Raw genomic sequence first — 66,421 nt, 5'->3', positions numbered from 1 at the left:
ATAAATATAGGAAGACTCAAACAAGTTTCAACCCAGTACTAACATAAGCGTAGACTTTCCCTAACCACAAAAATATTTCACAAACACGGATCTCAAAAGGTTCATGCAAAGATTTTTCAAAACCTATTAAATTAATTTTTCTGCATAGCGTTGTAACGGTTAATTTTGATTTAGTACTTGTAACACAAATTGGTCCAATATTTATTTTAGTATTCCTGCATATTCACTTGAAAAACTTTTTCATACTGAAGTGACAGGTTTTGGCAAACTTCATTTGACTAGTTGAAATATGAGCTTTTAAAAATCTCGGTTCCGCCGTTATGAGTTGAACCATTGAGTAGTAACATATTTATCATAAATTACTAATACCTTAGAGAAAAAGCTTCTAGTGTGACAAGACGACTCCATTTTGGATGCCATCTAAACCTATAAACAACAGGGAGGGATCTGATTCTTGGAAAAGTCACTTGTGGTTACAAAATGGAATTAGACCTTTATACGTTCTCTCCCTCTCTCTCCCTCTCTCTCTCCCTCTCTCCCTCTCTCTCTCTCCCTCTCTCTCTCTCTCTCTCTCTCTCTCTCTCTCTCTCTCTTTCTCCCTCTCCCTCTCTCTCCCTCCTCTCTCCCTCTCTCTCCCTCTCTCTCCCTCTCTCTCCCTCCCTCTCCCTCTCTCTCCCTCTCTCTCCCTCCCTCTCCCTCCCTCTCCCTCCCTCTCCCTCCCTCTCCCTCCCTCTCCCTCCCTCTCCCTCCCTCTTCCTCCCGCTCCCTCCCTCTCCCTCCCTCTCCCTCCCTCTCCCTCCCTCTTCCAAACAATTATAAACATTGCAGATAAGCATTGTATCAGAGTAGAGCCACTGAGACCTTCATTTCAGAAGGTTTGCTTAGGTTAAGACACGTTCCACCATCTTTCTATTAGTTTATTCTCTTGTATTTTTAAACCTCTTTTGAGTGAGAAATAGAGAATAAGTTGCTGCACAATTATTCAGAAATACTTAGGTGTGGTCAATTTTTGCAGGAGTTAGAGTGTCCTTGTTAAAATTAAAATAATTAATCATTTTGCAGAAAAATGTGAAATCTAGTCTTGAGAATTAAAATCTCTGAAAACAAGACCAATATCCTTTTGAAAATGGAAGAACCACAATTTAGTCTAGACTGAGATTAGAACTGAAAAAAGATTAACCGTGTAGACTAGCTGTTTCCTAGTAAGATCTAAGTTGTAAAGGTGACCTTTAAAGTCAAGGTTATGATTTTGTGTTGAAGTCATGCTGAGTTGATGTGTTAGTAACTGAGCTCTGACAAGCATATCTAGCCAGAGTTCTAATGAATGTTGCATTTCAGTCATTCCAGCCATCACAAGAAGCCGGAACTATGTTAATTTGGTATGGATATAAAGTCAACCTACTAATGTAGAAATAGTACTGCTGTTTAAATGCATAGAACCCGAGAATGAATCACTTCGCTTCGGTATGGTAATCCGTTCTCTTACTGTCACTGCAAGTGATTTCAGATATCAATCTGTGAGCAGCCGTAACCTAGTAGTCTAAAACACCGGTGAACAGCAGGTTGCAGCAGGTGAAGGGAACCTCATACGCTATCTTTAAGAGGTTGCTTACATATTAATCAAACCATGTGTGGAACTGGATGCTTTTTTGAGCCTTCGCATAACAGTTGAGCTTGCTTCACAAGGCAAGTTCAGTACAGAGGTTTTGTTTAATGATACACACTGATACTAATGGAACTATGTGATTTGCTATGACGAAAGACGATATTATGCTGTTAACACTTTTAAGCCTGAGCCCGAAATAGTTCGGGGAGTTGTTTTTTCACCCGATCATACGCTCAAATAAATTCAACGGTGTAGTTTTGCATTCTTTTTCCAAACCTCTATTTTATGTAGCCTAAATCTAATGTTTTAGGTTGATTGCACTATTAGTTCTTGATATATTGCCAAAATACCGAAGGCATCTTTTTCTGACGGAGAAATGAAAAGAGGATTCGGAAAGAACCTTAGTTTCTACTGACGAACTGGATGAAGTTCGTTGTAACGAAGGATCAGAAATACACAAAGCTAGAAAGTTTTTCTTCAGCAACAATAGTTATACACTAAAACTATTGATTTTTCTATTCATAACAAATATATACATGTACACTCTATCAGACTCAGTGTTCTGCATTCATTGTGTTTCTTCAGTTATATCTACAACATCACTTTTTTGAAAGAGTGTGAAAAAAACTATCTACTTCATTTGATTTCTGTTTTTCATTGAGTTCTACACGCTTGTAGCTTCAACATGATACTTCGTTTAAAAGTAGTTAAGCTATTCTCAGTACATTCACAGTCGATTAAAGTTGTAAATACGGTCTAGGATCAGTGGCCTGCTGCTATATACATGGCTAGCATCTCAGCAACAAATCGTCAAATTCTAATTTCGAGATAAATTATTGTTGATATCTTGCGGCAGAAAAAATTCGCACTAATGAAAAACAAGACGAAAAAGCATCATGTTTCACAGAGTTGGGCCAAAAATATTTCATAACAGGGGCATATTGTAACGCGTGGGGGCAATGCTAAAATAGTACGTCACTTAGCGTGTGCATACGATATACGGTATATGATAAGCCCAACACGTATATAAAGTCTATATAGCTCAGTGGTTAAGTGTATGGATTGGAAGATTGTGGTATTTAATCACCGTGAGTTCAGATAAAGCGATCAGCGAGCTTTCAATTCAAGATTTTAATAGCTATTGCTGAACAGACACACGCGCAGAAACACAGACAGACAAACTTTGGGAAATATAAATATATATATATTTGCGATTAGGCTTCTAGGTGTTGAACTAAATCTAAAAGTGCATCGAAAACTGCTTGAGATTTTCTTTTTTCTTTTGGTATTCAATAAAGTTATCAAGACTGAATTCTAAAGGCACTATTTATGACCTTGACTTTAGAAAACCGGCTAGCCTAAAGTGTCACATAACGGACTAATAACACTATCTTTCCACTAGTCATAATGATTGTCTCTGCATTGCATTAAAACCCTTTTTTCCAACACCCTAATGATTCACAGAGATTAGTGGGGACAGGCACATCCGACTTGGCAAGAGAAGGAAATGCTCGTGGTTAGCCAATCAAAATAATAGTTTGCTTCTTACTCTTTTCTGGCATCCAACTTTTAACCACAAATAAAACTCTATATCTATCTCATTTATTTGCACGATGACAGACAAGTTGTCGTTCTGAATTAGAGAAATAGTATACTTGGGTGGCTGCAGCTGGAGATGACACAGATAGGCAGGTGCAGGTGCTTGTCGAACAGTCCTCTAGTGCTTTTTAGGATATAAAAGAAGGACTCATCACCATTCAAGGAAGTTTATAGCCATTATTAATATAATTAAAGCTTGCTATAAATTATAAATATTATAAATTATACTATGGATTATAAATATAAGTTGAAAACTTTTAGAATTAAAAACAGTAAGTTATATTAGAAACTGATACCATTCCGATATGAAATGTGTCAGAAGAAGTCTAGTAAATTTTAGAATCACTGTTTGTTTAATTAAATAAAAATGGTTTACTTCTAGTGCAGAAGTTCAAAGTCACTGAGATGTGAAAGGGTTCAAATTGAGTGCAATTCTAAACTTTTTCTGAACTTGCGACAAGCGTTTTATCGATACTGGCTAGATTCTAAGTGCTTCTATCGTAAATGACCTAGTTTTAAATTAAACCGTTATTCTTTCTAAAAATTCAATTGAAATATTTAGCAAAAGATTTGAAAAGTTGTTCTATTTCTATTTTTCGCTCAACTATTCTTATTGTTTCAATTCATAACCAATGGCACGCTTCATATCAACACAAATAATACTACTAGAAATAAAATAACAGTTAGAATATCTGAATGAAAGTTTAGGATGCTAATACAAAACTCTTCTGCGCTATTCCATAAACGTGATACAACATAACATAATAAAATATAATATTATGCAATATAATGTGATTATAGTATTAAATACTGTAATATAATATATTATATTATTCATATAATTTAATCTATTATATTATATATAAATAATATTACATCATATACATTATATATACTATAAAGCAATTTGTAATAGCATAGTATATAATATTTGTGCTAGTATCTGGATTGGATATATGGATGGCGACAAATGGATGGATGTTTTCGTTAGTTGAATTGGTTTATTCGCTTTGTTCGTTTGATTGTATTCTCATCCATAGTCGAAAAGGAGGTTGTGGCTGTAGGTCCTCTTTCTCCACTTATTGGCACTGTGCCAATAGTTAGGAGATATCCTCCAAACACTAGTAAGATTTGTCCCAGTTAAAGTAGTTGAGATATATTAAAGGCTAGATGTTGGGTGTGAATCAATTGGCCAGTAAAGATAGCATCTGTAAAATCAAATGTTCATTATGATGAGAAGTTTAAAAACTTGCAAATTTTCAGATAATCCTATGAGGTGGCCTCGTAAACCAACTATCAATCCTCAATCTACCACTCACCCACAACTCCAACTCACTTCTCAAGTAACCAACTAACCCATCTCTCTCCAACTAACCCATCAAGTAAGACAGACAGCCAAGGTTGAGAAATTAAACGAATTCAATGAATAAACCAAATCAACTGACAAAAACATCTATAAATCCATATATCCGACCCAGATACTAGCACAATATTATATAAATAATAAGTGTTTTGGTAAAATAATATAGTGCGTGTTGGTTTGAGGATCAAAAAATGGGTTCATTTCAATTGTGAACCTGTCATGTTTGTTTAGTCCGTGTTTAGCTGACCAGATTTTATTAGTGTACTTTTGCAGCTTCCATTTTTCAGCTTTCATTTTGTAGATTTATAGCTTCAATTTTGTAGATTTGTAGCCTTCATTTTGTAGATTTGTAGCTTTCATTTTGTTTATTTGTAGCTTTCATTTTGTAGATTTGCAGCTTTCATTTTGTAGATTTGCAGCTTTCACTTTGTAGATTTATAGCTTCCATTTTGTAGATTTGTAGCTTTCATTTTGTAGATTTGTAGCTTTCATTTTGTAGATTTGTAGCTTTCATTTTGTAGATTTGTAGTTTTCATTTTGTAGATTTGTAGCTTTTATTTTGTAGATTTGTAGCCTTCCTTTTGTAGATTTGTAGATGTCATTTTGTAAATTCTGTAGATTTCGTTTTATAGATTTGTCTGCCAATTTTACAAGTTTTTGTTATATTTAAACCTGTTTATAATTAACGGCTGTTAATCCAGTAGGAAAAACAAACTTCCTCATCCAGCACAAAGCTTCTCTCACTAGTGGGGAAAGCCTTCTGCTGAATGAGGAAGCCATCCAAATTTAGGTGAGTTGTGTGAATGACATAGAGCTATTTTCATTAGAAAGATTTGGAGTTGATTGTTTTTCTGACAATAGCCTTAATGACATTATATGCATTTTTTGATGACTAACAATTGGGTCTCTCGATCTTTATTGCGATCAAAAGTGATCTGATATCAACAAAACCGGCTTTAAACTCACGTAAATAGACATATTACTAATAAGCTGACTCTCGTACAAGCTAAATGGCCAGTGAACTCAATCATTGGTTCATGTGACAGCATAATATGTTAAAAATACTCTGACAGTTGAGGGTATTGCAAGGGATCACCAGGTGTAATTGATAACTGCACAATTATTTCAAATGCCGCATCAGAGTGGCGATCTACCAAGCAGAATTGGCAAGTTCAAATCCCATCCGATGCAATATTTTTTCTAGGATTCAACCAAACAGACAAGCAGACAGACCGACAGATGGATGGACACGGCTTATATTATAATAAAGATTTTCAAACACATGCTTCAGCTTGTCAATTTTTTTCAATTTTTTTTAAACTATATAAGTGATGATAAGCTGGAGACATTTGAAGTGATACATACATGTACATGTATATCAAAAAACCCAACAATTGTAAGGATGTTCATGAGAAGCTTAAGCAGCTGTCTAGCGTCACCATGACTACAAACAGGATAAAGTTCTGGTATAATCCTCAATTTTTAAAGAAAAGGTTCGCTGTTGTCTTTTTGTTTTATTGGCTAGTGCTACTAATTGAGTTTTTATGAAATCTCGTTTGCTACTGCAGAGGATCCAACATAACTTAAAATGTACAGGTCATGAGTTATAGCTATATATATAGATATAGCTATATAGAAAAGAAAAGATCGCCAACAATTAAAGGTAAACTTACACAAAAGTTTAGCAGATTCTGTTAGAAAGTATTAATATTTTTCTATCATTTGAGATTGTTTTTGATGTTTGAGGAGATCTGACTGCCAGGATGTTTCAAGATTAAAATTGACAAAACTTGATCGAGGTTAAATGAGTAAAAAAAGGTGCGAATTGACCTCAGTAGTTGTTATCAATGCTATAGTTGATATCGACGTTGTGTTGATGTTGCAGCATAATGCATCGCCATTCCGTTGGTCTTTTTGCAACTATAGACGTCCTAATCGCACTTTTGTATGATTTGAGCATTTTAACCTAGATCAAGTTTTGTCGATTTTAATCTTGAAACATTCTGGCTGTCTGATCAGCTCAAACACAAAAAAAATCATAAATAATAAAAAATACTGAGACTTTCGGATAAAATCTACTACAATTTTGTGCAAGTCCGTCTCCCATTTATATTTGAGCCGTAGAGACTCCAGTCAGATGTGAACGCAGATGCACTTCAATGCTTTCAGCAGAGCTTCTGTTGACCATCTTTAGAGATTCCTTCCCTAGCCAAGGCTTCCCAGCGCCTTCTACCACCTGCCGTGCCTGTCTAATAAGAAAATGATTATTTATTGTTGTAGCCTATGCGTTTAATATTTGCTTCTTCATATTATGAATTGAACACTGGAATGTGTAGCATTGTTGGAGCATAGAGTCTGATGTCAAAGAGTTAATATCATACTTTGACCGTTCGTAGTTGTCATTATTGCACAATCATCATGGGTTGATAACCGGCTCTCTGTTCCCTGTCTGCTTGTTACTCTTAACTCTTTGCTATCTGCTTTTTGCTATCTGTTTGCTATCTGGTCTAAGCTATATCTGTTCTTTGTTTTCAATCTGCTGTTGGCCCTTTGCTATCAGCTCTCCATTCTTTGTCGGCTCTCTGCTTTTGGCTGTTTAAGTTTTTATTTACTTGTTTCAGCCCTTTTACTTCCTGCTCCTTGCTCCCTGGTCTCTGCTCCTACTTGCTTTCTGCAATTTCTTTGTGCTACCTGCCACTCGGCTACCTACAGAGAGCTGGTACCCGGGCCAGGAACCTGTACCCGGGCCAGGAACCCGGTCCTGGCTCTCTATTCTGGATTCTCTGCTACCTGTTCTCTGCTACTTGATCTCTGCTTCCTGTTCCTTGATGTCTACTTTTTGCTTTCTGCTGTCTGTAATCAACTGCTTGCTCTCTGCTCTCTTCCTTTGGTTCTTTATCCAGTCCTCAACCTCGGGGGGGGGGGGGGGAGGGGGGTGATGAGGGGGTAGGGGGTGGGGGGGGATGAGGGGCACGCATAAGCCAACGCTAATAATAGATGGCTGATATTACTGCATTTACTTATGAACATAACAAACAATCAAGGCTGACAGCTCATGACATCATCTAGACCAGGGGTCTCAGCTTTGGTTAGGGGGGGGGTACAAGAATTGCGTAGCTAAATTGGTAAGGCATTTGCCATTGGGAATGAGCGGTTCCTAGATCAAATCTTCGGGGTTACAGATTTTTCATTCCAAAATTCTAACAGATATAGCTGGACAAACTGAAATACAGATTTTGAGATTTGTATATATATATAGATTACAAACAAAACAAATGGAACATTCTAAAATGAAATTATATCACACAATGAGAAAGGTTCAAGACATATGCTATGTATGCGGCTACACTTTTTATCATAAGTAAGCTATTGGAGTTCGAACGTCCCACATTTACCCAATCGTATACACGTACACATAAAGAACCTAAAAATACTCTTACAAGATCTGCAGAGATGTTAGAAACCTTTAGATTTAGACCAAGTCAGTTACCCATGAATGCTGTAAGTTGTAGTAAAGTATGGTATACAATGACTATAGATTATATTGTAGATGCTATATACTATGTTCTAGATACTAAAGATTATAATGTAGATACAATAGATTATAATGTAGATACAATAGATTATACTCTAGATAATATAGACAATATTCTAGATACTATAGATTATATTCTAGATACTATATACAATAGTCTAGATACTATGGACAATATTCTAGATACTATAGACAATATGCTAGATACTATAGACAATATTCTAGATACTATAGACTATATGCTAGATACTATGGACAATATTCTAAATACTATAGAAAATATTCTAGATGCTATAGACTACATTATAGATACTTTACACTATATTATATATATTATAGACAATATTCTAAATACTATAGACAATATTCTAGATACTATAGACTATATGCTAGATACTATGGACAATATTCTAGATACTATAGACTATATGCTAGATACTATAGACAATATGCTAGATGCTATAGAAAATATTCTAGACACTGTAGACTACATTATAAATACTTTACACTATATTACATATATTATAGACAATATTCTAGAGACTATAGATAATATTCTAGTCCAACAACTAACAACTAGTTGGGACTCCCAAAGCTAAAACTGACGCCTTCTTTATTTTACATATTGCTAGCGTTGGATGTGGCTCATTGCTTCGCTAACTACTTGCCAAACATCCCAATGTGTACCACTGGCTGGCAACAATTGACATGGTTGGAATGTATAATTAACAAATACGACGTCATCAATTGGTTTCAGCGTTTCTATTTGACAGCTCCATTATGAATCACATCGACCAATTAAGGGCACTCTCTAATATGTCCAGATACCGGCTTTCCGCCCAACTTCATGGTGTAACCGTGCCGGCTCAGGATGACTCGTTTGCTAGTGTACGTCAGACAGTGACACCAGAAGTTTCTGGTGGTGTAGCGATTTCAATCTCCCAGGAAGATTATCTCACAAAGATATTGCAAAAGTGTGCATTCGAACGCGATTAATACCAGATATCTACCATAGAACTGACTGGCGCTAATGCATTCATCTGCATTGACTGTTGTTGTTTATGTCAGTAATCCATGTTAAGCTGTGTAAAGTTATGCGAGATGAAACGAAGACCTCAGAATTGGTATAAACCGTACCAGATATGACTTGTGAAGTTGTTACTTATGTTTGTGTAGAGAGCAGCCATGACCTAGGGGTTTAGAACGCCAGGTGTGCAAACAACAGCTTGGGGTTCAATTCCCAAAAAAAAGCTACTGGTGGTGCCAGGAATTCCATCCAACCTTAAGTTGCTCTCTGCAACTGGACATGTCTCTAGTTGCCGAGGTTTTCTTGCGACCGGACACAGACATGTCCAGCCAAAATCTCAGCGTCATTGTTAGAGAAAAAAGGGCTCTTAAAAACATGCACAGCCTCTGCTTCCAGTAAGCTAAGCAGACCTCATACTCCATGTTTGAAGGACTGCACACAGGTGTCTGTGTAGTTACGACATTGGTAGATCAAACAATTGCAGATGTACCAGATTATGACAATTGGCTTCAATTTCTTAATGCGGCTCTGTTTTCCAGAAAAATACAAGTTGGAACTAAATGTGTTTTTTTTAATCTGTACCCATAAATCATTTCACATGTGATCAAAAGTTCACCGCCATTGACTAAGGAGTATTCACTGAGGAATATCTGCAAAGTTGTTGTTACCCTCTGTGTGTATTTTCACTAATTAGCATCTAGAAATATTATTGCTTTGTTTGGTAAAGGAAGTTCTACAAACCCTTTTATGGCATTTACAAAACAAGCGGGTTTTCGACATAACTTACAAATATTAATTTATGACGATTACTTCAGACTGTATGTTAGTGATGTGTATTCTTTGTATTCTGTACTCTCTGGATCTGTATTCTTAGCCAATGATGCTTCTAAAAATCAGGGTGTTTGCACCCAAATGGCAGCAATTCTTTTACAATAGTAAGAACATCCAATGAGATTGCAATATTTACTGCTCACATCTGCTGGGTAAGATCTCTGCTCACATCTGGCAGAAATACGGAAGCTCTTTCAGTTGCTGCGGATTTGCAAACACTCAGTACGTATCATGTACCCTTGTGCTAAAACCAGAACCTTCCGCACACTCAATTGTCACAATGATGTTCTATGAGATTGAGCATCCAATATTCACCAAAGCTCATGCTTGTGACATATATATGTACTAGTTTTTTTATCGAGGCTTCAACATACTGAAACTGAAATTTTTGAAGTTACAAAAATTGAAATAAAAGGTATTTTTTAAAAGAAGTCTTGCATTTCTATGACTTAATTCAATGACAGCGGATGGTTGAAAAAAACAGAATCAACACCGATCAAAGAAGTAAACTGTTGTCAAACTTGCAAAAGACAAACTATTAGGATGGATTTGCGGCAGAACAAGTAAACCCCATAATAGGATGTTTAGCAAATTAATCCCTTCACAGCTTTGCACCAGTAACATCCTTCACTGCTTTTCTGGCGTAATTATTTTTTTACAAAGCTCAATATAACATCTTGTTCCATTCCCTAGAAACAAATAATGCCTTAACAACTTTTGTGTAACAAGTGGTTCTGATCAACTGACCACAGGCTAAAGTAGGAAATGACCATGATTTATTGACTCATTGATAAAATGTAGATCACTTTCACGCCTGTCTATCTCGTTATAATAAATTGTTATATTATTAGATCTTGGAAACTGGTACGCTACATTTGAACTAGAGTTGACATCAAGTGTGCTCTTATCAGATGGGAAAGGAGTGGTATTTGCAGCGTAGTATATTCGTAACAGATTAAACTTGCACCTTTTTTTAGTTCAAAGAGAGGGCACCGTCCGGTATAAACGTTTAAGGTGCGGTATGAATAATAACATTAATATTCAAAAGAGGAAAGATGTTGATGAATCACAAGTAAAAAACACTTCATAAAAATGAAAAAACATGTCACTGTGTGATCTTCTAAACTTCAAATTTATCACAGAGTTTTGACAACTTCCGCGCAAAGAGAATCCTAAAATACATCAGCCACCAATGAGGATTGAACTCATGACCTCCTGTTTACTAGACAGGCGCTCTAACCACTGAGCTATGGCGGCCCATGCACTTGGGTAAAAATGGAAACTTGATCAAAGATTGAAATTTACTACTATAACTGCTACTACTACTGCTACTGTTATTATTATAACTACAATTTTTACCCCTACAGCCATTAGTACTAACACTGCAACCGAAACCCCAAATACTATTACTAATACCACTACTACCACTGCTACTATTACTTCTAGTTAATGCTATTGTATGAACTTGCTAAAAGTCACAAACACATATTAAGTAATTGGGAACAAATCTACTGGAGTAATTCAACTGCACTGCATAATCGAGGGAAAAGCAAGTGTTTTGGTCTAGCTAATTCTTTCAATTATCCATTAGCATATAATCTATCAGCTGATGCCTAGACGCCTTGCATAGTGCCCTTTGAATTTCTACAGAACGTTCTACTCCCTTCCAGACTAATCCATCACCCAACTCCCATAGCTATGACAGCTCCCAGCTAATACCTACTTCTTAAAAGGCAAACATTGAGCACTTGCCTGATTCAAAACAACAGTTTTTAGCCACGGTTTTAATAAAAACCCAGACAGTAGAACGATCTTATGCTAAGTTTAAGTGAAATCATGGAGCTAAGGCTAAGAATTATAGCCGGCATAGAATGTCATATTGGTGAGCTGGAGGAAGTTTGTGGCTTCAATTGTTGTGTATATATGGTTTGCACTTTCGTTTGGACCATTTGATTCTATGGGAAAATAAAATTAATTAACCATGAACTTAATTCGAGGAACTAATTTTAAGTGAGAAAAAGGAAGAGCCTAATAAATATCTAATAGGCATGGCAGCTCGGTTTTTTTTCCTAATTCCTTAATCAAGCAAGATTAAGTGACAGAGCTGTTTAGTTCTTTCTTGGCAGAAAACTCAATATTTACATTAACAAAGAATGTAAAGAAATTAACCTTTCTCACTACACGATTTCCGTCTATTTTCTCTTTTTTGTATGTACAATACTTTTTAGTTACAAGCATACATAAAAATTAATAAGGAAAACAGTTTAGAGCCATAATAAATTTAAAAATACTGCTACATTATGCAGCAGCCAACTGTTTTTTTGTCAAAAAAGCTTTGACCTGATTAACAGGTGGCATAATAGGATTCTTGACAGCGGCAAAAGGCTGCTCGCATCCAATTTTAAAAAAGATTATACCATAAAGTATAGATATTTAATTTTCTATCATTTCTGATTTTTTTGTAGGTAAACTGACTGCCAGGATGTTTTGAGATAAAAATTTGCAAAACTTTATCGCGTTAAAAAGCCCAGAAGAAGAAAACTTCTCTTTCTCCTTCTTTGAGCACATAAAAAGTTTTATTTATTCAAGATTTGTTGAATTAAGCTTTTAACAGTTAAAAATTAATTTGCTGTCAAAATAAAAACCAGCTCTTGCTCCTGGTTACTGTTTGATTGTTATTTTTAGTAACAATTTCTCCAAATGATTAACACACTGTGATAGCAGTTATTGTTGCCGCAAGCCATGTTGTGATTAGCTAGTCTGAGAAAATGTTAGTCTAAACTAGCTAAAGCTCTCATAACTTTTCTAGAATTTTCTATAAAGGCGGCACTTACATTCAACAATCCTTCAAGCATTTAAAATGGCCCAAAAATAAGCATGGTGCAACTTTGCTTTCACCACTTCACCTCATCAATGCATGAGTGCAGTTTGTTTGTTACCCAAATTGTTCACCACAAAATAAGACATTCAGGATGTTGTGTAACAGCAGCAGCTGGTGAAGGGGTCTTGGGAAAAGAAGAACACAACTGGCTATGGAGTAAAACTGTTGCATAAATACTCGTGACAAGACAAAGCCATTTGTATGACATATGTATATATCACTTTATTGGCAATAATTTTAGCATGTCCTATCACAGAGCTGTTGGCAAGATGCTATATTAAAATAAACATGACGGATCATCTTAGTAGTTGATTTTAAGATGCCTAGCCTAGCAGCTGCAGGTAGATTGTGGAGTTGGGCAAGAATTACCTACCATCTGAACAATAGCCATTTGTTTATTCAAAATTAAAATTACGTTCCAAACTCTTTCCCTCTCTCCCTCTCATTCTTTCTCTCCCTCTTTCCTTCTCTCCTTCCCTTTTGCCCTCTCTCCTTCTCTCTCTCTCTCTCTCTCTCTCTCTCCTTTTTTCCACCCTCTCTCTTCCTCTCTCTCCCTCTCTCTCCCTCTCTCCCTCTCTCCCTCTCTCCCTCTCTCCCTCTCTCCCTCTCTCCTTTTTCCACCCTCTCTCTTCCTCTCTCTCCCTTTCTCTCCCTTTCTCTCTCTCCCTTTCTCTCTCTCTCTCTCTCTCTCTCTCTCTCTCTCTCTCTCTCCCGCTCTCTTTCTCTCTCTCCTTCTCTCTCTCCCTCTCTTCCTCTCTTCCTTTTTCCACCCTTCTCTCTTCCTCTCTCTCCCTTTCTCTCCCTTTCTCTCTCTCCCTTTCTCTCTCTCCTTCTCTCTCTCCCTCTCTTCCTCTCTCCCTTTTTCCACCCTCTCTTCCTCTCTCTCTCTTTCTCTCCCTTTCTCTCTCTCCCTTTCTCTCTCTCTCCCTCTCTCTCCCGCTCTCTTTCTCTCTCTCCCTCTCTCTCCCTCTCTTCCTCTTTTTTCCTCTCTACCTCTCTACCTCTTTCCCTCTCTCCCTCTCCCCTTCTTTCTCTCTCTCCCTCTCTCCTCTTCCCCAACTCCCTCCCTCTCTCTTCCTCTCCCCCTCTCTCTCTTTCTCTCTCTTTTCTCTCCCTCTTGCCTTCTCTTCCTCTCACCCTCTCCCCCTCTTTCTTTCTCCCTCTTTTCTTCCTCTTGCCCTCTCTTCTCCTCACTCACTCACCTTCTCTTCATTTTGCTCTCTTTTCATTTTGCCTTCTCTTCTTTTTAAACCCTTTTTGTCTTGGCTAATAGGTGACATAACTGAACTACTAAAAAAGGACCTGTTAAGACAGTGGCCTATCTGCGAATTGAACCCTGCCCTGTTGTATGCAGGTCAGGTTCTCTAGGCCCTTATTTTAACTGTTTATTGAGACCATTTTTGGTAACTAGGCAGATATATTCAGAATATTTGGCTATGACAAGAATTCTCTGAATGCTCCTTTCTTGTCACCATCTGCTAGAAACTGAGGCTTCGTAAAAAGTATTGAACTGAAAAGCAAAAAAACATGAGTGTGTCTTTAGTAGAGACAGTCAGTGCTGGATAAAGACTATCTTGATCCAATCATTTGACAAGGTTGATTGATGGTTGTTATTGCATTTTGCCTTAGCAAGGCTTTAGGTCCTATGTATTGCTAATAAAAAAATTATGCCTGCGTGTCAAGAGTAAAAGACCTTCACTAGGTCACTGTATTACCAGGGAGACTAACTGGAGATAAAAAAAGGTTTGTTGGTGTTGGAAAGCTACAAGAGAGTTCGCAAGAATGACATGAAGAAGTTTGCTTAGGTATGTGCAGAAAGTAATGGTTTGGAGGCAGAGATCATGAAGATATACTACGAATAAAATACTACTATATTCGTGCTATATATATCTATATATATATATATCTATATATATACATGTATATATATTTGAAAAATTATTGCGAAAAAAGTAAACTTTTAGTATTTGCGTTACAAATTTGTTTCGTGCGGAGCACTCATCAGACGCGATTGTACTAAAAATCGATTTTTAGTACAATCGCGTCTGATGAGTGCTCCGCACGAAACAAATTTGTAACGCAAATACTAAAAGTTTTCTTTTTCGCAATAATTTTTCAAATATTTCATACTCCACTAATAATCTTTTAGGTTTTTAGTGTAAAGTTCTCTTTTTATATGCTTTTGCACTTGCTTTTAGTTAATATATATATATATATATATATATATATATATATATATATATATATATATCAATGCGATATTGGGAATGGCTAAGATCTTAGAGCGAGTGCTTTAACTCCCTGGCCTCTGGTGAGAAACCTGAGCTTGAGTAGACATTATCAACTAATTGGATTAACAGGAGGTAATAGTTTGATATATATTGTATTATATGTAAATATATATAATGTATACATGTGTATATGTAATGTAATGTACATGTAATGTATACATGTGTATATACACATTAAAATATAAAATATAGAGAGAACTTAGCCGCTCATCAATCATTATGAAGTTGTTTCAAACAAATCTATATCTACTTGATAAAACCATGTAGTGACTTACAGTTACTCGACTAGTGACTTGACTAACAGCTAAATGCTCTTTTTATTTTATATTATAGTATAATTCACTCAAAGTATAATGCTCAAATACAACTACCATGTCATACGTACCACCAAGTTCCCCTGTCAAATTACTAGGTTAATAGAATTTTCTTTTTGAAGTCGTGCTCCCTCAAATTTATTTTATATCATCTCGAACAATTCTCATGTACACTATACTCTGTCAATTCCTGCTGACAACTACTTTTTTCAACAACCAGCACTACCCTTTCTTTTTTTCATTACCATTTATTCCATTATCAGGTCGTGGGCTGTATGACAGGAGAACTTCTAGTATAATGCACTCTGCACGCAGTGTATTGAGTGCTCTTTTTTGTTAATATTTTTGAAACTTATATTTTTATTTCTAAAGATAATCTATATATATATATAAACATATAATGTAGATATAAACATAGATTGTATATTGTACTAGCCAAATGCCTGGCGTTGTATGTGTATTAAAACACAGCTTATAAACAGTGACAGGTAATGTAGTTGCTTGCCACTTGCCATTAGCCTGGCACATTGCCAATTGTTAATTTGAGTAAGTTAGTAGTCGTACTGCTAAACTTACTAATAAGAGCCATGAGAGCAAGCTTTAGTGATGTTGCGCGGTAATGGAGAGTCACTATGCGTATTTTAATTGATATCGCCCAATGAATCCATCGCATCTCATAGCTTGCTAGGTTAGCTTATCACCAGGTGAATGGGAAGTCGAGTTTTCTGTAATACGGTTGTTTCATCGCTTGATACTAATCGCTATAAATGAATAGATCGAACAACAGATGAGCAACAGACGAATGGCAGACAGATGACAAACTTTGAGATTTATATGTATAGATATACCGTATATGTTTAAATGTGTAAATATGTATATATATAAATAAGCATATGTGAATGAAATATGTATCTGAGTAAATCATATAACCTAGTGCTAGAAAACCAATATACATTTACACCTACTTGACGCTTTATTATCTGAATACCGCAGCATTGTAAGGTAACGTATTATCACTTGCTGGTGTATGTCTATAGCAGCCTATTTAAGCCACCAAATGAAATGGTGTGTTCACTTGTGTGGAACTCACATTGTTCATATATGTTTCTAGTTGTCTCCCTTTAAACTTTTTGATCATAAAATATTGTGTCTTGCAAACAATGCTGACACCATAGTTGAGATGATCCACCATTGAATAAGTTTGGTCTCTCATTTTTCCTTTTTGTGTTGATTTCTTGGTGGACATAGGTTTGTGCAGCTCTCATCTGATTTTGTGCAGTCAACTTCACCAATGGCTCCTCATTTTATGGAAGCCATACTGGCTAAAACAATGATACTTGTAAACCTTTCCCTTATTGACTAGCTACTAGCTTGAGGTCAGCTGTGGTGCAGTGGTCTAAAACGCAAGACCAGCAAAGCACTGGACTGGGTTCAATTTCCAAAAAGGCCATTTTTGGTGGCATTACATCCAACCAGAAGTTGCTCTATGCAATTGGGTATGTCTCCAATTATTGGGGGTTCCCTTGTCACCAGACTCAAGCATGTCTAGTCAAGCTCGTAGAGCCATTGTTTGTGTAATAATACTTTTAAAAGCATGTACAGCCTCTGCTTGCAATAAGCCAAGTAGACATCGTACTCGCTCTTAATAATTAGACATGTAACTCTATGTTTTCTTGTTGACTATCAATCAGCTCGAGAAGCCAGAGAAGACGGCGGTAAATCAAAGGAGCATACCATAATCTAGCGAATCTTCACACTGCACCATCACAAACAATCCCTTTGCGAGACAGGTCAGAATGATTAATTATGTTTTTCAGATCCTTGGCTGAGAGATCATGGCTACAGCCTGTTACCAATGGTTACCAACATTTGCCACGTATGCAAAGGCTTACATTGCATGACGTACCGGATCGTTAGCATTTGGCGCTGAAACCCTCCCAAGTGTTTGCCATCATTTACTTCTGGTGGCTCATGCTGGCTAGTCATGCATTCTACCATCTCATCTGATTGAGTTCACCAACCGACTGCACGCAGAGCATTCTACTTGGAGCTACGAGAAAGAGTTGGACAACAACCAGTGGTATAAAGTTTAGGTCAACACTTGCTGTCACTTAGTAAGCCGCTTGTTTGTATTTCATAAGAAGGGAAGATCAGATTGACAATTGTTTGCGTTATTAAATTGATCAGTAGAAAAGTGGTTTTGTGTGTCTGAAACCTTCTACCATAAGTACTAATATTAAAGCAGTGCAGATCTTTCCTTCTCACATGACGCTTTGCAACGAACTGCACTGCATCTGAGGTTTAAATCTAAGTTGTTTTTTTGATCAACTCTGGATGTAAAGATGTGGATGAGAGGTTTTCTTTCCATAGACATCCAAGCAATGATTGTCCAAACGCAATTCTTGGTTAACATACGTCTCTCAAGAACTGTGTATGGACATCAGTCATTGGATTGTTGGGGATCAACAAGTCACCGTTCAAGACAAAATTTTAACTAGGTCAAAGTATGGCAGCCGAAGCTACCAAGGAAACATGTGGAGTACAGTGGCACATGGTTAGTAGACTTTTAAGTTAACAAACCACGGTGAGCTATAACATAGCACATACATGTTTTTGCACATATATAACATTAATAACATAAAAAGGCTGCCTGTGACCCATTAAATAACACCAAAGTGTTTGTTGTATTCATTTTACCTTGTTTATCCATTTATAGAGAGTGTCCAACTTAATTGAAAGCAATTATATTTGTGTTGTCAGACAACCAAACTCTTTTTGGTAACAAATATATCTGAAAACATACTAGCTGCACACCTTGACTAAACGCTTTAAAACCTAACAATTAGTTGAACAGTCTGAATGACATTGTAAGCAGGAAGTTGCTGGTATTAACAACTAATATTCTACCTATACGGTATTTAGGTGATTTCTTGACAGTTAGTATGGTTATTACTGTTTTTACTTATGACTTTGTCAGGTTGGCTGATTCAAATTTAAAAAAGGCGAAATTTGCGTAACAGCATTAACTCTTCATCGATACAAGCTAACTTCTTCTAGATATTTTCAAAAATAAACAAATAGGAAACCAGCAGCTTTGTTGGTTATTTACCAACATGTGCTACTCGAGAGAATGTCTGTCCAAACAGGCCAAGTTCACTTTAATTGGCTAGCGGCTGCTTAGACTCAGAACCTCTTGTGTAGGAAGCCAACTCGGGACGCCCTTGTTAGAGGGTTGATGCCTATAACATCTTTATCAAGCTTGCTAAACTCTGTCAAGCAAACTTTTCAGTATAATGATAGCTTGTGTATGTTTCAATATCGTATGTTTCAGTTCATGAACAATCTGTAGGCTATAAAATTTTGTTACTATAACCTACAATTCCCTATCCTGGCTCCTCTGCAATGCTACTAGATTACCAAATTTAAAAACACTTTTGTTCAGCTCACTAACCCCTGATTTCTGTCTTTTCATTTTTTTCTTCTGGCAAAGTAATGTAATGTAAACCATAAATTTGTTGATGATTTACCAATGCTAATAACTTGTTATACTTACATATATGTGTATCCATTGTCGTGGTGCAATTCCATACACTTGCAAGGGCTGTTATGTGAAAAAGGCAACTCCGTGTAGCCAATCACTCTCTGAATTTGGAACAGGTCAATGCCTTCAGCCTGAGATTTAAGTTTCATGACAGGCCAATGTTCTTTCTCAGCCTTCAATGTAAAAGGACAAAGCTAAAAATAGTAATTGCACAACCAACTCTGAGGTAAGAGTTTATATTTAGTTGGCATGTTTGGATGACTCTAATGGAAGAGCACTGGTTTGTAGAATTGGGAAGTACCGATTCAGCATCACATAAAGTTGAGGGGTTTTAGCTATTTGACTGAGCAATCAGCTGTCATGTGTTAGATTGAACAAGGAAAAACAATGGCCACCATGTTTTTGCTTATCCATCAATTCTATACATGTGGGCACATTATCTATGGCGGATATCTTAGACAAGCAAGAAGCGTTAAGTGTGCTGGCAATCTCTGTCTCCCTCTATCACTATATTTCTCTCTCTCCATCCCACTCTCTCTCACTCTCTCCCTCTCTCCCTCCCCCCCCTCTCTCTCTCTCTCTCTTTCTCTCACTCTCTCTCTCTCTCCCTCTCCCTCTCCCTCTCCCTCTCCCTCTCCCTCTCCCTCTCCCTTTCCCTCTCCCTCTCTCTCCCACTCTCTCTTTTTCTTTCTATTCCTCTCTTCCTCTCTCTCCCACTCTCTCTTTTTCTCTCTATTCCTCTCTTTCTCTCTCTCACCTATCTCTCTCTCGTTTTTGCAGAATGATTCTCTAGGTTATACTTTTTTATCAAATGTTCTGTTAATGCTTGCTTCCACTACATAAAATCTCTGATTTGAAAGATTACACGAGTTGTGTGAAATTATGTAGACAATCTATTTACATCAGTAGTGAGCCGCAGGTAGATTTACCAGCTACCCTTTCCTCTTCACCACATTCTGATCTCAATAAACTTGTTTTTCATTTGGTAACCAATGAAACGCTGAGAAAGAAACTAATCCGTCACGCCTAGCAAACATGGCAAGCGAATCACATTCCAGCACTGCTTATGCAAGACCAGTGCGTAAGTGGCAATCTGCGCAAGAAAATTCTGCCTAGCCAATAATACCGCCAACCTCTGCGTTGTTCCGGTAGCATAAAATAACGTAAAATAACTTTAGATTATTTTTAGAATGACTTGTTTATTTAGTGTTTAAAACTGACTTTGGTATCCAGAATGAATCATAGATCTCTAACTGGTACTAGCTGGAAAAGATTCAAACTTTTAAATTTCCTTGTCCAACAGCCAACATAAATATAACAATAGTACACAACATGATGTTTCTGCATCAATTTGAACATAAATACGCAGTAACCTTTCGGGATTTAATACTATGCTTGCTTTTGGATTTTGTTGTTTTGATAAAAATATTACATGTAAATGTAAATACGTTACTTTATACCATGATATGCTTTGCTACGTTATGCTATACTATGTTATGATATATACCATGTTATGCTATACTATGTTATGCTTTGCTGTGATACGCGATATTATACTATACTATGCTATGCTATTATACTATGCTATGCTATACCATGTTATGCTATACTATGTTAAGGCATTACATAGGATAAATTGAAGAACAACTTGGAATGACTATCTAGCTCTAAAAAGACAAAATGTATTTGGCTAAAGTTTTGTTTGTAACAATAAATTATATATCTGTTATAACCAATAACAAAATATATTATTATCTTAAAAAACTGTATTTATTTTAATAAACATTTAGTTTCTACAATAATATGAAATACTATCATCGTCATGCAATTGCAATATATTACCATGTTCTAGCTCTAATGAAGTACAAGTTTTAATCATAAAAAGAGCACGCAACTCCATTATCTATTGCGCTGCTAAAAGTTGAGTTCTTATTTGGGCAAGCGGTAAATTCGTAGTCTTGTCTACTAGCAAAGGTATAATTGCCCTTACCTATAAATTCTAACCTACCTATGAACTTTTGCCTAAATCTTTCACTTCTTGACCTTGACCTCCTGACCTTTATCAAAACTATTCCTGCCAGCCTGCATTGACCTAACTGCCAAATTTAATGCATATGTAAGTTAAACTTTTATATTCTCAGTGCAAACTTATAGGAATTAATTGATTATGCAATGATTGATATTTGTCTGTGTAAATCTATAATAAAATGTATACAACAGATTTTAACCACCGATGAGGATTGAACTCATGACCTATTAGTAAGGCTGGCACAACAGCCACTGAGCTATGGCGGCCCTCACCCAAGATGGCAAAAAGTGGAAATTGAATAAAAAATTAAATGTAGCTGCTACTCCTGCAACTACTGCAACTATTAGTATAATTACTACTATTATTACTATAAATACTTCAACTTCTATTACTGCTACTACCACTACTGCCACTAATATTACTACTATTATTGCTACTATAGTTATTACTACTATTACAACTACTACTATTACTGCTACTACTACTAATGTAGCTATTATTACTACTACTATTACTACTACTACTACTACTACTACTACTATTAATATTACTACTACTACTATTACTATTACTATTACTACTACTACTATTACTGCTGCATGTACAAAAATTTTCACTATTATTATCTATAGGATATTTATAGTTGCTCATCAAATTCACATACACCAATTTGTTTGTACAGTAGTTGCAGACGGCTCCTTAAACATAAACAAAAATCACTTTGCTCTGGCAAAAATGAGATCCACCCAGCAAAATATATCATAAGAACTCACAAGCCACCAATGAGAATTGAACTCATGACCTCCTGTTTACTAGACAGGCGCTCTAACCACTGAGCTATGGCGGCACATGCATATCATGGTAAAAAGTGGAAATTGAATAAAAAATTATGTGTTACGATTACTCCTGCAGATACTACTACTACTACTGCTACTACTATTACTGCTGTTACTACTACTACTACTACTACTACTACTACTACTACTACTACTACTACTACTACTACTGCTACTACTACTACTACTACTAATACTACTACTATTACTACTACTACTACTACTATTATTATTACTACTACTACTACTACTATTACTACTACTACTACTACTATTATTACTACTAGTACTACTACTACTACTACTACTACTACTACTACTACTACTACTGCTACTACTACTACTATTATTACTACTACTACTACCACTGCTATTCTTACTACTATTACAATTGCTACTGCTGCATGTACAAAAGTTTTCACAATTATTATCTATAGGATATTTATAGTTGCTCATCAAATTTGCATACACCAATTCATTTGTACAGCAGTTGCACACGTCTCTTTAAGCATAAACAAAAATCTTTTTGCTCTGGCAAAAATGAGACCCCCAGCACAATATATCATAAAAATACACCCACCACCAATGGGAATTGAGCTCGCGACCTCCTGGTTAGCAGACAGGCGCTCTAGCCACTAAGCTATGATGGCACATCTGTAAGATAGAAAAAAGCAAAAATTGAATGAAATATTAAAGATTTTATTATCATATTGTAACAAAATTTTAATTATTTGTAATTTGGTTTATGCATGGTGAAAATCCCTGTCTATTACTTTTATCCAAGACTAGTAGAAGTGCAAAGCATATGCAATTAGAAATCTCCCAGAGGCCGATGATAGACAACCCTCATTACTAGACAACAAGAGGCTAACAACAAACAAAGATAAAAATACTCAAGTACAGTAGATTAGACTGAAAAACTCTGGAACAATTAGAAAGTTTTGAGGGTTATCATGAGATTCACCGGAGTAACTTTAGATCTGCGGCTATTCATGTTAGGTAAGGTAGTTGAAATACAGAAGCGGTCACACTTTCAAAGGTGGAAACTAAAAGATACCGGTGTGACCTGGTAGCGTTAGAGCTATATTGAGCATTGAAATTAGATCTATCAAGTTCTATATGGTTAGCCAACTTCAACTTCTGGCTCTGTACTCAGTCGATTTCCAGTTGTTGACTGAAAATTGGGTAGCTTTAACTTGCTTGAAGCCTGTATAACAATCGTAACTGATATACTATACAGCTGCTAATATGCGGTTAACAAACTAACCTAAATGGGTCTTTAACATGCCACGATATCAGTGTGGTACGCGGGGCCTCCAAGTTATTATCAAGATCCGAAAGACTCAGCAATTTAGGGTTGAAAGCTTGTTGAGAGCTTTTTGTCAGATCGGCATTAAGCAGGACTTGAACCACCAACCTCATGGCTGACAGTCAAAGACGCTTCTACCATTAGGCCACTCTGACACCCTATAGTTCGCACAAGAGCTGCGTATTTGAGGACCGCCCATTTTCACAGAGTTGTCTGTTCAACTAGTTTATATCACTACTAATAACTAGCTAGCTAACAATCTCGTGTAGTTTTAATCTAAAATTAGTACAAAGAAGATGAGGCAGTACTTAGCAGAAATCTAGTTTTAATACAGTAGCTATTGGCTGCCTCTCTGCAATGAAGACTGCTTTTAAAATGTAGCAACTCCTAGAGATTTTCCTGTAGATATCAGAAAAGTTAATGAACTGTTCAGTCATTATACATTGTGTGGCAATAGTTTAACTTATAACTACTGCTCGCCTGGATCACTTGGCAGTCTGCCAAACTCCATCCAAACTAAAAAGAGCAGTGAAGCCATTTAACATGACCTTTAGTAATAGTATTATAGGGAAACTATTAACTACGGACTAGGTTTCAGTTTTACTCCTAGAAACAGGGATCACCCTTGCACTTTTTAAAAAGTATTATCAGAAATAGTCTTTTGAAACTGCACAACTTGAGGCAGATTTCACAGTAGACTATGGTACAGCGAATCTTATTTTATGGAGACGTTGCTGTAATTGTGTTTGATCAAAGTAAAATATTTTGGAAATAAAAATTTTTCTAATGTCTTTTATTTTTAATGATACTTGAAATTATATAAATAATTCATATTAATTTATATATGATTACTTAAAGGTTGACTTGCAACAAAATTCACATTGCAGTTATTTGGTATCAAAAGGTTCACCATGTCTTACTCTGCTGTGTTGTAGGTGCAAAATATGTGGAAATGTGATTACAAGTTCTTAAGAGCTCAAAACCGAACAGTTAATCGCTGCTATGTCAAAACTGCCTTAGATTAGAATCTCTTTCACTGTATACAATAACCAAGTCATGTAGAGGTCATTTTCAGTAGATAAGAGGAAGCATGGCATCAGAAAAAGACGTAGCCTGAGATATTCATGAATATTTTAATGCGTTTAGGCTATTACAGCCCAATTCTTGCTATATGAAATACCCATTCATTGTAAGCTGTATTGGATTTGTTCACGGGTAATTACCAGAGTAATTACCATGTCGGTCATAGGTCGCTGAAAGCGACATAGAAAAGAAAACTCCAAGTTCATAGATATGCATAATACCAAACAATGGTTTGTTGCGTAATTCATTAAACAATAGATGTTTAATAATGCTTTGTCATGAGTATCTTTTTCATGAGTCTGAAAGCTGTATTCACACCAGGAGATAGTTGGTAGCTTTGATATCAACTGGGTCAGTCGGTAATTGGTAAAAAAGTCATGTAGTAATTCCTCATTACTTCACGGTTCAGTTTTTTCGCATTCAGCACTTTGTGGAGTGAAAAATATTTGTTCAAGATTGAAAGAAAAAATAAATAAAAACGATGAAAATACATAAATCTCCTATACTTTGGCCCAGTGAGACCCTTCCATGAGCATCATTTTGGTAGCTGCCATTGAGGTTCGCTGTTATTATGTTACGTTTTTTAAAGTGTGAAATTGCAAGCAAAGTGCTTGTGACACCTTTTATCATGCCTTTAAACACCATCCACTGTCAAAATTAAAAATAGTCTTATGAACTTGAGAAAAAAAGAAAAAAACTTACCATTAATGAAAAAGCGACTTTATTAGATATGAGTTTATTAGTTTTATTTGGCAGATTATGACTTTTCACTGGGCGAGCTGGTCACCATCAACTGCAAAAAATAAGGAACTATAGTATTACTGATTGATAAGAAACTGTCCTGCCTCAAACTAACTCAAATAATAGCCTAGAGCTTGTCGAACTATCAAACTAATGGAACGATATCAAAAGCTATATAATATCTAAGGCTATGTAATATCTAAAGCAATATAATATCTAACGCTATGTAATATCTAAAGCTATATAATATGTAAAAAGCTATTTGTAATATCTAAGACTATGTAATATCTAAAGCAATATAATATCTAAGGCTATGTAATATCTAAAGCAATATAATATCTAAGGCTAGGTAATATCTAAAGCAATATAATATCTAAAGCTATGTAATATCTAAGGCTATGTAATATCTAAAGCAATATTATATCTAAGGCTATGTAATATCTAAGGCTATGTAATATCTAAAGCAATATAATATCTAAGGCTATGTAATATCTAAAGCAATATAATATCTAAGGCTATGTAATATCTAAAGCAATACAATATCTAAAGCTATGTAATATCTAAAGCTATGTAATATCTAAAGCTATGTAATCTATCTAATATCTATGTGTTTTTTGTTGAACAGATTACATGGCTAGCTGGTTGGTGAAACATCGAGCTGAACTTTATGAGAAGATATTCCGTTGGTGAACTTAGGAGCGCTTGCGAATTCTAATGTGCATCCTAGAAAAACATCAAAAGATAACTTCTATTGACCGGGTTTGCCCTACAAATATCCATAAACTTGTTTTATTGTTGGCACAAAGGATTTTAATAATATGTGTCTGATATATACAACAAACTAGTCTAAAATTTTTTTTAGCCTGAACCAAACTTTTTTGTTGTGGAAACAATCTCTCGAAGATCGCGTATGAGGTCTTCAGAAGCTGCAGAAGCTGTGTGTGTATTTAATAGCGTTGTTACACAACAATGGCCCTGTGATCTTGGCTGTAGATGTCTGAGTCCAGTGACAAGAGAACCTTGATGATTGAAGGCATGTCCAGTTGCGGAGAGCAGTTTAAGTTTGGATGTCATTCTTGCCAATGCATGTTTTTTTTTGTTATTGAACTCCAACCTGTTGTTTACAAGTAAGGCATTCTAGACCACTAAGTCACAGCTGCTCTCTGCACTTGTTTGTTATGAGTTAAGTGTCCAACTATTATTATAGCCTGTAAACATTAAACTACTTATAAAGATCTCAGGCTATGACTTTTAATACTGCACCGGCATGAGTTGATCATGCATGAGTGCATGGTCGATGCAATAGTTGATGTGATGAGTTTACTCAACACGGTTCCTGTGTACCTTTGTACACACCTAACAAGACAAGAACTATATTTATTATCAACTGTATCATACAAATGTTAGGGATAAAAGATTAATATCCAAACATTTCACTTGTACCTCAATTCAATCATGTGTTCTCTACACTTAGAAAATCTGCATGACCCCTTTATATAAGTTGTTTTTTTCTAGTAAAACCAATCATGCTCCTCAGTTCTGGAAGCAACTTTCTTGCAAGCAGTCATGAACAGAATATCAACATTTCTGTTACCGATTCTGATTACTGATTCCGATTCTGATTGCTCATCTCTCTTTCCCTCTCTCTCTCTCTCTCTCTCTCTCTCTCTCTCTCCCTCCCTCCCTCTCTCTCTCTCTCTCTCTCTCTCTCTCTCTCTCTTTCTCTCCCTCTCTCCCTTTCTCCTCCTCTTCATCTCCCTCCCTCTTTCTTTCTCTCTCTCACTCTTTCTTTCTCTCTCTCTCTCTCTCTCTCTCTCTTTCTCTCTCTCTCTCTCTCTCTCTCTCTCTCTCTCTCTCTCTCTCTCTCTCTCTCTTCGTCACTCTCTTTCTCTCTCCATCCCTCTATACCCATCACTCTCACTCTCTCTTTCTCCCTCTCTATCTCTCTCACTTTCCTTCTCCATCTCTCCCTCTCTGCCTCCCTCTCCATCTCTTCCTCTCTCCCTTTTTCTCACTCTCTTCTTCTTTCTCTCCCTCTCTCTCCATCTTTCCCTTTCTCTCACTCTCTCCCTCCTTCTCTCTACTTTTTTCTCTTTCTCTCCTTCCTTCTCTCTCTATCTCCCTATCTCTCTCACTCTCTCTCTCCATCACTCTTACTTTCCCACTTTCCTTTTCTCACTCTCACTTTCCCTCTCTTCCCCTTCTCTCTCTCCTTCCTTTTCTCCCCCTCTCTCCATCACTCTCACTTCCCTTTTCTCACTCTCTCTTTTTCATTCTCTCTCCTGCTCTCTCCCTCTTTCCCTTTTTCTCTCCCTCTCTCCTTCTCTCTCCCTCCCTCCCTCTCCCTCTCCATCTCCCTTTCCCCCTCTAGCTCTCTCTCTCTCTCTCTCTCTCTCTCTCTCTCTCTCTCTTCCTACCCTCGCTCTCTCCCTCTCTGTCTCTTCTCTCCTTATCTCGTTTTGACAATGACTGTCTTATGGTTTAGGCTTTATCACTCACTAGTCACTTTCATGCAGCCTGGTTTTTCATCTTTTGTTGCCACCTGTTTGTGTTCAATTAGCGTTCATAGTGGTAGGAATAAGTGAAAAACCACAATGTGTGATTTTAACACCTGATTGCTGAAGTTCAAACTTGTAATTGTGATCATATAAATGGTCAATTTGGAGCGACAAAAGCTAGGAAAACTTCATTATGATAATAATTCTGCTGTCAAAGGCAAATTTACCAATTTTATGGTATTATATTATTTATAGTATTTCTCCAGAACAATGCAAAAAAGCCGCTGGATGCTTTCTCATACAGAATCAGAGTAAAAAGTATTGTTTTAAAATTTTACTAAAAGTTGAAGCGCGCAGTGGCCTTCAGTCTCCTAGTAAACGTAGTTGACTCAGAATTGTAAAATGATAATGAATGCAAGAATGTTGGAATTAGCAAAGTGCGTGACTGATAGTGTTGATGCTAGTCTTTTGATCAGACAACTAGTTGGCACACAACTAGTTCAAAACTAATTTCTGTCAGATTTAAGTTGATAAGGAGCAAAGCATGTTACGGTGTCACAAGCTCAAACGGATTTTTGAGAGTAGATAATAGTAGCTACTATGTTGGCGAGAAATGTGAAAAACTTTGGCATCTATATAAATGAATCTTGTTCTTTCGTTGTGTGTGTGCGGTGTGTGTGTGTGCGGTATGCATGAGGTGTTTGTGCGGTGTGTGTACTTATGTTTACATTTGTTGGGTTAGTGTGATGTGATACAAATGTTAAATGTGATTTTTGTTATCCTATGTGTGCTACACTGTCTCAAATAACAGTTTGTGTCAATTACGTAGCTGCCCTTCTTCATCCTTTTCCTGTCCAAATTTTCGAGCTACTTGTAATTGAATTCAGAAAAATCATAAAAATCGGTTAAGTTTGTCAGGTGACAAAAAGCATAAGCTGTTAAAAAGGCAGGAGAAGATAAGCCTTCAGTAAGAAAGAGTTATGACTTTAGTGCCAAAATAAAGTAAGGCAATCCTCGTCTCATTAGCTCTGATGTGTCCACAGATATGACATTAGACATTCCTGCAGAGTAGCCTCTCTCTAAGTTTATAATTATCATCTATTGATGTGGTTAGGTGAATGATTAAAGTTCACTCTCTCCCTCCTCTCTCTTTCTCCGCTCTCCCTCTCGCTCCTTTTCACTGTTTCTCTCCCCTTCTCTCTCCCTCGCTCTTTCTCTCCTCCCTTTCTCTCCCTCCCTCTCTCTCTCACTCTCTCCCTCCTCTCTCTTTCTTGCTCTCCCTCTTGCTCCTTTTCATTGTTTCTCTCCCCTTCTCTCTCCCTCGCTCTTTCTCTCCCTCTCTCTCTCCCTCTCTCCCTCTCTCCCTCTCTCCCTCTCTCCCTCTCTCCCTCTCTCCCTCTCTCCCTCTCTCCCTCTCTCCTTCTCTCCCTCTCTCTCTCCTCCCTTTCTCTCCCTCGCTCTTTCTCTCCCACTCTTTCTCTCCTCCCTTTCTCCCTCGCTCTTTCTCTCTGACTTTTTCTCTCCCTTGCTCCCCCTTTCTTTCGCACCCTCCTTTCCCCTCTCACTTTCTTTTGCTCTCTCCCTCTCTTGCTCTTTTTTACTGCTTCTCTCTTTTTCTCTCTGCCTTTCCTCCCCTTTCTCTCCCTCCCTTTTGATATTGCGTATTATCTAATGCTTGAGTGTCTACTGCCAAATCAGAGTGGATGATCATCAAGCCATGGTATTGACCTTAGGGACAGCTGCTACACTACGGGCTGAGGCTCTTAGACTACTGCAAACAAACAAGCTTATTATTATAACAAAACTGATATTACTAGTTTTTTACAATAATATAATTAGAATAATAAGCGTGTTATAAAATAATATGTTATATCTGCTCAATTGTGCGGCTACTTATTCCCTGAGCTCTATTGGCACACCTGATGACCTCTTACAGCACGCGAGACTGTCACAGTGTTGATTACTAAAACAATTCACAGCATTCTGACCAAAGACGAATTCATGTTGATTCACCGCCATTTACACTGGTCCCCTGACAGTACCCGAGTTCCATTCCTGTGTAAAGCATTTCTTTGCCTAAAGCTCTAAGCTGGTCTTCGAACAGATGGATGAACTCTTATTATAATAGACTAGCACCCTGTCAGCCCAGTGTGCTGTGAGAGACCATCAGGTGTGTCAACAAAATCAGAGAATAAGTATGCACACAATTATCCAGAAATACTTAAATTTGGTATGTGAACAACAATTGTAACATGGTGAATGATTAGCAAATGCGTGCCGGGTTACAAGCTGAATCTGCACCATGTGATCTTTTTATCTCCAACTCCCAAACTTAGCTTCGGATGAATGAAGTACAGCTACAGCTAATATTATGGCCAATTTCTGCATGAGACTGTATTTTGAAAAAACTGTCTGTTCCATCGATTCTTTGCAAGTCACCTGTGAAGCAGTTATTGATTGGCCCTTTATTTGATGATGACAAGCGTTGGCACCTTTACAACATTTGATATAAATTTTACTCTCTCTTTTACACTGAATTGAGACTTCATAACTATTGCTAACACTGCAAGATACAGGAGATGATAACTCCAGCTAGACATTGGTAAATGAAGTAACCATAGATGCGCATTGCATTAGCTAAATGAATTTATGCTCTCTACAAGGTGCAAAAAGAGAAGACAACTAGGAAAATGATTTTTATTAGTAAGGCAGTTTCTTAGGTTTATTAGTGTTAAAATGTTATAAAACTTTACAATGGATTTGAAATTAAGTTTAATGATGAGAGAGACAGGCAGCCGAGCAACTAATGATGTCATTTTAGCATGTACTTTTCTTCTGGGCGTTTTAACCGCAATCAAGTTTTGTTGATTTTAATCTTAAAACATCCTGGCAGTCGGATTACCTCAAACATCAAAAACTGTTGAGAATGAAAAATATCGATATTTTCTGATAAAATCTACAAAATTTTGTGTAAGTTCAACTTTAAAACTTGTAAATCTACTGAAAATGTGTATATAATCCCGCTGCTATGACGATGCTTTAAAAAAACAACTCCAGATTCATTGAAGCAGGCAATATATTATCAGAACACTATGTTATAGGAAGACTATATAATGGTAATAATATACAAGCAGTTAGTTGAAAAGTATGCTATGACTACTCTATATCTTCAATATTAATAAATGTGATAAAAATTTTCATCATAAACCTCAGCACTAAGTAGGTGGCAGCATGCTGACAATGAGGACAGAAATCTATTTATAGTTAGTAACAAAAACTAACTTGATCAAAGCCGATAGCTGCACACAAATAACAACTTTCGGTCTGCATAAAAACAGTACAGCAGCTATTTGAAGCTTACAGTTATAACAAATCTAAATAAAAAATAAATGGCGCAAGAGTAGCTAAACGGGATCCTTGAGGGTTGTGTAGGGAACCCGTATCAGATAGTCGATGAAAGACCAGGCTGTTGTGATGGCCGTCACTCCCCATAAGGTCTGCAAAGCTACGTGGTCCACATAGCCAAAAACTGGAGCTGCGCAGGTAGCAGTCAACAGCAGTAACTGAATGTTAGTATTTACCTAGAAATATGCATTGGAGTGTAAGCATGCAGGAAGTTAAAACATTCAAAATACAAATAAATGTAGTTAAACCAAAGTTTCAACCAAAATAAACAAAAATCGAATCTGAGCTTTGGTAAGGAGTCATTTATCTTCAATTATATTCAAGTATTAACAACAAAGAACTACAAATAACAACAAACAAGAACAAAAGATTACTCCAGTCAGCTCCATACAGTGTAAAAGCAGCCCAAAACAGAATGCTAACAATCGAACCTTTGACATACAGAGTTAACCTATATATGTAAATCTCAGAGTTTGTGCGTGATTATGTGTGTCCAGCTATAGCTATTAAAATCTTGGAATGAAAAATCCGTATCGCAGAAGATTTGAACTCAGAACCTCCTGTATCCAAGAGGATATGCTAAACCATTGAGCAATGTGAGATAGATGAATTCATTGGGCGATATATGACGCTATGTGGGTGAAAATATGCATACCGCTCTCCATAATGATGGAACATCATTTTATGCTTGCTCTCATGGCTCTTATCAGTAAGTTGAGGAATAGGTTACTTACCAGCTTACTAAAATTAGCCATCGGCATTGTGGCAGGCTAATGGCAAGTGGCAGGCAACTACATTACCTGTCACTGTTTATAAGCTGATTTTAATACCCGTTTAACGCTAAGCATTCCTTTAGTCTGTTGTAATATTTTCTTTGTGGGTGTAAACTGAAGTATGTTGCAGAGTTGCTTAAAAGAATGGATCATATTTTGTTAATTAGTTTCAGAGAAAACGGTCCCATATATTACAACAAAGAAGCCGAGTAAGAAACTAACAAAATGGTTACCAAACAAAGGGGTAAGTTTGTAACTCTGATCGCACTCAAACGAAATGACATTATGCTAATTTAATTCCAACAACTGCTAAGCATGTGGATGGTAGCCTTTCACTTACGGTTTTTTATATACTGTATGTACCAAGGGCTTGCGCTTGAAGAAAAGCTGCATGTGAAGATTCATTGAAAAAATGTTGCAAAGTCAGCGCATGCCACCTTTTTTCCAGCCTTTGTTCTCACGATACGAGTGTACGTACACATGCGAAGCAGCAGTTGGTTGATAGTAGTACGCTATGACAGCAATAACAGTCTGTGATTAGTCGGTCAAACACATGATCGCTTGCTTACCCTCGTCAAATACAACTTCATATGCAGTTTATTTGCATTAATATTACAGTACCTCCAATGAAGTTCAAAAAATTTACCGTCATTAATAAAAGTAAAACATAATAATGTTTATTATTTTTATTAATTGTCTTCTGCAACGTTTTGCCTTTCAGGTGCATACGACATGTTACAGTTTGTATGACTGGCTTATATGTTAATTTTTTAAATTCATGTTTAGGGCTGGTTTTTCTAAAGTCGGCTTATATGCAAGATGAGCTTATATGTGAGGATATACAGTAAATAATTTAAATAATTACGTATCAAATTAAAACAAATGCAATTTATAAAAAAGCAAATATGAAAAACTAAATGATACATAAAATGAAATTAATGAAGTAATAATTAATAATAATTTTCAAAATAAGTTTTTATTATTATCTAAACTTGGAGATAGGAGAATGAAAATTTAGGTTTGGCGATGAGTATGTTTGGTGGTAGAGAGCTGTAGATATGTGGTGTAACTTACACTAAACATAGCTTACATTAACTTAATCTACATATTTATTTAATTTTTTTTTTTATTAATTAACTTTTTATTGAAAATTTATTTTCAATTCCTACCAACTTTTTATTTTACTTAAGAAAATAATTAAAAACAATCCACATGTTCCGTTAGAAAGCACTTCGAATGTTGAAATAAGGCCTGATTTTAAGTCGATGTGTGTAGAAAAATCTGTTTACAGAGATGATTGTAATAAAGCCGTCGTTATTTACCCATTTGGACCGACCAACCAACTCAATGCTTTGGGAATTCTAGAAATGATTTACTATTAGCAAATTTAATTATATTACCTTTAACTACTGAATGTGTGGCTGTAATGTCTAGTAAATGAACTGTGTGCTGAATAAAGACTCGTTTCACTGGTCAATCGACCTACTACTATTTATTTTTACTGGTAATATATATTCACAAATATATATTTATAATATGATATTAATATAAAAAACATATTACAAAATTTATATTTGCTAGCAATCCCGTTCGCCATGAAAGATTGTCAGGTGTGATAATTACGTGACAATTATTTCACGACGTAGCAAGGTGGTCAAGTGGCACAGATAGTAATGTGCTTGGCTGGGAATCCTAATATCTGGGTTTGATTACTGTGTGGTGCAATCTTTTTTTTCTATCGTTCTTTATGTGGGTTTACACAGACAGACAAGCACGGCTCTTATTATAGTAAAAACTATTCACAACGATTGACTGTGACTAGCAGCTTTGTCACTGCAACCTGCCAGTGCTACATTTCTGTCAGTTAATAGAGATGCGATTTGCTTTGTTACATTTTATAATTTATATTAAACCTTCTTAAACCCTGTAAAGCTGTCAATCATGCTACAGTGTAAGGAATGTTTACATGTTATCAACAAAACCTTAAAGAAGAGGCTCAACTGCATTTTTAAATACCGTACATTTCGGACTATAAACCACATGCCTACATAGGCCGCATCTGCTTTAATTTCCAAAAAAAGATAAAACAATACATAGGCCGCACCTTTGTATAGGCCGCAGAACTCAGGACGGTGCTTTTTAACGCGGCCGCAACTTTGCTGTTTAAAACGAAACAGTGCCGAACGGGACTGTTTCGTATTAACCGACGCTTTTTAACCCAGTGCCTAACAGAACAGTACCGTTAAGCATTGTTTTGTATTTTCTTTCACCGCTAGAGGCGCACTAACCAGATATTCTGGTTTATGCACCCTAGCAGTAAAAAAAAGCCACAGAATAGCCGCACCCTTATATAAGCCGCATGGCTCAAATCGTCAGAAAAAGTAGCGGCTAATAGTCAGAAAAGTACGGTAAACACTCTGCATGGACGAACAGCCATGGGTCAGGTGCTAACCTTACTAATAAGGGAGGGTTGAACTTGTGCAGTCGGGTGGCTGAAGTCAAAGTAGCGCTTGAATGTCTTAGGAGGAGGGAGTGTGTTCCATCGCACTCTAAAGCCACTCAGCACGAGGTAGACATCCCTGGAGAGCACCAAGGCAGTAAGCCATACTACAGTATAGATAGACCAATGCTACATACGTAGTTGAATAAGCATAAAGTGCGCTTCCATGCTTTGAATGGGTTAGGAGTTGCTTCCACTCTGAATCATAGCAACGGTAAAATCTGAACGCGCTCGATGCCATTTCGCTACGCTAAATTTGTGCAAAAGCATTCACAGTGAGAGTACTATTCAAGATCATATAAAACTGCTCGCTGCTGATGAATCCGAATTAATGATACTCGGCTAAGCTCTCCCCAATGGAGGTAAAACAATTTAGCACACAACCACGCGAGTCTCTGTTATGAAAACGTTTTACTAACTACTGTTTCTGCTTGACTTTTTTCCTTTCCATTTACATGTCAAGGACGAGTTGCTCGTACAACGATGATAAAATGACTATTTTTGTAGATCTGGTAATTGAGACTGATTGTGACCTTCACCGGAAAGCAAGTTCACTTTAACAAGTTTTGTTTTGAGTTATACATCCCGAACCATAGCAAGATCTACATACTTCAACTCTGAATCTTTGAAATGGTAGTGTACAAATCTGTCAGCAGCGGGCAACTCCAAACCCATTCAAAGTAAGGAAACGGTGATTGACATACATAAGAAAAAAGGAACAAGCAGTGTAGAGAGCATTGAGATATGAAGTGAATGATGATCTCATTGCACCACAAGCCCTGACTATTAGTGTCATTCAAACAGAATAACTTCATATTAGCAGTCAGCTCAGAGTCTCGAACAGAGATGGCCAAATGATTTTGGCAATGATCTGCTATAACCAAATCTGACAAATTAAAATTCCACAATGAGCTGAAAATGTGCTTTTTTTTACCAAATAAAAATGTGCAGTTATTTATGTATGCCTTAAAACAAGGAATCAAATAAAATTTTGAAAAAATTTATTTATATGCATAATTTGTCTAAAAATCAGTGAATGGATGTGCTTTAATAAATATGTCTGATATCAGTAAGAAAAATGATGAGTGGGCTTTGACTTCACAATACTATCAAAACCCAGTTTCCTGCTACTTACAGCGACTCTTAAAGTTCATGAAGATAAATATTTGTAAATCGTGTTCTATGATTGTTTTTCACAAAATTCATTGCTGAAAACAACGAATATACAAAAATTCTAAAAGTTCACAAAAACCTTTTTAAACCAAATATTTAGAAAAGCACTTGAAAAAATTTTTTCAACAGCCAACTTGAAAGATTTACTAAAAAGGATAGAAAGATCTGGACCTGAATCTAAATCCGCCATTTGGCCAAAGCTGGTCCAGAAGAACGGTACACTTGAAGTCTGATACATACCAGGGATAAGATGAACTGCTGTCAATGTGATTGCAAGTATTGTCACTAGAAACTTGTCAGCGAGGGGGTCGATCACGGATCCGAGGATGGATGACTGCCCTGTATAACACTCCATGTATATGATATTCAGATACTCACAATAATACCTTACTAATAATGAGTTACAGAACTTAATATTATGAATCTCCTTGTCCAAATGTTATAATAATATGTAAAACAGGAATGGTTAAACAAAGCTGGTGATGAAGTTTTTGAAAAATAGTCAAAACTCAAAAGATCCATGGTGAGACAAAACAGCCATTTATTTGAGATACAACCAGAACATTAGAAATCCACAATGGGGCAAAACAATTATCTGTTTGAGAAATTGCCTAAACAGAGAATGAAAGGGAGCAAACAGACATATTTTGCATCAAAACAGTACCAACTCGATTTACATTTCTCAGCATTTCAATGCATCGAGCTTTTATAACCACCATTAGTATTACTAAATATGGATACCTGAAAGAACATCACAAGAATGTATATATATATATATATATATATATATATATATATATATATATATATATATATATATATATATATATATATATATATATACATATATATATATATATATGTATATATATATATATATATATGTGTGTGTATATATATATGTATATATTGCATATATTGCGTATATATATATGTGTATATATATATGTATATATATTGCACTTTCTATAGTGGGTTTTCTGAAGTATGTTATTTAAGGGAGAAAAAATATTTAAAATGAGATGTGAAAAATAAAGCATATTTTACTTTTTTTGACAAAGAACACAATGCCTAGATAGTCCCATAATTACAACCGCAATGTTGAAGTTCTTATAACATTCAGTTCAAATAACATTAAACAGTACATTTTCCTTTTTGTGTTCTAAAATCATGGAACTAAAAAAATAGTGTCAATCAATGGTGGGGTAAAGAAATAAGGCAATAATTTCCTTAGAATTAGAGCGATGAATTATGGAAAAGTGTGTGCAAATATTTTGATCCCATGAGAGAATCCAAGAAACTTTGTGGTAGCTACATGTATGTTGAGGAAGGGAAGCTGAAGAAGAGTGAAAGTGAAGATGGTAGATGTGACTATTAAAGAAAAAGTGACACATGTATATAGAAAATCAGAAATATATTTTGGCCGATCGTGCTCTCTATGCTTTGTTTGTCACCATGTGTGTTTATGTGTTCACCTCTAAGTGTGTTTGTCACCAAATCTACTCCTTTCTTTGCCCGATTTAACACAAAGATGAAGAAACATCTTTTTTATTATAACTCTAATAATTTGGTTACTTGATAATACTTTAGTTTTTACTTTCAGTTGTTATACAGTTTTATATAATGGAGATATATGTAAAATAGCTGCAATAATTGTGAAGTTTTGGACTTTAATGTAACTTAAAAAATACCACAGAAACTTATGGAAATATTTGATCCTACTACATGTGGCGATTTAGACATCAGAAGAAAATCTTGCAATGGATTAACCTTGTCTGCTGAGGTTGGACATAGCAAAATTGCTGAAGCTACCTATTAATAAAATGACAAGAGAGACAAAGCGAGCAGAAGAGTGAGAATGAATAAAAAACACAGAGGTTTAGCATAGCGAACAATGTGTATGAGGACTTGAAAAAAATATGGTAGAGAACAAAAGGTAAATGAGATGCTTATGACAAAATGACAAATAGTAAACCACTCGGAAGTAAAGAATGTGAATACTAAAAATATGTTGTTTGAATAGAATATTTTCCAGATACCCTTTAAAAACTAACTGATAACAGTAATAGCTCATTCTTCATAGTCCTTCAAGAATGCAATGTACCGGAACAATGAAAAGCCGCGAAAAAAAACTCACATGTGTATCTAATAAAGTGACTTTTTATTAATTGGAAACATTTTCTACAATTTTTAGGTTCATAAGACAGTTTTGAGGGTTGAGGCCATTCAATAGGCAAGATGAAGAGTGTCACATTTAATTTGCACTTTTGCATTTCAAAAAATGTGATAAAAATAACAGTAAATTACGATGAATGCTATCACAGTGATGCTCGTGGAGTCTCAGTGGGCTAGAGTATGATAGTGATGAATATATTTTAGATTTTTTTAATTTCTGTAATTTTTAAACAAATATTTTCCTCTCTCGAAAAATATTGAAGCCGCTAAAGATAAAATGCAAAGTGGCGAGGGATTATAATATGCTGAAATACTTTATAAAAACTCAACAAAATATGTTGAATATTCAAGACGAGATGATTAAACCCACCTTTCCAATTACGAGCGATATATCCGTCCAGCAAGTCGGTGAGTCCTGTGACAATGAACAGTCCACAGACGACAGCGAACTGTTCTTGAAGCACCATGTAGCCAAGGAATGGTGAAATAAAAAACCGGCCAACAGTTAAATAATTGGGTATCGTGTAGATGTTTTCCTTCAGCTCCTTTTTATTTGAAGCTGGTTCTTGATTATCGGAAGTTGAGCTGTACTGTCGAGTAGGTATCACATCCATGAGAAGACAATTCTGTTGATTCTTTTTCCGTGACATTGAAAAATGTTGAGCCAAATTTAAAGATTGGCCTTTTTTGCAATTCAATTTAAGAAAGCCATCAATGTGGCTGCTACCGAATACTCGACTTTGCAAAAGCAGACTGCTCCAAGGTTTGAGTTGACATCGCCTTAACAACACCAGGCATGTGTTTGTTGACAAAGCCACCATCTTGTATCGTCAACTGAACATTCCTTATCTATCTAAAATGCACGAAAGAGAAAAGCTGACTTATATATAGATGAAAGCCAATAATTCAATGTGATATCAACATTTAACCATGCTTTGGTTCTTTTAGTATGTGGTAAAATGTTTTTCATCGATTTGCAGAGGTGAATTGTGCGGGAGGAAATTCATTTCTCGTGAAAGATATACATGTTCTTTGTTGAGAGACTAGTGTTCTTTCTCCAACTACATATTTAACCAAATACAGTCTACCCTAATTTTTCGACCCTAATTTTCCATTCCAAAAGCAATTTGTTCAAGTACCAAAACAAGTTACTTCACTACAAATATCGTAAATAGTTTTAATTTGTTTTAATACTAGAAACAGATTTTGCTACAATTTTTACCAAATTTTACAAAATGAACTTTATATGATAAAAAGCAGATAATTTACTAAGTATACTGATTTTTCATTAAAAGCCTCATAAAAAGGTAGAGTGGGATAGGTGGAGAAATGTATCAGTAGGAACTTATCTTCCAGTTTCGTTTGTTCGTGTTTTTGTTTGAAATAAAGGAGTGTAATAATAGCGTGTATACTTAATAGCGTATATACAAAATATGATGTTGTGCAAAACACAATATACAGTCAGTATAGCATCAACCACAGCAAACATAAACCCATAAAACCTGCACGCAGCCTGAATATGAGAGATAAAGAGCATCAGTTGGCACTTGAGACGCATTTATGGGTTTCATTGGTCTATCTCAGAGTTCTACACTTTTGGGCGTTCGAACCAAAACGGCTTGCCATTTTTTTTATTAAACTTTGATTCAATTGGTATGCGAGAACCTTAAAAAACATGACTGAACTGTACAGTGCTTCATCTCAATGCCTTCTTGAAAGTAACTGACAACCATAAAAACTGACTGGCATTGTAAAACAAGAATGAGCATGGCTAATATGATTGTGTGGATATTACCAGAGCAGCTGCCATATGAGTTTACCATTCTCAAGATTCAAGCCAGCCACATTTTCACAACTCAGACTTTTTATATATATGTAACAAATTAGTTAGCAGGTTATTTGAGACAGCTAGTTTAAAAAAAGTCAAAAAAGTAAGATCGGCTCTGGAGACTACAAGTTCATTAGTATTCAGAAAATCAGGAAATTGTTTAGTTTATTACTGTTTTCCCTGTGCGGTAAGTTAGTTTATTACTGTTTTCCCTGTGCGGTAAGTTAGTTTATTACTGTTTTCCCTGTGCGGTAAGTTAGTTTATTACTGTTTTCCCTGTGCGGTAAGTTAGTTTATTGTCTTCCCTGTACGGTAAGTTAGTTTATTACTGTTTTCCCTGTGCAGTAAGTTAGTTTATTACTGTCTTCCCTGTACGGTAAGTTAGTTTATTACTGTCTTCCCTGTGCAGTAAGTTAGTTTATTACTGTTTCCCCTGTGCAGTAAGTTAGTTTATTGTCTTCCCTGTGCGGTAAGTTAGTTTATTACTGTCTTCCCTGTGCAGTAAGTTAGTTTATTACTGTCTTCCCTGTGCAGTAAGTTAGTTTATTACTGTTTTCCCTGTGCGGTAAGTTAGTTTATTACTGTTTTCCCTGTGCGGTAAGTTAATTTATTACTGTCTTCCCTGTGCAGTAAGTTAGTTTATTACTGTTTTCCCTGTACGGTAAGTTAGTTTTCTACTGTTTTCCCTGTGCGGTAAGTTAAATTATTACTGTTTTTCCTGTACGGTAACTTACTGTAGTTAAGGAAAAAATACAAAATGAGACTTCTAGTGTTGAACCATACATATAAATAAGTATTTTGATTCGCTGCATAACTGATTACACAGTCTTATATAAGTGGCATTAGCAGGGTAACAAACATAAGACTAACTAAAGGTTTCTCCTGTTCTGTTACGCTAACTATGAACATGCAAAGTAGTCTTCTAAGAAAGTGTTTGTAATGTTTTAAATAACTGCTTAGGCACATACAAATTGGCACTGCTATATACAACATATGCTTATGCATTTTATGATATAATGCATTGCTTAATAATTGCAACTATATTTGATCATTCATGTATTTATTTACAGCCCAGATGCAATTATAAAAGCAAACTTTCTATAAGATTCATTTTTGAAAAAGTTTAGAATAATTGCTATTGATTGACAACGAATAAAAACATTCTATCAAGCTTCAATTTTTATGAATAACACCAAATCAAAATAGAATTTTTTGAATGTTTTGTTTTTAATAAACTAGCAGTGCCCAAAACAATCATTACAAACTGGCATGAGCATAAATTGAAAAAAGTACCAAAAAGCAAATGTTAACAACTGTTCCAAAACTTTCATGGTCCCTCTAGCTGAATTCTGCATTCATTAGTGTTAACATTTATTCAAGTATACATTTGTTCCAAAGCCTAATTCATTAATCTATATATATATATATATATATTTCTCAATGTTGGTCTGTCCGTGTATTTGTCCAGGTATAGCTATTGAAACCTTACAATAATGAATCCGTATCGCAGAAGATTTTACCTCGGTCCCTTCCGCTCACCAATCCGATGCCCTCTTAAGTTAGCTACACAAGCTTGATAGAGTCACTATATAGAAGCAATACTCTACTGTTTTAGGTCACGACGCAGAGTGATTGCTTAACATCATGAGAAGCGAGTAGCTCTTATGTGCAAGACTAATAACAAGTAGCAGGCAATTCTCATTACCTCTCATTGTTTATGAGCTAATTTTTAATACCCGAGCAACGCCAGATAGCACAGCTAGTCTATACATATAAATCTGAGTGTTCATCTGTCGGATTGTCCAGTTACAAGGAAAAAGTTATAACAATAAAAAATCCAGTGTACACTGGATTTGCACTCACTAACTCATGTTCTACAGACAGGCATTTATCCAATACACTACGCTGTCCAAATGGTTACACTGTAGAATAAATTGTGCACTCACTTATTATGCTTGCCAATCTTTCATGGCTTCACGTTTACCCCCTGAACTTGTGAAGTTATACCAGAAGGAAAACTACTAGAACTATTGAAAAACCATTGCAATCAGTATAGAGCTGTAGTAGGCAGTATGTGGTGCAGTGTGAATTACACAGAAATAAACACAAAAATAAGCAAAACACCTTAATTTAAAATTTAACATGGTAAATGTTGTATATATGTTGATTAAAAGTAAATTCTCAGTGCCAAAAATGTTTTATTACCTATTCAACGCCGGGCATTAATCTAGTTTATTACTCTATGAAACTGTTTCTATTACGGTGCAGCTTAGTGAATTTTCATTCTCTATCCAAAAAAATAAGCGCAAATGCTAAAAAGGTTGGTAATAATGTATATTACAACTCTCCAATTACATGAATTGAGTTAGATAACAATTAAAGGCATCCAACGATTTGATGATGACATTGTTGATGAATTTACACTTGAATAGCTAATTGTCCTTAGAATATATTTTACTAACTAATGGTGAAAAATGAAGTTCCATGGACAATGAGAATAAAATTCCTAGTCTCATCAGAGAGTCCTATGGGTAGTGTTTGTGTACCAAAAATGAGTCAGCACTGCTAGCCTAATAGTTTACACTTAATGGTTGTTTCATCAGCCACTGAAATATGTATTATGGAGTTGTTGTTTCAATACCAGAGAGCATAAAACCTTCTTACTATTAACATACATGTAGTATTGCAGTTGGATATGATAATGCGATTGAGCCAGCTCTATTTATATCACAGGGATAGTATAGTATAACAAAACTAGCAATGCTTCCTGTTTTGTGGTGAAAAATTTGTGATCTAGTTGCAGCCACAATTAAAATAAACTATAAGCTTGTGTAATGGGTGTAAGTCTAAACACTATGACATTCTTAAATCCAAACTATAATGAAAGCGAGAGCGGTAAACTATGAAACAAATATTGTGTAAAATTAAAAGCTATTATATTGACTTCTCCCAATTTCTACGCATCACAGAGGTCATGATATCTACACGTACATCTCCAGCAGCTCATTACCCACGAACTATACTTGATATATATTTCAAAAGCAAAGCTCGAGATTATCTATAGCTAGGTTTAAGAATACACAATTCTAGAGTCAACTGCCAGCAATTAACAAGTAAGCACAAGGCTTCAGCTGAGTCATTTTGAATGTAACATTTGACAAGATTGAACAGATCTCCAAACGATAAGCCCTCAGCTTGAACGTTTGAGCTTTAATCTTCGTTGGCCCACACCCTTTTTCCACTTACGTTATAGAATTTCTCGCATTTATTTGTGTGCTTTCTGTCTATGGATGCAGAATCCATTTTTGATCATATCCCTCCACTATAACTAGAACTAGCCGACAAGCCAGTGCTAGTTTTGCTCTTCAACTTGGTTCCATAAATTTTAAATACTTTGCTTTCATCAATTTCACTTCCACACTTGCTTGTTTCATACTCATGACTGGAAATTTTTTGACATTTGGCAGCTCAGCGCTCAATGTGAACTGTGTCATGATTTGAGTAAAGCCATTAAAATGTTAAAATAGATAAGTTCCAACAGCTGACGCTTCCAATTATTGTAATACGATAATTATTGCAATTTATTTATATCTGGTAAATGAAAAAAATTTGATACTTTACACCATTGTATTAATTTCCATTGTCTACCTCATTGGTTTTGGCATATTTCTCGAATAAGCATCCCCTCATCCATAGACTCTTTTTTAAAAACAACAGCTCTTTTGAGATTTAGCAGTTGATTATAATTCGCTGTAGTCATTTAGAGAGCTGATTATTGAAATCACATACTATGAGTTGCTCGAGCTCAATAGTGCATCCTGATAAGCATTTGTAATAGTATGTCAAGGTTAAGAAAGAGATCATCACGAAAGGCCATTGAATAGACGAGGAGCGCAACTGAACGAACAGCAAATCAACGAGTGTTTATCCTAAACTGCTCACTGGCTCACAACTAAAGATGAGAATTGTTCATATACTACTTCATAGTATGACATGGTGTCAGAATTGATAGCTATGCACAGAGTTAGTGGAGGAGCCTACTAAAGAAAACGAACTGCACACCATACTATTAGATAAGCAAAATTATTCTCATTTTTGCGAGTGGTGACTTCCTTCGTCAGATGTTGAAAGTGCAATAAAGCATTGATAGAGCAAAGCGATCTTTTTATTTTGACATACGATCGGGTAAAATGGCTGAATTCCAATCTAAAGATGATAGATTCCTTAAGAAAATTGAATTCTCCTCCGGCAATCAATGAAATGCTACTCAATGAAAAGCATTTAAAATGCAGTTTGAGACATACCAGCTAGCAAAAGCTAGTAAAATGTCTCAAGAACAGCAAATTACCAACATGTTGGTTCAGACGAGGGCGGAAAGTGTGCCAATATATTGGCAGTTTGTGTATGACTAGCTGTGCTACCCGGCATTGCCCGAGTATTGAAAATCAGCTTAGAAGTGATGAGAGTTGCCATTAGCCAGGTAGCCTATTAGCCATTTGCTATTAGCCTGGCAGATTGCCAATGGAAAATTTTAGTAAGCCAGCTAATGACAATAACTTATTGACGCAATCACATGTTATGCATGTTATGCAAAGCTGTTGGGTATGCGCTCCCATATAACGACTTTTTTCGGCGAGCTAACAGCTCAATCTCTGTGGCCTACAGGGTAGGGTGTTGGAATGGTGAACGGTAGGGTCCGAGATCAAATCTTCTCCAATACGGATTCTTCAAGCCAAGATTTTAAGATCTATAGCTGGAATGCAGACAGATAGGACAACGACAGACATACTTTGAGAAATATATAGATGAGTCAGATGGTGATAAAGAGAAAACGCGTGACAATAAAATTCTTCGGCAATCACTTTGAACCGGCCAAGAACATAGTATATGAGAGAGCTAAGTTCAACACTATAAGGCAATGCCAGCATTCACCAGTTTGTTGTGGCTTTATAATGACAGGCACACCCATGCGAGCATGGTGCGGTAAAGAATGACTTGGTTCGTGATAGAATTGTCATAGGTGTCAATGACGCGAAACTGAGAGAGTATCTCATGGACATTGATGACATAAATTTAAACAAGTGCATTGAAAAACGAAGCAGTGGATTGCTAGTCATCAACAAACGTCTAAACTGGCAGAATCTGCGCAAATACCTGACAATCTAGATACCATCCACAATGCTGCCAGAGAGCCTCACCATGACACTGAGAAATTCCCTTAATCCAAGCGCATGCACCCTTGCAAAGCGTGCATGCGAGCATTCCACAGGTATGGAAAGTGTAGGTTGTATCAGAGCATAGCATTTTTTGGGGTCCGAATCTTTCTGACTATATGAAATCAATGGGCATACTACATTTGAGAGCATACAAGAGACCGGAAAAGCATGGTATTGCGACCTGAGCTCATATGACATAAAATATGTTTTAAAGTTGACACAGGAACCTCTGTGATAGCTCTACCAGTGATATGGTCTAGAAAGTTATGAGTGCCACTTCAGAAAGCAACCAAGAAGCTGAGAGCAACGGGTAGCCAAGAGCTTAATGTATGCAGATCTGCCCAGATACCACTAAGGTATAAATCCAGAGGAACTGTAGAAAACATCTACTTTATCGAAGAGTCAGTGACACCTTTGCTCGGCAAACCGGTTATATCAGGATTACGAATGATGGAGCTCATTGGTGGGATCTCCACTAATGGATGGTTCGAAAGGTATTCAAGATAGTTTGGTGGACTGAGTATTAGGAAAACGTCAGTGAACATTACAATTAAAAAAAAGGATGCTGAACTAAGTATTTGAACGAAAAAGGATGCTGAATCGTTCGCTCAAGTTGTGCCACGAAGAATAGCTGCAACAAGCATGGAGCCATTGTGTCAGGAACTACAATGAATAGAGGCCCTAGGAGTTATAAAAAGTTGAAACCCCTGCAGAATGATGTGCTTCCTGTATTGTGGTCCCAACAAGAAATGGAAAAATCTGGGTTTGTATTGATTTCACCAAATTTAACGAATCTGTACTTCGAGAATTTTATCCACTTCCCACCATGGAACAGACACTCAGCAACTTAGGGAATGCAAAATACTTCAGCAAGATGAATGCAAACAGCGGATACTGGCAGTTAAAGCTAAATACTACGCCTCAGAAGGTAACCACCATCATCACGGCATGTGGTAAATATTTCTGCAAACGCTTGCTTTTCGGAATCTCATCAGCCCCCAAGATTTTTCAAAGCGAGATGCAAAAAACACTTGCGGGTTTTCAGGGCATCATCTGCCAGATGGACGACATTCTAGTGCATACTCCAACCTAAGAGGTACATGACATGATACTGAAAAATATATTGGTGAAGTTGCAGGCTGCTGGAATTATGCTGAACCTAGACCAATGTGAATTCAGTAAGCGGAGTGTCAAGTTTCTTGAACCCGTCAATGAAAAACATGGGATACATGTAGATTCTGAAACGACGGCAGCTAGACAAAATTACCCGGCGCCAAGGAACAGAAAAGAACTGAGGCGATTCTTTGGTATTGTCAATTATATTGGAAAGTTTCCTCCTTCCTTAGCAAATGACACGGCTGCCTGAAAGAATTGCTTCTGAAGGATAAGGAGTGGATTTGGGACGCAGATCAGGCCAAGCAGTTTGCAAGACTGAAAGATAAACTGGCGTCACCAGTCATCCTCACACCCTATAAGTTGGAGGCAGAAACGATGGTAAGCACTGATGCCTCATCCTATGGCCTTATTGCTGTCATAATGCAGAGAGTTGAAGATGCCTGGAGGCCTGTAGCTCACCCGTTTAGAACCATATCTCTCGCTGAAATCAAATATGCCCAGATAGAGAAAGAAACGCTCGCAATCGCTGTGAAAAATTCGACTTTTATCTGGCAGGGAAAAAGTTTTACATCGAGACCGACCACCAACCAGCCATTTAAACTCTGGTGAAGAAGGGATTAGCCAGTTTACCGATTTGAGTTGAACATCTCCGTCTGGAACTAATGGCATATGATGATGATATTTCATACGGGCCTGGTCAGAAACTGGTTTTGGCAGATGCCATGTCGTGCTCACCTCTGCCGGGTCATACAATGGATGAGAAGAATGCCATTGTGAGTGAGATGGTAGAGGCACTTCCAATTTCTCATGCAAGAATAGCCAAATTACAGGCATCAACGTTAGATGACAAGGAGGGTAGAGAGCTGCTTCAGTACATCACCAATGGTTGGCCAGCCTTTCGCAAAGTGTATCCAGACTCCCAAAAATTCTATAGCTCCAAAGAATACTTGAAGACCATTGAGGGTATAGCGTACAAAGACTATAAAGTGTTCATACCATTATCAGAGAGGAAAGAGGTCTTAGAAGACATACATCGCGGCCACCCAGGAAAGACCAAATGCTCAAGTCGAGCTAAAGAGGTCGTGTGGTGGCCAGAAATCACGACAGCTATCTGGGAACGAGTGAGAAGCTGCCCAAAATGTATTGAGTTCAGACAAATTTAAAGGTTTACTAGCGACAAGAGCCACATTACAGTTATTCGGTATCAAAAGATTCATCATGTCTTTCTCTGCTGTGTTGTAGGTGCAAAATATGTGGAAATGTGATTACAAGCTCTTAAAAGCTCAAAAACGAATAGTTAATTGCAGCCATCACGAAAACACCGTCGTTTGGAATCTCTTTATTTCGATGACGTACTCAAACATTGCGGTTATTGTTTTGACACGTGATGTTATCACGTAAAATTAAAGACCAATAAAAGGCTCAATATAAAACATCTCGTAGCACTAGTTTATGACAAACACTTCGGGTTCTACCGGAAAGCCCTTATCAAATATAGATGCTCGCTACTTTACAGTTTCATTTCAGCCTGGTCTAATAAGCTAGTCGTGATCTGATCATGTGAACCATACTTTCTGCAAATAGCGCCAACAATTTCTGCAGCATTTAATGACTATCACAGGTGACCAACAGGCTCGTCATGTTTATCAGAGGATGATATGCACTATTTCGTGCTGAGGTTAAAAAATTAAACGAATCGTACGGTAGGTTTTGAGATATCATTGCTCCAAGTGACAGCATTACAATGATGATGAAATAGACGCGTAAGGACAATAGACATGGCTTTATTGAATGTTTGAAGTATATTTGTAAAAATATTTCGACGAATGAGGTTGCATGAAAGTGTAAACAGAAGCCATCGTGTTCAATTTACGTCCCATTTGAGCCGTTTAGGAAAGGGATTCCAATCTACGGCGTTTTCATGATGGCTGCAATTAACTGTTCATTTTTGAGCTTGTAGAAGCTTTTAATCACATGTCCACATATTTTGTACCTACAACACAGCTGAGTAAAACAGAGATTTTTTTTGATACCAAATAACTGTAATGTGAATTTTGTTACAAGTCAACCGTTAAAGAGCCGCTGTGTCAGACACCCCTACCGGGACGCCCTTGGTGGAGGATAGCAGCGGATGTGTGCAAGAAAGAGAGTCAAAGTTATTTGGTGATAGTTGACTACAACAGTCGATACATTGTCACAGAGGAAGTAGAAACATGCGAAGCAAAAAGACTTTGCACAGTGCTGCACAATGTTATATGCTTGCTAGGAATTCCACATACATTGGGAACTGGTAACGTAGCTTACTTCAAAGTAGAGCAATTTCAAAGATTTCTTAGACTTTAGAATATTGAACATGTCACGTCCTCGCCAAGGTACCCACAAAGCAATGAAGAGGCAGAATGGGCCATCTAGACTGTCAAGGGTTTATTAGACAAGAACTTAAATTTGCAAGCAGCAGTGTGTAATTACCAGGACAGTCCTATAGCATCCAGACATTCTCCAGCTCAACTCATGTTTGACAACGATCTTAATTCGATGGGCATCTCCAACAACCGTTCTGTTGACGAGCAGAAGTTTTTACGTAAAGATACAGTTTTCAAAGCTCACCAGGCACACAACTGTAATAGTCGCCATCACACTCATGACAGGCATTGCATTTGCTTCAACCAGTAAAGATTGTTGAAGGGGCAAAGAGGAAGACACAAATGGCCACGATCGTTGAGACAAATAGAAGAGAAATTCTAATAGAGAAGGATGGGATGGATCATTCTTCGGAGAAACTGAGCTCAAATATTCACAGTAAGTGATCGACACGGGGATTGTAGTGGCACCACGAAGCCAAAGCCAGGTGTGTAAGCACCTGCAGCGGGTAGTGAGTTTATGCTCCAATTTCACTCGTCAGTTGTGACAGCAAACAAGCATGTGTCAGTACCAATGTAATCAGGAGTGCATCAGCACTGTCGAGTCAGCACCATCTTCATCAGTCGTTGCGACAGCAACCAAAGATGCGACAGCATCTTTATCAAGTGGTGTGTCAGCACCAACTTCATTGTCGGTTGCGGCAGCAACTAGAGGTGTGCTAGCACTGTCATCAATGGTCGGTGTGTCAGCACCGCCCACACCGTCAGTTGCGACAGCAACTTGAGGTGAGTCAGCACCTCTACATACACCATCAACTGCGGCAGCAACCACAGGTGTATTAGCACCTCCTCTTACATCATCGGTTGTGACAGCAAATGGAAAGACAAAAATGACAATGTCCTATCAAACTGGAGCTGGGCGAACAAGTAAACCTCTCTATAGACTAGATTTGTAATGGTAACAGTCATTTTTGATACTGTTACTAACCAGTAGTGCTATTTTTTTCTGTGCTATTGACATATCTGTTAAAGACGGCTGTTGTGATAGGTAATTCTATTGTAAACCACCTCGATGACCCTAATATTAATACTGCATCTATCAAAGGACAGACATTGCAAAGGTCATCTTCTGGAAATGCAGAAATCGATGTCTTCAGGGACAAAATGCTTATGAACAGTCTACACCCTACCATAGCCACACTCCAGAAATAGAAGGCGGAAATTTTGAGGGTTACATAAAAAAATATTGTACTGTTTTAGCAGCGCCTTAGTAATGCACTTTATGTCCTCACTTAACACCTTTTGTTGTCCATGTCTCGCTTTCCAACTTTCTTATATCTCACCAACAAGTTTTATTTTGGAGAGAAGTACATTTGCTATATATAAATTTGTTGATGTTTCTAGTTTGATGGTGTGATAGCACCTGTCGGAAATATATGTGCTTGAAAGGGAGGTGTGATAGTATGTCAAGGTCAAGAAAGAGATCATCACGGAAAAGCCATTGAATAGATGAGGAGCGCAACTGAATGGCAAATCAATGAGTGTTAATCCTAGACTGCTCAACGACTCACAACTAGAGGTGAAAGTTGTTCATACACTACTGCATAGTATCGCAGAATTGTTCACAGGCCATATTCCTGAGCTTTACCTTACGACTAGGGATAATATTACAGTTCTGTACTTTGGGAATTGTGCCCACTGTTTGATCATGCAGTGCAGATGTTAGAAAGTGCTGTATCCTAAATATGTAAATTTTCTATTCGTTAAAGTACAGTTTAACAGGTTTAGTACACAAAGCAATTTTGTTAACGATGCGTCAACTTCTACATTGTATGAATGTTTAAAATAATACACTACTCGTAAGCATATGTATTTGAAAAATATTTAACACATGCAGATAAAGTTAGAGACAACGAAAAAACCAACACACCAAAACAAGGTTACTATTTGGAACCGATTTTCTTAATTACAAAGATATTGTGTTCTCACACTCTTTTACGCATCTGCCAAATGCAGTCTCAAAAAAGAAATCTAATAATAATATATATCTACAATAACTCTAAAACTCATATTTAGGGTTTTAGAGCTTTAGGATCAGATAAAAATTGTCAGCAAAAGATCCTGTGGAGGTAAAAAATAGCGGAACTCTACTTAGAGGGACAAGCTAGCTTCTCAATCTCGGCACGGACTTCCCCATCGTCCAAGGCCAAAAAGAATACCTTAGCTGGTTGGTATTAATGTGGGGCAGGTAATACTTTCCAAAACAAGTAGAAAATGCAGGAGGCCTGTCTTCCTCATCTAAACCACTTTCCTTAACCTTCACTCTTACATTTATATTAACATCGCCTTCAACGATTCTACTAAAAATATTTCTACGCAATCTGGATTGTCTCTCCTCTAACGATTCAAAAGAGTTACTCTCTCTTAAATTACTAAAACTAACAAATCCTTTTTTCTTAAAGCACATAAATTACAGAATTTTTTTATTATATATTTCAATACATCAGAGTCTTGGCTTTCGAATGAGCCTATATTCAATACACAAAGAATAATAGAACTATGAAAAACGGGGTGTCAAAAGTACGTCCAGCAAAAAAAAACACTTGGTTCAGGTACTCAAAAAGTGGCGTCATCATTCTCATTTAGCCTTTGGTCGTCGATCCCTTTTGCTGCCATTGAGGCTGCGTTTTTCTGTGACAATCCGTGCTGTTAAACCCGGAGAGCGCTAATAATAAACTAAGAGTCTAGATAATCAACAATGCCCGAGATCGTGCAAACGCCCGACCAATACAAACACATGTTCTGGGTTAATTAATTATGCTTCAATAAATGTACTGTCATTGATAAAGGTAATGAAATCACATCGATTAAATTATGACCTGCGGTTGCGTGGCCCTAGGACTAAATGTCAATCGCACCTTCGCGAGATCACGCAATGCTTGAAATTAATTAGTCTCAGCCGTCACCTTTAACCTCGCAAAAATAAAGAGCTAGTGCATAATATAATCGGGAAAATATAGTATGGTTCTTGGAGTTTGAGGTACTTATCATAGAAATAATATGTACATGGAAAACTAATGACACTGATTCCTTTGTCATCTTCATTCGTTCTCTGGAGTTGTCCTACCTTCGCCTGCCACTAGCGTCATTATCGTCATTTTCGTAGTTAATAAATAAGCCGTAAGAGCACACAACAACGAATATGAGAATTGTGATGTCACAATTTTCGAGACTATGCCAGTAAACTTTTTCGCGGCAGAGCTCTGGGGAAATCCTATAAACACCAACCAATGTCTGTCTCACCATGGCAAACAATAGCTCATTCGAAAGCCAAGACTCTGATGTATTGAAATATACAATAAACAAATTATGTAATTTATGTGCTTTAAATATAAATCTCAGTGCTATGTTCTTTGTTTGCTCCAATGATAGAACATCTTTCTTAAGGTTTGGATTCCAAACCATGCACCCATATTCAAGACCTGGTCTTACTAAGGATGTATATGCAACCTTCCTAGTTCGAGAATCCACATCTCGCAATGCCCTTCTAAGCATCCCTATATTAACCGCTTTCCCTTAGATTCAATTTTGCAAATGTGTTTATTCCATTTTGGATCGCTCTGCAGCTCTACTCCAAAATACAGAGTAAATAATACCCTGCCAGTTTTTGAGCGCATAAGAAAAATAAAGTCTCTTTATTCCACATGAGATGAGATTTCCCCACTGAAAGGTTGTAACATTTTTTAGGGTTAAAACTTATCTGCCAGAGATTCGCCCAAGCCTCAAGTGAACGCAGATCTTGTTGCAAGGTATTGGCTTGATCTCTTGTGGCATACACCAGAGCATCATCTGCAAAAAGTCTACACTGAGATTTCATTTTATTTGGAAGGTCATTAATAAAAAGCAAAAATAATAATGGGCCAAGCACCGATCTCTGTGGCACACCAGAAGTTACAGACACAATATTTGACAGTTCATTTCCTAAACTAGGTTTAATTAAGAATGGCGTAGATAAAAAAAGTATAAGAATAATACGTTAGAGAAACTTCTTTCGTTGGTTGCTGCATGGCCAAAAACTTCGCAATTTTTTTTTATAAACTTGTTGCTATTTCAAATACGAAATAATTTTCTTTAGCTTTACCCTAACCACGTTATTATGTAGCCAAATTTGACTTTTTGCTACATAACGTGTAAGCGCCTGTAGCAATATTCGTGTCATGCTCAGATCAAGCACCTCGCTTTACAATAATGTGCAGAAATCGGCGAGGAAAAATCATACAAACTGAAAAAACGGAATGGCTGTAAGTAATAATAAACCTATCGTTTATGTGGTTCATTAAATTTAGCCAATTGCAAGCATACAAATGTAACGGCGTTTCCGCTTACTATAAAGAAAGGGTCTATACACAGCTCGTCATTTCAAAAAGCTGTTGTCAACGCTTTGCTTCGACGAAGTTTGTATATTATAACAAACGTGCAACGAATTTGGACAAAAAAGGCGAGTTATATACGAAAGTACTCAGGCTTATCGTTAGTACTGCGACTCCGAATACTCGCCAACACCTCTGAGCATTGTTGAAGTGCTCGTGCCAGCTTAGCTGGTCATTTTACAACGTCAAGGGATGTCGTTTACACGCATTCCAAACCTTTCTTTGGTGCTTTTTGTGTTAATTGTAAGTATTGTTTTGTTGTAATAATTGAGTATAAGTTCCATACAAAAATAAGTTCCATAACACAAGGAATGGAATATTAAAAGACCAACTTAACACAAATCAATTCAAATATACCGGCAGTTAGCACGGTAGGATTACTCATGATGTCAAACTACAGTTTGCAGGCAGGGCATAGAGATTCATATTTAAACTAAATTCAACTCCTGTTATGATTTATCCCTATCAAATACTCAATACATACTCGACACACTAAATATATGATTAGTTGTGTAAGTTTTTGTACTAAACAGTCATGTTTTCTTTTCCCATACTATACTTGTGTTTATTATATATTAATACTTTTTCATGTCAAATTTGACATACCTGTAACAATAGCATTAAATTTTGATGTAAACGATAAGTCATTCTATCACCCTTCAACTCAATCATAAACAACCCCAGCCCATTGCTCAAGAACTCTTTTAAACTCAACATACTCAATTTGACCATTTATTCATTTACCCTAGCTTTTATTGATTTGCCTTTATTTTTCAACTGAATGCACCACTTTTAACACTATTCAAAGCATGCGATGGGTTCTCTCACTGCAACTCAAGCGTTTTGACAAATTTTTTTGGCTACTGTTGAAACGTCAGCACCACTATCAAACATAAATTCGATGTTCTCCCCATTAACTTTGTAGCACTACATAGTTTTCTAGCCTAATCATTGGTCTTCGCCCTATTTGTTTCTAGAGCTTTTGTCCTTCGGGTTGCCTCTGCTTTTGCTTCTATCCATACTGCGGTACTGTGGTCTATTTAACATTTTTCTTTTATTATTAAAGCTGTTCTTAGTCATGTACTTATTCATACTATTATTTTGAGCTCTGCTATATTTTTCCTTACCACGATCTTGACAACTACATATCTTGTAATAGCCGTTGCATCTACCGTCTTGTCTATTGTACTACATTGATGGCATCCGCTGATCTTGTCAGAAGTACTGCCATGTCTCGACTGTGACCTACATTTTGATCTTTACTCCTTCAATTTTGAGATGCATGACCTTGCTACTCGCAAAACAATTTAATATCAGACAGCTCTTTATTTTATGACCGCTTTGGTTACAAGTATTGCTACTATTGTAATGAAATGTCTTGATGACGTTACACAAATACGAATTCGTTTCATGGTCATAGTTGTACAAGTGCCTTTTACTGCAGCGAATAAAGCATATATCTGGCTTATTTTAGGCAGCTTCAGGAAGTGTGAACTCCGACCTTTGTGCTGATAATGGGTTCCTTACCGAATCTCTCTCATGTTCCACTTGTAACTCTTTAAAGGAAGCAGGTTGGTGCATGTTCGCTAAATGCATGAGGCACTTTTAATTTTTGTCAACAGGTAGTAGTATGGTGCCCATCTTGTTTTCTAGCAAACACATGCGTGTTTGCTAGCGAATCAAATTTGCTATATGAAATATCTGTCTAGAGTCTCGCGTACCTTCTTGTATTTATTTTATTCAAAATTAGAGGTATTACAATAAGGTACAAAGAGTGCCAACTAGGGGTGACTTGAAATCACATTGCATTTGAAAATTGCACACACAATATGTTGTCATCACTTTATAGGTCATCATAGAGTTTTAATATTTTTAGCAGTCTTTTTAGAGATTACATTTTAAACTATAACTGTCATGTAGGCCTACAACTTTTATCGTATTTACTAGGTAAATCAGACACGCTGATTCCGATTTTGTACTCAAAATAAAGATTGGTCCACTAACTTTCAGAGTATTGAAGGCTTTTTTACAGCGTTTTAATATCGGTCTCGAAAACAACACAATTGGCACAACAAGCTCCGCCCATAAATACGTGATGTAACCTAGCTTTTTAGGAAGGGATGTTTAGACCGATTTAGAATAATAAAGATTGGTGTTCTAAAATCCATTATTATCTAAATTCAGCCTTAAAAAGAATCTCAGTCTTTTCTGAAAGGTAGATAAGCTATTTAACATTGCTTATTTAAAATGAGCTCAAAAAAGCGCGATAACAACGCTAGCTTGTGATTAAATCGCGCTTTTTTAAGCTCATTTTTCTCAGCATTCAGCCTATTTAAACATCATGTAACAAGCTACGAGCAATTTTAAATAGTTTATATACCTCTCATAAAAAACTGAGATTATTTTACAGACTGGATTTAGATAATAATGGGTTTTAAGACACCCATCTCTATTATTCTAAATCGGACTAAACATCCCTAACTTCTGTTCCTGAAAAAGCTAGGTTTTGTCACATATTTATGGGCAGAGCTTGTTGTGCCAATTGTGTTGTTTTCGAGACGGATATTGAAGCGCTTTAAAAAAGCCTTAATGACTTTGAAGGTTAGTGGACCAATCTTTATTTTGAGTACAAAATTGGAATCAGCGTGTCTGATTTACCTAGAGAATATGATAAAAGCTGTACGTGACAGTTATGGTTTGAAGCTTTTATTTTGAGTTTATTTACGTTGTGATGGAACAACATGGTTTTGCTTTTAACTTCAAGTATTTTCTCGGGCACAATACTAATTTCATGTTAAAGTGTGGTTGGAATCACATTTTCGAAGCATTCTTGAAGAGGCAGCAACTGAATGTATTAAGAAGTACTCTTGAATACACATTGGTTTCTTTCACTCTTGGTTGTTTCAGCTACAGGATTTACACTCATTAAATCACTACCTGACTAACTCATTTACCTAACTAACTCGCCTTACCCTCACTATCTAACTGCAGTTAAACTTGGCTAACTCGACCTTCACAGGACCGAGAGAAAGTGTTTGAGTTATCAGAGCGTTCAAGTTATGAGAACACTGTCACAAGTGCATGTATTATTGTATTTATCAGTACATATACTAACTATATGTAAATCAAAAGCATGGATTGCTCGTTGCAAGTTAAGGGGCCTCTCATGTAATGTTTTAACAATTTTTATCAGAAAGTATAAATATTTTCCTATTACTTGAGATTTGTTTGTTTGTTTTAGTTGATGTGACTGCCAGGACGTTTTCAGATTAAAATAGGCAAAACTTGATCGCGGTTGAAACGCTCAGTAAAAAAAGACATTTATCTTTTGAGTGTTTTAACAAAAACCAATTTTGCTGATTTTTCTTCAAGTTTATCTGAAGGTTACCTCGCTTCTCCTTGCTTTCGGAAGGCTATCCCCAAGCGGATGTTTGGTAAAATTTGACTTTTTGCAAACCTTTAGAAAAGTCGTTAACGAAAATATTTTGCCGATAGCGGTAATAATGACGCTAAGAACTATTAAAAGATTATGTTTATCTCTATTACTTGGAATAAGGTAATATTCTAAAGCGATAACGGTAGCCGTTGGGCAAAAAACTGTTCGAGTTAACGAAGTTAAGGTCGAGTTATCTAAAGCAATTTATCATTGCGTGGGAACAGACCAAACAAATCTGTTTGAGTTAACCGTGTGTTCGAGCTATCCGAGGGCGAGTTATCCGAGTTTCACTGTGTATATGATATTTTTGCCAGTTATCATTGGCTTTATTCAAAGTAAATGAGTTATTGCTCTGGTATTTCACTCATTGTTATGTGCTTGTTTTATGATGCTGTGACCTGTCATCAACAGGCTTGGCAGCACTAGAAGATGAGTGTAAGGAATGCTGTACTAAGGATGAAGAAGATCCTGCAGACTCATCTGAACCTGTAAGTTTCCGACATCATAACTATAGGCACGGCTGTTGCTCTTATCACCAATTGAAATCATGTGAATCTGTATTAACCCTTTCGCTGCCATAAACACATTTATGCGTTTTCTAGAGTCCACTGCCATAGATGCATTATTGCGACTTTCCCAGCAGTTGCGTGGTAACCTGGTTTTATTATTCGTTGACAACATAACCCACGGTCTTTGAGACTTTTAAAATTGACAGTGTTGTCCGAAGATTTTTCTATAAAATTAGTCTAAAACTATGAAGCAATTTTAAAGTTTTGTTTGACAATTTGTAACTAAAAACGAACATTTCTTGTGTGAGTTCATTAAGTACCACACGCGAGTCAAAAAACAGGTAATTAGTTATGTTGATGACATTATAGCCAATTCAGATTTTCGTGATTATACAGATAATTAAAGTAGCAGCATTTTCTCTGATAGTGGTGAAAGTAATAGTTTTGCAAGAGTAAGGAACATTGTGGAGGATTGTTTTAGCTTCACATTGATCGTAGCTTCACATAGCTTTATCATCGCACAAAGCATAGATCTATTGAATTTTTGCATAGCAGAATGAAGACTGCATTGTGTCGCTTTTAAAAAAGTCATCATCGCTGATGATAAGATTTTTTATTTTACGTTTTTGAGCTCTCTGATGCGTCATATAACTTGTATATTCAAACTTCTGCATACAAAGATGATTAATTAAAATGGGATGTTGAACTTATCAAACGAATCATTTTGTATTATATTCTCTGCAGATAAAGTATCCATTCGCAGAGCTGCTTGTCTGTAGCTGAAAATTGGGGAGATATCCACAGGTCAAAGGTGAGTTATCTCTCTCTTATAAACTGGTGTCAGGAACATCAGCACACTAATAACATAGCAGTGAAAGTTTTTAAGGATATAAATATAATAATTGGTAAATATTCTTTATTGATGTTCCGTTCAGGTTGCCATGTAAAAACAATAAAAATATTTCAAGTTAATTTATCCCGGTGGCTTTTGACTAAAGCTTGTCAGATAATTACCATTGTTCCTATGGTATATGATCGTGCCATCATTTTAGTACCTGTTGTATTATGTAATAGTGGCCTTGAAATTTTCAATTCCTGTCATTTCTTTCGACGTTGCCTAATCTTGGCATTTACTATGTAATGTACGACAACTCCGAATTTGCAAGAAACTTTTTTACTATAAAAGTAATTCTATTATTATACTAATTTTACTATTAAACACTTATACTAATTTTATAATAATAGTAATAGTAATATTTTCCACTATATTTACTATAATAAGAGCCGTGTCTGTCTGTCCGAAGCCACAGTCGGAGGTTGACCACAAAAGATTGCATCGTATGGGATCTGAACTCGCGGAATTTGGCTTTGGTACTGCCTTACCTACTCGTTTACTTTCCTTGACTTTAGAATTATTGTGCATTTACCTGATTGTCTGTGCTTTATAGTCACCTATAACAGGGTACTTGTCTCGTTGAACCCACAGTTTGGAAAAAAAGATTGCATTTTGCCAGATTTCAACTCGTGTCTATGCAACGAATTATGCAGGGTCAGACTTGTGTGCTCAAGTCATAATAAAAGACTCTGATCCATTCCAGGGTTGGCATGGTATGGTGAAAAAATCAAATGTAGGGGTATAGAAACCATTACTATTATATAATGCAAACGTTCTCTGGTAAAAATCTTCAAAGTTTCATATAAGTACATATTAAAAGTTAGTAGCAAAATTGTATGTTAACCTTAGTAACTATAGTTACCTATGTAACGTTAGTGTATTTAGTGGGTATGAGCTGCAATATAATGTAACATTACAATGTACAACATGTATGTGCAATAGCAGCAGTACATACCGTAGGGAGTTCTTACCTTCACGACAGTCGTGGGTTTAACCTACGTTGAATCCACCTCAAATAAATTCAGCTTACCAAACACACACTTGAAGCTAACTTTTAGTATTTGTTTTTAACTATTTGACTGAATTTCAACTTTTTATTTCTAAAATTTTATCATGTATCAGTTTTTGTCTTCACTTTTGCTATAACTTTTAGCGGATCTGTCTAAAATCTTTTTCAACCCAATTTGGCAACAAAGCCCAAACGATGCAGTTTTCGTAATGAAATGGATTTTGATTAGAATGCTAAGAGAAGTTGTCTGACTTTCTGTCTGAAGGGATTGCAACTCCAACTTTGCAACTAGTTTTAAAGGGAAAACATCCGTTTTACACATGAGAATTGTTTAACTGAGACAAATCAGTCAGCGTTTTTTTTTAGGCGTTGTGAAAATGTGTTTGTCGAACACAATTTCAGTGTCTTTTTTATTTTGACGTACGTAGTAGGCACACCCACCGACTGCCAAAATTGAACTCGGGTGAAATGTTTGTTGAATTCGTATAGTGAAATAATATTCGTATGGTGAGGTGAAAAAACTCATCATGTTCAATTTCGTAAGGTAAAAAATTTGTATACCAGGGTAATCATATCCTGATGGTGCACTGTAATCGCAGCGATTGTAAAAGTATGTTTTGCAGAGCATAAGGCAGCTCATCAGTTAAATTGTGAATAACATCTATGCCTTGTTTCCGTTACAGCATTTGTCAATGATAAAGCAAAAGTAGCCAAATTTCCTGGACTGAAGGTAACATATAAAAGGGGCTCTGACCCAGTTATATTGCTGCAAGACTCAGCTAGGAAGACTGTAGAAACTCTTGCTATAGACAAATGGAACACTGACACTGTGGAGGAATTCTTCCGTGAACGACTCGAATCTTAAATGATCTCTTCTCTCAGTCAATGCTAGATGCCACCATCTGGATTGTGGTTATCATGTAATACTTTATTGTGATTAGGCTATTGTCTCTTGATTTCACTTTTCAGAGGTGACATCTAGGATTGGCTCATTCTTTACTTGAAGCTGTTGCCAAAATTTCTCTCTGTCGAAACGTGATTATGTAATAACAATGTACTTATTTTGTGACTACTTGTTTTTGTTTGTATGATTATATTTTGAGATAAGTCATATTTTTATTCCTAGCGCCTTGTTTTAACTGCATAGTTGTGGCTGATTTTTAAATTTTGAGCATTTTCTGTGTTGTTTTTGATAAACTGTATCTTATTATGATCATGTGAAGTGACAGAGAAGATATTGCTGAGCAATTTATGGAGTTTTATGCTTAAATGACAGGGCACCTGTAAAGCTTGGCAAGGTGTCCTTGATGTACTGACATTTTGCTCTATTAAATACACCTCCAGCTTACATTACCTTGTGTTTTCTTGAAGTTATAAAAAGTGGATACAAGTGCTTGTCAACTTTAAATTGTCTATGGTGCCACATGCTAAGAATAATACTGTAGTACAAGATAAGTGGGTACCACAAAGAAAACAAGAAAATGGTAATTGAAACTGCACATAGTTGCCCAAGTTTGGTTGTACCATATATTAATAAATATATATGCATACTAGGTGAATGCCCGGGTAATAAAACGTCTGAACAGAAAATTCTTTCAACATATAACAACAGTTACCATTCTAAATTTCAAACTTCATACCATGGCAAAAGTGTTTTGTGCAGTTGAAATACATTGAGGGAAAAGATAAGACAACTTTAAAGATGTTTAAATGTAAATGTGAAATAATTAGCAAGTATTGGCTAAATAAAGTCTGTTTTACGATGATTCCAATACAAAATGATTTGACATACTAATCATTTTTCAATTATTTTGATTTAATTACAAGAATTATTAATAATTGTTATTAATTTAATAGCTATAGCTAGACAAACAGAATCACACACAAACTTAGAGATTTATATAGATTTAGTATATTGAGTACCCTTTTGAAGCTGTTTTTAATAATAATACTTAAATATGGTACTAGTATTAAGCACACCGTAGCCCGGAATTTATCTCCTTTTCGACCATAGTCTGCAGCATGCAGGTAGATCTTTAACACAAATTTCTATACTACTTTCAATACAACAATCTTGGAACATGCCCACTGAGGGCAATGGTCCTTAAACCTTAGACCTGCCCCAAACCCTGGTACAGTTATTTGGGAGTCATTTCATGAACTAAAACATTTCCTTACGAATTAAATTTTTTATGGTTCTTTAAGGAAAATATGTGGTTAAATAACTTTGGTTACTTCCTTGTATTAATTTTATACGAAATTAGAAGCATCGCAATAGGCTACAATTAGTATCAACTTGGAGGTGACCTGAAATCCTATTGTAATTGAAAACTGCTCACAAAATATATTGACATCACGTTATAGGTCATCATAGAGTTTTAATATTTTCAACACAGTTTTTTAATGATTACACCTTTAAAGTTTTTATTTTGAGTTAACATATTGCTATGAAACAACACAATTTGCTTTTAACTTGATGTATTTTTGTACTTTAGTTTTGCTTATAATCAGCCAGCTAGCTACCAATCATCAGCCAGGATAAAACTAGGCAAAAAAATTTGATCTTACATTAAAGCAAAAGTCATCTTGCAATAGACAGCCGATTAGTGCAGATACTAAATTAAATAGAGTATAGATCTATCAAACTGAATATCATGTGTTTAAAGCGTGTTATGCTCAAAGCAATTTTTATCTTAGCCTCTAATCCTGGCTTCGGACAGACTGACAGATACCATTCTTCATAAAGTATAGTCATCTTCAGATACGGAGGTTAGCTAATATAATTTATATTATTCTCTTAAGATTGCAAGATGGTCAATTAGGAAAAGTGTTGGTGCGTCAAACTATCCGTGTGAATGTTGAGGGTTCGAGTCCTGTGCAAAGCAATCTTTTATGAAGAGCAATAATCATTACTTGTATAACTTTTTCAGTGTAATGGTTTCACGCAAAATTACGAATCAATCAGAGATTTATAAGTACAGTAATACTTTAACTTACGAGTGCTCTAACGTACCAGAAACTTGAGATATGAGCCAGCTTTTAAGCAAGTTTTAGCACTAACATATAAGCAATGTTTGAGATACGAGCACGTGAGGCAGTTGCAAAGTATGCCGGAGGTGTTTTATGAGAACAGCATCACTCTGTATTTCTTAACTACTCAGGTTATACTTTTGTACCGTGTTTTCTGTGCGTAATTTTCAGTGAAGAACTATGTGAATTAAAAGTACGGTGCGTAGACCGAAAGTTTGCCAGTAAAATGAAAGATAATGGAAAGAAAAAGCAAATGATAACAATTGATATTAAACGGAAAATTATTGTAAAATATGCAAAATGTGTATGCATGATTGATCTAGCTCAGCAATATGACAGAAATAAATCTACAATTATCAAACCGAAGGGTTATTTTCAGGGCATTTAGTTTGCAAAAGGACTAACCATAATGCGTTTCTAAACGACGCAGCGATCTTCACGACTGCTGATGGAGAGACTGCTCAGGCATTGGAAAACATAAAAGATAAGCAATTGGCCGGTGACAGCGTAACTGAAACGATGTTTCAATAAAGGCGAAAAGGCCTATGTGAAAAGGCCGGTGCCATCTATAAAAATAGACTTTCGGACAATTTGGCTAGTGGTCGTGCATTAACCCTTTGTGACGACACCAGTGTTCGTTCTAATCGCAACACGTTGAAAGAGCGACAAAGGCAAACGTCCTTAGATAGGTTTATCTTAAAACGGCCGGCTAGTCGTGAAAGCGAAAACAAAGGAAAAATTAGCTAACCAGCGAGAAACTTCCAATTATGAACGCCGAAGAAATTTTAATTACGAAAAATGAAAGTTTGCTTTTAGGTTTGCTTTTAAGTTTGTTTTTCAAGACTTTGATAAAATCCAAATTTATCAAATTTAACTGTTGTAATGCAGAATAACACTTATATCTCCCTCCCTGGCAAATGCTAGCGTTAGCTGCTACTGTATGTATTTAATTTTACCTTTTTAATTAATCACATTTCCTTGCATTGTTTTTTATTTGTTGCTTTTTGAAAGCATGTGGTAAATTAGGTCAATAACCAACATGCCTTTTCTGTTACAATATCTTGTTTTGAGTGTTTTATTTGCATTTTTTAGAGTATAGAAACCAATTAATATATATTTAATTGTTCTATATATAAATAAATTGCACCAACATGCGAGATAATTGACATACGAGCTCAGTCTCGGAACGCATTAAGCTCGTAAGTCGAAGTATGACTGTATGTATATAGATATTAAAAAATATGAGTGGTTTCGACTTATTTATAACACAACATTTTTAGAGCGTGGAGTGCTGGTAGCAATAGGCCTAATTACTTATCCAATAGATAATTATGTATTTTAAACCATCTGGTCTAATAAAAATGACATCATCACTTATTGCGTATTTGAAGAGTTATCAACCTTCATTGTTCTACGGCCCAACAACCATACACTGTGTAAAGTTACGTGTTTTTAACTGTTGGTTGAAAGGTTGATTTACCTTTTACCGCTGTAAACGTTATACATTCTGTAATTTCCAGATTGCTTACTAAATGTTCTTTCACAGGTAAATCCAGATGAGTTAATATAAAATTATTTTAAAACCGTATTATGGTAAGTCTTGAGCATCATTCAATTTCTCTGTGACTACTTGGATGCTATCAAGCAGATGGAAAGGGAGTTGCCCGCTCCATCCTTGATAAATTAAGCTAGCCACAATGTGTAGGATAAAACTGCAAGAAATGAAATGATTAAAGTTTGCTGAAAGTCATATTGATCAATGTACTCATTTGCCTAGCTCTCTTATCCAAAAGGAAACAAAACACATTTCGATCAAATAATTACAGAAAAGAGGCAGAAAAAGTAAAAAATAATCAAGTGAGTATTTTAAAAGGTTGCTACTGATTAATTATGGCAAAGTGTGAAACCAAATTAATTAATTAATTTCACTAAAAATATCCTAAATGAATACAAAATTTAGTATTTTTACACTTTGAACTGCTATTATATTCACGTCTTGTATTTTATTATTTACTAAATTTCCTTAACCATAGATCATGCTCCAACCGGCAGATCTTAGTGAAAGCAGGTCAGCTGCCTTGCGAAAAAAAGAATAATTAAACTACTGGAAGAAATCATTGACAGCTCAAAAAGAAAATATTAAGCGACCAGCTTGCAAGGTATCTTTTAAAAAAGCGACAAAGCTTTTAGTCATCTGCAGAGAGCAGGATAGTGAAGATGAAGAGTCAACTAGAGAGGGGGCTGATGTGAGAGATGCATGTTGTCTGGAGATCGCAAGCTCTCACCAGGTAATGTATGTTTGCTTAGTTATTTTACCTGTTGTTCGTTTAACACTTTGAAGCCTCGGCATGAATTTCTTAAAAAAAAGGTTTTCTCACCTAATGCTACTCTCGAGTAAATTTAGCTTTGCATTGTTGTTTTGTTTTTCTGTTGTTTTTGTGGGATTATGCAATTTTGGTCGCATTTTGCATAACAGGTTTTAAGTCGAATTTTAAAGTTTCTTGTCTATCGAACAGTTAATTCTTGATATATCGCCAAAATACTGAAAACATTTCTAACCCTCATAGAAACAAAAGCTTTTTACTGAAACTATTGGTTTTTATTCATAACAAATATACACTCTATCAGACTCAGTGTACAGCAATCATTATGTTTCTTTAGTTATCTCTAGAACATCACTTCTCTGAATGTGTATAAAAGACTCTTTATTTTATGTGATTTCTGTTTTGTCCATTGAGTTCTACAAACAAGGAGCTTTAAGATGACATTAAGTTCATAAGGAGTTGTGCTACCCTAAGTGCTTTCACAGTCAATAGAAAGTTGTTATTAGAGTTTTTATACACGCAATTAGGCTTAAAGGTGTTAAAGCACTGAACATCTCTTCCTGAAAAGTTCAATTGATAAAAACACAGAAAATATTGAACTAACATCAGAGAGCAAAACATTTTAATCTATGAACATCCTGGCAGTCAGATATCCTCAAAAATCAAAAATAATCACAAATGATAGAAACTACTGATACTTTCTGATAAAATCTACTCAAATTTTGTGCAAGTTTATCTTTAAACACAGTGTTTTTTGCTCTTTCTTCATTTTTATCTTTATCAGTGGCTTTATTGTTTATTCATTGCATTTTATTCATTGCATGGTGGGCTGTTGACCGTTTAGTTGGTACTCAGCTCTAGAGTTCTTGAATGAATTTCTCAACATTGTGTATGATGTATGGTGCTTGATATAGTCGCTGTTGTGCAGAGTGAAAAAATTTGATTTAGCCTTAGATTCCACATTTAAATTTGTAGTTTGGTGAGTTGTCATAATACGATAAAAGGTTTAACCTGCGCATTACCCGCAATAATTTATTTTTTTATGTGTAAAAGTAACTAAAGAATGAACCTGCTACATTATACTAAACTAGCTACATATAAGACATAATTTTATATAAAATTTATTTATATTATATGTATAATTATGAATATTATATTTTATATAATATATTTATATATTATATAGAACATAATTTATAAATATTTTATAATATTTACCATATATTTGTATACAATAAATATTACATGTAAGTATATAATATTATATATTTATTGTATAGTATATGGAAATATTTATAAATATAAATATTTGAGTAAAAGTACATAAAGAGGAAAGTGCTATGTTACACTAAACTAGCATTTTATATAACACATAATTTTATATATAATTTATTTATACTGCGTGTATAATTATGTATATTTCGTTTTACAAACTACAATATATAAATACATTGTAATACTTATTATATACTTTTGTATAATAAATATTATATATAAATATATAATATTATTTATTAATCTAGAATATATAATATTATATAAATATTATATATAATATGTATATATTAATATAATAATATAATAATTAATCATCATATTAATATTATATTAATATGTAATATTTATATAATAATATGTATATATATGTATATAATATATAATATTATATATTTTTTATATATTATATTTATTGTATATTTTATGGCATTATTCATATATATTTTATATAATACAGTATAAATAAATATTGTCATATTTATAACTAAACTAGCCTTAGGTCTGGTTCAAGATTTTTTTCATTTTCAATCCAGATAGCCAACGCGTAGATTTTTAATCTTCAATTTTACAATCTATGAACATGTTTATTGACAGCGATTGTCCTTAGTTTATGTGAAGACGCATATTAAAGTTATTAATCCATGTTTATGAGACTGGTTCTCAAGAACCAGGTAGAGTTCTGAAACCAAATGCGTTTGATGACTTTGCGGAAGGCACAGAGCACATGCATGTGAAGTATATATGAAATCACATGCATATATACTGCACATGCATGTGAAGTATATATGAAATCACACGCACAATGATACACATGAGATTTATTAATATAGATAAAACTAAAAATAAAGATTTAAAAATTTGCTGAATCAGCTGCAACTTCTTACAGTTACCACTTTTGCTCATTTTCTATAGATTTTCTTTGAACAAATACCAACATAATTTTGCCGAGTTTGCATAAACTCGAATTTCCTAATAATGCAAATTTTCAAAATAATATGCATTCTAATTTTTTTGGCAGTTTTATTTTTTGACATAATAATTCCTGTGTTTAAAAAAGCAATTAGATTATTGTCCTACTACTTTCCACTCATCCATGAATGTGTTTAAAAATGATGTGAGTGGCTTCATTTTGTGTTTATTGAACATGCAGTGTATTGATAGGATAAAATACCTAATTGAAGTGGATGCAACACTAAATATTTCAGATGCGGCAGTTTTTGTTGCAGTTTGTCTTTAAATTCTTTCTAAGCAATTACTTGCTGAGTTTTTCCACATCCAATAAATGTTTGTAAACATAATGTGAATTTCTCAGAACAAAGACATAATAATACCAGTATTTTTAGAGAAAAGTGGAATTTTTAAATATGAATGTTTTAAAAAGTTTCTTAATGGCTTCAATTCCAAGGTTATTTTGTGCTTACTAAACATACAGTATATTGGTGGGAAACAATAAACAAAGAGAAGACAACAACAAGTATCT

At 35.8% G+C, this 66,421-nt stretch overlaps 2 protein-coding genes and 2 non-coding genes across 4 annotated transcripts; 1 reads left to right on the top strand and 3 right to left on the bottom strand.

Annotated features, from left to right (window-relative positions):
• Window positions 1–11,145: 11,145 nt before the first annotated feature.
• Window positions 11,146–11,218, bottom strand: Trnat-agu (transfer RNA threonine (anticodon AGU)). Its single transcript has one exon. It is a non-coding gene; the product is annotated as a tRNA-Thr (tRNA).
• Window positions 11,219–21,791: 10,573 nt separating this feature from the next.
• Trnat-agu (transfer RNA threonine (anticodon AGU)) lies at window positions 21,792–21,864 on the bottom strand. The gene has a single exon. It is a non-coding gene; the product is annotated as a tRNA-Thr (tRNA).
• Window positions 21,865–30,557: 8,693 nt separating this feature from the next.
• Window positions 30,558–38,358, bottom strand: LOC137398636 (cardiolipin synthase (CMP-forming)-like). The gene is made up of 4 exons (XM_068084814.1): window positions 37,881–38,358; window positions 35,576–35,674; window positions 34,115–34,269; window positions 30,558–31,065 (listed from the first exon to the last, which is right to left on the bottom strand). Exons 1-4 carry the CDS (start codon window positions 38,329–38,331, stop codon window positions 30,889–30,891), a joined length of 882 nt encoding a protein of 293 aa, XP_067940915.1. The 5' UTR covers window positions 38,332–38,358; the 3' UTR covers window positions 30,558–30,888.
• A 14,136-nt stretch (window positions 38,359–52,494) lies between these two features.
• Window positions 52,495–59,662, top strand: LOC137398546 (selenoprotein F-like). The gene is made up of 5 exons (XM_068084670.1): window positions 52,495–52,703; window positions 53,935–54,031; window positions 56,308–56,384; window positions 57,150–57,216; window positions 58,993–59,662. Exons 1-5 carry the CDS (start codon window positions 52,653–52,655, stop codon window positions 59,172–59,174), a joined length of 474 nt encoding a protein of 157 aa, XP_067940771.1. The 5' UTR covers window positions 52,495–52,652; the 3' UTR covers window positions 59,175–59,662.
• The last annotated feature ends 6,759 nt before the right edge of the window (window positions 59,663–66,421 follow it).

The sequence above is a fragment of the Watersipora subatra genome, chromosome 6 (genome assembly GCF_963576615.1).
Source record: "Watersipora subatra chromosome 6, tzWatSuba1.1, whole genome shotgun sequence".
Classification (NCBI taxonomy): domain Eukaryota; kingdom Metazoa; phylum Bryozoa; class Gymnolaemata; order Cheilostomatida; family Watersiporidae; genus Watersipora; species Watersipora subatra.
The sequence above is the reverse complement of the archived record's forward strand: the minus strand, read 5'-3'. Positions and strand labels throughout refer to the sequence as shown.

Coding starts and splice junctions, on each gene's coding strand:
- LOC137398636 (XM_068084814.1), bottom strand. CDS start 38,331: ATGGTGGCTTTGTCAACAAACACATGCCTGGTGTTGTTAAGGCGATGT. Junction 35,675..37,880: donor TATCGCTCGTAATTGGAAAG/GTGGGTTTAATC, acceptor AGTGTTATACAG/GGCAGTCATCCATCCTCGGA. Junction 31,066..34,114: donor AACCCTCCCTTATTAGTAAG/GTTAGCACCTGA, acceptor GCATATTTCTAG/GTAAATACTAACATTCAGTT.